The 62623-nt window shown below is 41.5% G+C and overlaps 1 protein-coding gene and 3 long non-coding RNA genes across 5 annotated transcripts in view; 3 read left to right on the top strand and 1 right to left on the bottom strand.

Annotated features, from left to right (window-relative positions):
* LOC140703073 (uncharacterized) overlaps positions 1–12217 on the top strand; it is a 20633-nt gene extending 8416 nt beyond the window's left edge. The window contains exon 2 of the long non-coding RNA XR_012082385.2: positions 10640–12217. This is a non-coding gene — a long non-coding RNA (uncharacterized LOC140703073). The remainder of the gene's footprint in view (positions 1–10639) is intronic.
* A 1864-nt stretch (positions 12218–14081) lies between these two features.
* Positions 14082–18104, bottom strand: LOC110074207 (interferon-induced transmembrane protein 1). The gene is made up of 2 exons (XM_020784196.3): positions 17760–18104; positions 14082–14777 (listed from the first exon to the last, which is right to left on the bottom strand). Exons 1-2 carry the CDS (start codon positions 18012–18014, stop codon positions 14613–14615), a joined length of 420 nt encoding a protein of 139 aa, XP_020639855.3. The 5' UTR covers positions 18015–18104; the 3' UTR covers positions 14082–14612.
* Positions 18105–25779: 7675 nt separating this feature from the next.
* Positions 25780–50817, top strand: LOC140703074 (uncharacterized). Of its 2 annotated transcripts, none has more exons than XR_013540722.1 (4): positions 25780–26046; positions 42126–42237; positions 44732–44790; positions 50704–50817. It is a non-coding gene; the product is annotated as an uncharacterized LOC140703074 (long non-coding RNA). The 2 variants fall into 2 exon arrangements; XR_013540721.1 differs by lacking the exon at positions 50704–50817 and adding an exon at positions 45946–48455 and having other exon boundaries at positions 25781–26046.
* Positions 50818–51448: 631 nt separating this feature from the next.
* Positions 51449–60200, top strand: LOC144586033 (uncharacterized). Its single transcript, XR_013540723.1, has 2 exons — positions 51449–52251; positions 56416–60200. It is a non-coding gene; the product is annotated as an uncharacterized LOC144586033 (long non-coding RNA).
* Positions 60201–62623: the final 2423 nt, after the last annotated feature.

Below are 62623 nucleotides of genomic sequence, written 5' to 3' on the forward strand. Positions count from 1 at the left end.
AGAAAAAGTGGCAAGAATACACAGAGGAATTATACCAGAAAGATCTGGATGTCCCAGACAACCCAAATAGTGTGGTTGCTGACTTTGAGCCAGAATCCTGGAGAGTGAGGTCAAGTGGGCCTTAGAAAGCATGGCTAACAACAAGGCCAGTGGAGGTGATAGCATTCCAGTCAAACTATTTAAAATGACACTGTTAAAGTGCTACACTCAATATGCCAGCAAGTTTGGAAAACTCAACAATGGCCAGAGGATTGGAAAAGATCAATCTATATTCCAATCCCAAAGAAGGGCAATGCCAAAGAATGCTCCAGCTACCGTACAATTGCACTCATTTCACATGCTAGCAAGGTTATGCTCAAAATCCAACAAAGTAGGCTTCAGTACTATGTGGACCGAGACCTCCTAGACGTACAAGCTGGATTTCGAAGGGGCAGAGGAACTAGAGACCAAATTGCTAACATGCGCTGGATTATGGAGAAAGCCAGAGAATTCCAGAAAAACATATACTTCTGCTTCATTGACTATGCAAAAGCCTTTGAATGTGTGGACCACAGCAAACTATGGCAAGTCCTTAAAGAAATGGGAGTGCCTGGCCACCTTATCTATCTCTTGAGAAATCTATATGTGGGACAGGAAGCAACAGTTAGAACTGGATATGGAACAACAGATTGGTTCAAAATTGGGAAAGGAGTACGACAAGGCTGTAAATTGTCTCCCTACTTATTTAACTTATATGCAGTCATGCGAAAGTCAGGACTGGCTGTATCCCAAACCGGATTTAAGATTGCTGAAAGAAATATCAACAACCTCAGATACGCAGATGATACCACTTGCATGGCAGAAAGTCAGAAGGAATTGAGGAATCTCTTAATGAGGGTGAAAGAGGACAGCACAAAAGATGGTCTGAAGCTCAACATCAAAAAAACTGAGATCATGGCCACTGGTTCCAATACCTCCGTGCAAATACAAGGGGAAGATATGGAAGCAGTGACAGATTTTACTTTCTTGGGCTCCAGATGGTGACAGCAGCCACAAAATTAAAAGATGCCTGCTTCTTGGGAGGAAAGTGATGACAAACCTAGACAGCATCTTAAAAAGCAGAGACATCACCTTGCCAACAAAAGTCCGCATAGTCTGACATAGGCTGACTGCCGAAGAATCAATGCTTTTGAATTGTGGTGCTGGAGGAGGCTCTTCAGAGTCCCCTGGACTGCAAAGAGAACAAACCTATCCATTTTGAAGGAAATCAACCCTGAGTGCTCACTGGAGGGACAGATCCTGAAGCTGAGGATCCAATACTTTGGCCATATTATGAGAAGAGAAGACTCACTGGAAAAGACCCTGATGTTGGGAAAGTGTGAAGGCCAGAGGAGAAGGGGACGACATAGGATGAGATGGTTGGACAGAGTCATTGAAGCGACCAACATGACTTTGACCCAACTCCTGGGAGGCAGTGGAAGATAGGAGGGCCTGGCGTGCTCTGGTCCATGGGGTCACAAAGAGTAGGACATGACTAAATGACTAAACAACAACAAAACGATATCTGAAAGAGTTTCTGACTTACAGTGACTGAACAAGAGAAACTGAAAAACCAGAAGTGAAAAAACTGAAAGCCTCCACCACCTCCCCAAAGCCAGATCAGAATGGTAAAATCAAGGTAGTCTGAGGTGGCCTGATTATTTTAGTTGGCGTGCATTCGAAAGGATTTGAGCTCTGATTGTGCTATAGAAAAATAAACTCTGAGCACTAAGCTCTGGATGTGGTACATCTAATTGCAAAAATACTGTAAGCAGATGTGTTTGTTTTTGTAGTTAGGTGTACCACTTCCTGAGCTAGTAGAGTATATCTGGCTCTAGCTGGTAGATCTGAGAATTCTTGTGAAAAACAAACCACAATTTGTACGCCTGGACTGCGGCATTGACATCCACATTGCACATTCACTAGCTGAGGTAGATTACATTATACTGTAGATAAAGATTTGTTCATGTCACGTACTTATGCATTTGAATGTCCTTTGAATATTTAAAATTCTGATATTCAACACATGTGTATCCAGGTACAGTATTTTGAAACTAAAAAAGTGCACTGTATCTTTAAACAGAAAGAACAAAACAAGACCATAAAAATAGCAACAAAAAAGCAACAATACTGGTAAAAGCAGAGCAGAAAACAGTTAGCAACATAAATCAGTAACATCTCAACAAGAGAAGCAGAAAACTTTTTTCACATGGCACTGAAGTTGACACCAAGTTAACTTCTTTTTGGAGCATGTTGGACACACACACACACACACACACACTCCTACTTACCACCCATCCATAGAAAGCCAGGAGACTAGAAGAAAGGCTTCTAAATATAGTCCCAGTAGACTAGTGTGGAAAAAAGTACACTAGTCATAAGCAGTGCAAGTCTTTAAAGTTAAGTACTAGTACTTTGGATTGTGTTTGGAAATGGACTAGAGGTCAAGGGAGTAATTTAAGTATTGATGATCCCAGTGATTAGTCCCAGTTAGTAGTAGCTTTGAAACTAGTTTTTTAAACTGGCCAAACTCCACAGGTAATCTTCAGAGGTAACCCTATATGCAGTGCATCATAGTGGTCAAATCTAGAGGTTACCAGAACACGGATGCATGTGACTAGCCTGTAACTATCTGCAAAGAAGCACCACAGGTATCTCACCAGCTTTGGCCGCTGAAAATTCTCTACGCCACCCATGCTACTTCGGTTTACATAGGTCCAGAGCCAGATGGTCCATTAGGTAAAAAGAAGTGAACACTTCAGGTATGGTAAAAACTGTGTCACTCCCCACCTCTCATTCCTAACAGCTTGAGTTTCTGGAACTCGTCAGTCCCCAAATGTTTTGCCCTTAAAGGCAGACATAATAGGTGGAGTGGGCCCAGCAGATCTCCAAAGCTGCCACCATGGACTGTCTTCCCAAGGAATATCTGGCTGTAAGAAAGGCTTGACTCATCACAGCTAAGATTTTGAACCTGCCCAAGTCCTTGGTGGGAGTTTATCAAACACATTTGGGAGAACCTAAGTTGCAGAAGATGGCTCTGAGTGTTATATCATACCTTCCAGAATAGCTTGAATACTATTTCCTGGATCAAATGAACTAAAGACATCTCTATTTTATCACGATTTTGTTGGCCTTCACCCATTGCCTTGGCATCTCTGTTAACTAATCTGAAACAGTGGTAAAAGAGAGGGGAATGACAGCTCACACCAGATTCGCTGATGTGAACTTCACTCAGCAAATGTAGATGTTGAAAAGCACAAAAGAGAAAATGAAAGGGGGTATGTGGATAACAAAACAGAGTGTTGCATGATGGCACCACCTTCTGGAACTAACTCTTCAACAGGAGTAAAGCAAACAAAATACTCTGTTCTGAAGTCCAACACAGACAGCATATCCAGAAGGAGACCCTCATGGTGGGCAGTCTCAAACGGTGTCCAAGAGAACTGTTTTTCCTTTTCCAGCAGAAATTAGGTAATCTGCTTGGATTTTTCATTTCACTTTCAGGCACTTTCTGAACAGAAAAAGGTGCTCCACTGATAAGCTGGAGCTGCTGCAGTTGCCACTGCCTCTCTCTTCCCCTTTCCTTGGCAAGCTTGGTAGTTGTCTGAGGATCAGGGGAAGCAGAAACAGTCATGAAGAACATGCAGATGATTAAGGCTCTTTGTGCCTTCCTGCCCAAGCTGAAGACTACCATTTCCCTCCAATACAAGTGTAGGCAATACTTTCATAAATGACTGAAAAATTAATAATCATAAAACCTGTTAGCTTCTGTTAATCAGGACTGTCAGTTTCTTCAGTTTGTACCAGTTGAAAGAACTGAAAGTCTCAAAAGTTCATGGCAAGAGGGATTTTACCAGGTGTTTTGTTTAGATGTAAATCAAGAAAGATGCAGGCTGCAGTAGAGTTTTGTTTTTGGGTTTTTTTGTTTTGTTTTGTTTTGTTTTTTAAATTACAGGTGAGGAAGCTGTAAATTGGGTATCTGTGATCTTGTCTGGTGTCCTTTACTTCTCTTGCTATATTTGTTTTTAAAGAAGATGACGGCAAACCAAAATCTTCTAATAAGACAGGTTTATTGTCTAACAAGTCATTGGTCTCAACTGTGTCCATGTTATACAGTATGTTTCTTCTTTCAACAACAAATCAGAAGTCTTAACCTTTGTCAAACAGGGTAACTCTCCACGAAATGAAATGAAAGTGGAGATGAACTGGTAAGTCCATGAGGCTCTTTTTGCCTGGTGCCCGAAGTGTCTGGTAGAACGTCCATCAAAGCGAGGGACGCGGGTGGTAAACCCAACCCCCTTCTGGCTCCCAGACTTTCTTGCCCTCGTTCCGTCTCACTGGGGGTCTGAAAGGACTGGGCCCACGGGATCTCCCAACTGGCTCCATACATCTCCTTTGTTCTTTTGCTTGTTCTTCCCTCTTTAGCCAAGCTTTATATTCTTTCTTTCTTTCCCTTTCCTCTGTTTCCCCCCCCCCCCCCCAGTATGGTGGTTTCCTATATATCTGTCTTCACCATTCTTTCTCTGCATATTTTGTGACACCTGGGACTCTACCCATTCCCCTGTCCAAGGATTTTCTTGTATTATTTCTACTAACTCTTCTTTTTTGCTCAGCTATATCCTCCTCAGCCCAACATACCTCCTTCTCCTCTGTCCCAGAACTAACTTTTTTCTCCCTGTCACCTTCCTTCTTCTCCCCCCCCCCTTTTTCCTGCCCAATTGACACCCTCTAGTGTCTCTGTACTTATTTTCAGCCGTTCCAATCCTCTTTCAGTGGTTTCTGTGTTATCTTCCCTTTTCTTAGTGTGAGAGATGGATGGTACGCCCTCTTTTGGATTACTCCCAGTCTCACAGTATCACACCCCAGTTCTTCAAACACAGAAGCACAGGCCTGTGCACACACCTCCTTGCGTGGCCTTCCTCTGGAACGACATGTTTCTGCTCGGCTGGGGGAAAGGGCGACACAAAAAACCTGCAGTCCTCCATCTAGGAACTGGGGGTGAAACTCATTGGATTGAGCCAATTAGGGCATAATTAAACTCAAAATAATATTACCTAGTGATGTTCCACTGATGTAGAGAGACCGTATGCCTTCTTGCTGGTTCATAAGATGCACATTCTTGTTGGAATGTCCCCAGAGACATTGTGTACCTTTACACCTCCATGGTGTTCATAACCAGCCCATAATTACAGAAAAGTCCACTAATCACTGTATTATTTAAAATCAGCGTATGAAGCAATCAGTTCTTAGTCTAGGTCGTGCTTTGGCCTTCTCCTTTCTCACTTTCTCTATCAATAGTACCACGTGGTATGCATTGGTAGTAGGGCAGCCTGTTAATGCCTCCTAGCTTTCAAATGATTTTATTGCAAAAAATAATTGCAAAAATTAAACAATATGGAAAGCTGAAGAAGACAAGCAGGGAGCATGCATGAGTAATGTCAGATTTACATATACACTAAGTGAACTGCAGAGTAGGGCCTCAGACTGAGGGCTCTAAATATAACTTTTTATAACACAAAAATGTATAAAACAAAAAAGATGTGTATAGATTTGTTGTAAAGTAAAAAAATTGGTAATACTTTAGGACACCTTGAAATGGACAAAGTTTAGTGCCCCCGTGGATCTTAATTGAGCTCCGTGCATGAGGAGTCTCACCTCCAGCTTAGAGCAAGCTCTACAACTCAGTAAAACTGTCTTGTTTTGTGCTGTCAAGTGGGAACCAGCTTATAGTGACTCTAACAGGGCTTTCAAGATGAGTGAGATATTTAAGGAGTAGCTTTATCAGTTCCACATCCCCAGTGAATTTCCATGGCTGTGTGGGGATTCGAACCTTGGCCTCCTGAATCCTAGTCCATTGCTTCATCCAGTACACTTCACTGGGTATCCTAAACATAGCTTAGGGCCTACAAGTCAACTTTTTTTCTCCTTTGGTCAGTCTACATTATGTGTATTTGAAAAATCAAATTAAATTGTTTAGTAATCTGACACAGACAATCCAGACCCAATTTTGTATATTGCAGCTGGAGTATTTCGAAATGTAATGGGACAAAAGAAGGAAATAATAGGTCACAGCGGATCTAAGAACCTCTTTAGTTTCTTTTCCTGCCAGCTAGTTTTGTGTTTCTTTGATTTTGCTCTTTTGTTCAATAGCTGATAGTTATAACATGTTTTCACATGAAGGTCAAGGGAGTTTACATGCATCTTTGGCTTCAGAAATCTGATTAATTTATCAGATGCCAAAGAGACAGCCTTTTTGTCAAAGCAGCTCAGATGGAACATGCACTGGCTTGCTGCTCTCCTTCCTGTGTTTGGAATGGTGCAGGAAGGAAGAGTTGAAACAGAGGAATTTCCCTTTTCATTATGTGGCCAATTCCAGCATTACTCTTCTCTGATCATTTCCAGGATCTACTTTCTTCCTTACTGAAAAATGTCATAAGTCACAGGCTCTGAATTGGATGTAGATCTCTTGATGTGTGGTATCCATGTGCACAAAAGTTGGTTTTATAGTTTGGGCTTTGCCTCTGGGTCCTTGCCAAGAATGCTGCCCACTGCTTGATTCCAAAACTGAACACATCATTCACAAAGAAAGAAACATAAACCAAAATCAATGGAGCAAGTTTTCCATGGCCATTTCCTGTTTATGCATGCACCCACATACATACATACACAAACACAAAAGACTGGTTTTAAAGTTGTATACAGTATTTGAAGCTCCTTTCTTATGGAAAAGAATTTGTTATTTGAAAGCAAGGTGACTTTCAGATTCTGATTTCCTCCCCCCCCCCACCAGTCTTATAAGATTTACAGACCTCCCAGGTAAAGAGAAAAGATTCCATGATTTGTCATAGCTGACATTATCCCAGTAAAGGGTTACCCTGTTTCCCCGAAAATAAGACCTAACCTGAAAATAATATATGCAGCAACCTGAAGAAGATGACATGACTGTATTTGAATAAATGTAGATTGTCGCGTATAGAAAAAAAATCCCCTGAAAATAAGCCCTAATGGAGCAAAAATTAATATGTATAAGAACCTGTCTTATTTTCGGGGAAACACGGTAATACCAGAATGGAACCAAATAATCCAGCAGAAGCTGTTTGTAAACTCATCTGGGTATCTCACTAGAAGTGTCTTCATTGTTGCAATAATTCCAGACCACTCCAGAACTTCTTAATTTTGTACAAGTTTAATTTATTTACATCATTTCTAGGTTCCATATGAAAAACATAAGAATCCAAAAGTATCACAAACATGTAACTTTTGAGAAGTCACAGACATGTTGCTTTATCTTGCAAAATCATCCTTATAGCTATGAACAAAGCTGTAGGCAAATGCTTAAAAGGTGAAGTTATACAATACAGTACTTAGGAGTGTTAAAATACAGGAGCATCTTTATGAAGAGTACAGATTCTTTCAAGAATAAAAATGGACAATAAAGCGCTTCTAGCCTAATAAGGCAAAGAGTATTTCTTGAGAACATTTCATTTAAAAGTAAAAAAGCAATATAGCTTCAAAAGCTTTCTTAAAATTACATTAAAGCGCATCGGAGCTGTTATAATCTGAAAATGCAAAATAAAAAAAGCATTATTTAGCTCTAAGCATGTAACTGACACACCGAAAAATATTTTCTCCAAAAGAGAAAAGTTCACCTGGCCTTTATCGATGTTATTCCCATGGTTATCTCCTGGCTGTTCACAGTTTATCTGCATCTTCCCACTTCCCACCTGCAAAAAGCAGGTGACCTTGGTTCTTGGGAGATGTTCTTCAGGAGATGATTTCTACCAGATGATCTCATAAACATGATAGAGGCCTCTATTTAAATACACTCAGTGTTTCTTAAACAAAACATTACGACACTGAACTTTGACTTTCACATGGGTAAGCGATGTCAGCTTCTCCAGAGAGCTGTGGGTTGATTCAGCTGGGGAACAGCCAGCTCCTAGGCAAGACAGCTCCTAGTTGGGAAAATGCCCCCACTCGGAGTACTTCCTTAACACCATATTTATTTATTTATTTATTTACTTGATTTATATCCCGCCCAGCTGGTATAATAATTATTTGGGCAGTATAATACATTTTGAATGCCATCTTCCTGCATTATGCATGTTCTATATTTCCCAGTCAAACTCCATATATATTTTTCCTGCCACCTATTTCTGTTAAAAATCCCACATTGAGGCTTTCAGACGAATCTTTCGTCCCCAAAGGACTGTAGGAGAGTCAGTCAGCCTGTTCCATTGCTGAGATTTTTCCCTGAGCCGATCGGCAAGACTCTGGTTTCACTTTCCCCTTGAAGGCTGGAGGACTGACCCATCCCACAAAGCTACTGTATTGCAGAGCGAATTTCAGGAGTAGTTTTGTGGGCCAGTGCATTGTACTTGAAAGCAACTTTTTGCTTTTGAGGCTTGGATATCTGTTTCTGAGCATACAGTTTGAGCATATATCTGCTGTTGGTGTTTATACCTATCCCTGTGCAACACAGGATGCATGAGCAAGCACAGGTCAGCAGCCACATGTCATGGCCTGCCACATGCTGAACCCAACTGCTGTGCTTTTCTGCGTTGTTTTCTTTGGCACAGATTAATAAAAAGGTTTTCATTCTTATTAATAGAATATGTGATGTAGGTCAACAGTGGCACCAATTATCTTCCTGCTCCGTGTTTTGCACAGCTTTATCTTTGCTGCATTCATCATGTTGGCCCTCAAGATGAGGACACTGGAGGGACACAGGGTAGGTCTTACTACACTTTATGGAGGCTGATTTAAATACAGGACTGTTGTCTTTATCACAGTGTGTTGCTATGTAGGAACATAAGAACCCAGCTCCATAGGCCAAGGGCTTATCTGCTGCTGCTGCAGCTTCTTCACAGTGCCAAATAAATGCATCTATAAGTCCACAATAATAAAGAGAGTCAGAAGAGGGAAGGTCGCCTTGGTAACAGAAATGAGGAATGCCTCCTTACAGGAAGCAAACTTTCTCCCTCACATTAAGGAATTAGTAGTAATCATGTTAAAAGAAAACCTTCCTTGATCCCACCACAAAATACTCAACATTCCATTCTTGAGCAAGGTCCTTGCATGTCTAGTTGTGTCTCACATCTCGCCTTGCCAAGATTACACAAACTATTCAAATCAGCCTTCCTCAATGTGGTGCAGTCCAGATATTTTAGACTTTAACTCCCAGCATTCCTGACCATTGACCACAGGTAGAGATGGGGGTATTCGTATACAAAGATGGATATCCCTACACAGGTGGTGTTAACGAGGGTCCAGCCCCATGGGGCCAGACAGTCCACTCACTGATCCCACGCAGATGGCACAATTCTATGAATGGCTCCACAGCGCGCAGTCCGCTCGCCACTCTTCAACCTTGCAGCGAGGCTTGTCCTCCCACCTCCTGCCAGGAGTGGCGAGCGGATTGCACGCTGTGGAGCCATTGGTAGAACCACGCCGTCTGCATCAGATCAGTGAGTGGGCTGTCTGGCCCCATGGGGCTGGACCCTCATTAATGCCACCTGTGCTGGGATATGCGTATTTGTATACGAATACAAATGCCCTCGCGTCTAGTCACAGGCTAGGGCTGATGGGAGTTGAAGTCCAAAAAATATGAAGTGTCCCAGGTTGGGTAAAGCTACTCTCAATCCATTTCAATCAGCATCAAGCCAGTTTCAAGCTACGTTTCACACTCAAGAGAAAGAACTGGTCAGGAAGAGTTCAGTCCTATCAAATCAAATGTATCTCTCAGCAGCCTTTATATCATTAACCACATATCCATCTGGATTGGATGGTGTATGTACATCATTGTGGTTGTTATTATCTGCCATCAAGTTGTTTCTGATTCATGGAAAACCCATTAATTGGAGACCTCTGAAAGGTCCTTTCATTAATAGCCCTGCTCAGGTTTTGCAAATCCAAGGCCATGGCTTTCTTTGTCAAGTCAATCCATCTCAGATTTCGTTGTCCTCTTTTCCTGCTGCCTTCATGGATTTGTAACAGGATTCCTCTTTTCCAGTGAGCCTTGTGTTCTTTCGACAAGGCACAATAGTCTAATGGTTTTGCTCTTACCTCCTCTGACACTCAGAACCTCACTCCACGTTAAGGTGTGCATCCAAGAGGAGGAACAGGACAGGAGGCATCAGCCCTTCCTAAAGCGATAAGCCCAGGAAGTGGTGCTGTGGGACATCTACATCTGTGAGTTGTCACTAAGAGTGCCCAGCTTAGGCTGGAACAATTGTACCTACAGTATAGTTCTATGGTGACATATTTCTTAATGACATCTCAAGTGGGAGAATAAAATGCCCCTTTTGTGGGGGTGTCTTTGAAAAAAATACCAGACCAGAACACTGTAGCCGGGTTGCTGACAATCAGGAACAGGGGACTGCTTTGCTCTAACAGCATTTGCATTGCTGTTTAAAAAATAGTTTTTGAAGCCAATTCAAAGCAGCGATTATTGTTAATCAGGTCCTACTCTTAGGTACAAGAGTACTCTGGGAAAAAGGTCTGTGGACACATGGAATGAACTGGCCTACAGATATATAGCCTATGGACTGGATTACTGACCAGTGGAACGGCCTGCCTATGGAATGATGTCAAGGAAATATTTGGTTTGTTTCATACACAGCATTATCGACTGCTTCCTGTTAGTGAAAACGGCCGAGGAGTCCTTCCAGCCTGAACTTTTCCATGATACAATGAGCAAAAAAGAGAGAGACAAGATACATGATTGCCGTGGCAGCAAGGGCTCTGGTTGAGCTGGAAGACAATGCAACAGAATGGACAAGCTCCATGGCTGGATCCAGTCAGTGGCACCAGGCCCAGATACAAATCAAGTGCCACGGGACAAAGGGATGATTTACTTTTTGGGAATAAAATAAAGTGGTGAAATGCACTCCCCCCTCAGCTTGCCATCTTACCAACACAGAACTGAATTTTATGGGTGCAGATAATGAAGCTAGCCAGAAGGCAGGAGGATTAGGGGCATCAGTGGATCAATAAACAACTGTCTCTTGGGACACAGAATCACATTCATTCACACTCACATCCATGCTCACAGTGAGAGGCTTTTCAATTCACTTTTTCTCATGTACAGTAATTTTTATTTTTGCAGATTTTGACTACTCTGGGGCACCCTTAGCTTGCCTTGATTTTGAGCAAAATGTCAGTTTTTATAATGAGTTAGACCAATCCTTCTGGGAGATTCTACAACTCCCACATTGTTTCCTTTCTCACACACCTGATACGCAGGAGAGGCTCTCCTTCATGTCACCTCAGAATCAGAGGATAAGGTCCCGATTACACTGGTATAAGAACTGATATATGAACGGTGTTTAGCTGCAATTGCATCAGTTTCAAAAAGGTTGATAACACAACACACAATGGATCTTGTTCCCTCCCCTGCCTCCCGGACTCACGTTAATTTTATTTGGAAGGATTGTCATTTATTTTACTTGGAAGGATGTATTTTTATTTGGAAGAATGTTATTTTAGCTCGGGGCTAAATCAGGGTCTAATGCCCTGAATTGTTGAATGTGCCTGCCTCTCCCATTGTAAATTGCTCCCTGTCTGATCACCCTCTGACACCCTGCTCCTTGTCTCCTCACTCGCCCTCCCTGCTGGATCATGCCCACCTCTTGCGATCCAGCAGACATGGTAGGGAGGTAGTAGCAGTAACAATAGCCATGGTGAGGGGGGGAAGGAAGGAGGGATGGGCAGGCACAAGGAGACTGAGAGGAGGGGGAGAACACAACCAATCTAGTGCAGGACTGGAGGAGCAAAGAGCTGTCTTTGGGCAAAAAATGGACCAGAGACACAGATCCGCATGAATCCACATTTTTATGTAGTATCATCCCTCAAAACAATCTGAATCATAGGAACTATCTCTGCCCAGACTGGACAGTATTCTGAGGCAGAACCTATGTTAAAATCATGGGGATTCAGGAGGATCCATGCTCAGATCAGTGTTTCTGCACCATTGTAAAGCCAGGAACCCATTTCTGTTGCATTCTGTGAGTAAAAAATGGGAACAGCTGGCACATTCTTAAAGGGACAGAAGCAGCTAGGCTTTCTAAAAGGACATGCAACTTAGCCCTTTCTCTCCCTCCTTCCTCTTACCACAATGGTTGGGGCAAGTGGCCAGCGTAAGGGCAGAATGGGCAAGCTTCAAGTGAAATGATTTTAAAAGCCTGAGTAGACCCCAAAATATAGCTTAAAATGTACAAAAAAAAAATTCCCAAGAGGAGTAGTGTAAAAATGCAAGGTTTTAACCATGATCTCAAGGAGACGCAGAAAGCGACTGATATACTATGTGAATGTCACATGACTTTAGATTGCAGCTAGAAGCTCCTATGCATATTGTGGGGTTAATCATTACTGTAGGTAAGCCCTTAGAGGGGGGCTTTTCAGTGGCAGTGTCCAAACTCTGGAACACCCTGACGCAGAACCTCAGTTCAGCTTCTCCTCTGCTCGCCTGTCTATGGATAGCAAAAGCTTTCTATAACAACAGGCTTTTAACTATCACACTGATTTCCACTCCTGTGTTGCAAGAGCAAGTAATCTGTGGTATTCCAAACATTGCTGGGAGTCAAACTCCCACTGCTCCACTCAGCCTGGCTAACGGTCAGAGATAACAGGAAGTGTATCCAAATATATCTTGAGGCCCACGGCTTCCTCTACCCTTGCTCTGTTGCTTTTAACTTGGCTGCTCTTTTTAACAAAACCAACAATAACGAAGTATCCTTAACAGCGACACGTTTATTTTAGTGTACAATTCCAGGGAATGCCAGGTTCTTCAGACACACTTCTCTTATTCTGGGAAAATAAAAGCAGATAAAAAATGTTTTTATTTGTTAAGACTGGTATTGAAACATGAAGGCTTACACACAGCTTTCATGACTAGTAGTGATTCATAAACCCTCTCTCCGTGGAACACACTGGCTGAACTATACTTTCTGTGAAGTAGTGCTCCCTTCTCCTTGTCCTGAACCAATCTGAGATACTGGAAGAGTTGGCCTCTGGTATTATAAAGAAGGGTGGAACATTTCTTTCCATCCATTTCCCTTCATATTACCCATGAATTCATAAACCTTGTGGCACATCCTTTCCTCTTTAGTCCTCCACTCCCCTTGACCCAAATATTCCTCATAGAGAAAGTGCTCCAGTTCCCTTAAAAATTTAACTGCCCCCATTTCTCTTTGAGTTCACAGGTATCCCCTCTTACAGAACTGAAAGGGTTCTTTGAAGTTACCTACTTCAACCCACACACACACTGGACACAAGAAACCTTGAATTAATGCACCCCGCAAAGATGTCTGCCTTTCCTCTCCAAACCTCTAGCAAGGTCAGTAGAGGCACTGCTGTTATGGGTTTTTTCTAGAATCACAGCCAATGCACCTTTTGTTTGAGCGTGCTGCACAACAGGTGTCTTCTCTGCTCTATCCAGCAACAAAAATATCCTCTTTCAGTAACACAAGCCACAAGTGAGATAGGTCATCATAAAACTGAAGGAGAGAATAGGGCTGGACCTCCAGCTTAAAAATAAGTCAGATTTGCATTCACCTATTTGTTTGATCCTATTTGTTTTATGACCACAAGCATTAAGCGGGTGGGCACAAGAATTCTGAGACAAACTGTTTCCACAGATGTGGCAGGTACCATTTAACTGGTTCCCATGACACCAACGTATCTCCCAAAGCCATGGCAAAACATTGGCCAGAGCTAAACTGTCCATACTATTAAAGCCACATTTAAGTCCTCTCCAAATGGATGTAGTTGCTGGAAAGATACCTGACAGGGTGGGGAGAAGGGGGCATCTGAGGATGGCTATAGCATCGATCGTGGGGGGGGGGAATGTGTAGGGTCTCTTCAAAGGCTCTAAGTGGCCACATCATACTAATTCTACACACAGGAGCTAGCCTTGCAGCATATGCACACATTTCAGGAATATGTTACCCACAGAGCTGGAATGCTTTCTGAGGTAGCTGGGGGCTACAGTTCTCTCCCTGTTCCCCATCCCCATTTTTTGGTGTGGTGTTAAACACATTCAAGAATAAAACAGAGACACTTCGCACTTTTCAATACAAATTTATTAAAGAGTAGTAGTGCAGACCAAGCCAAGCTCTACAATCATCTCTTGTTACAAAAGAATGCAAAAGATATAATACTGGAGAGAACTGATTTGCTGGCATGAAGCAGAGGAAGGCTAGAAAACCCTTCTGTCCTTGCATTCTCATGTGGATCAATCCCAAGAGGGCCTCCTAAATCTTCCCCTGCAAACCACACCAGGGTTTTTGGCATCTGTGGTATTCAACAGGAGGGAAAGGTGGCTGTTGAAGTCAAGGGTGTGGAGGCAGAAAGGCCATATGAAATGTGTAAAAGCAAAATTTGAAATGACATACTTCAAAAGTGGACAGAACACAAAAGGAATGGCTGTTAAGGTGAGGGTTGTTGCTCTTTGGCAATCAATTTTCCACAGAAAATGAATAACATAACAAACACCAAGAGATCATTCAGTGGGAGCTTGTCTGAAGCAAAGGAAGGTGGGCAAAGGAGAGGTACTGTCTTAAAAGAGCCATCACTTTGCAGCAGTTGAGTAGGTTTTATGGATTCAAATTCGTGACAGTAATGACCCCTCCAACTAGCAGGATGATGACGACAACGATGAGCAGGATACAGAACACGAGAGCCACCACATTCAGGGACTTGGCAGTAGACCCATAGCTGGCAGCACCACTGTGGTCACCAATCACTTTGCGATCCCTGGACTGTTTGGAGAGAAGAGAGAAAGATCAACTCTTGAAAGCAAACAAGAAGTTCTATCTCCCTGGATTTAGCATCAGATGGGAGGGGCAAAAAGATCCCTGGGGTGGAACCATTCATGAGGCAGTGCCCACACGGCTTCCTACCATCCACCTTATAGTGTAGACAGGAGAAATTAAGATTAGCCCAAAATTTTAATATTATGTCACTTAATCAGGAAGGATCAACAAGAAAAACTATTTCTGAGCCTGAAGAAACTTCCCCTTTGAAGGCACATCCTAACTATGGGAGAATTTAACTCTGTACAGCAAAAGGATAGGAACCTGCATAAATCTATGTTCCCTTGTTATGTCTAGAAGGCACAGAGGCAGTCCTGCCATGTTTTCAGTCTCTCCATACCTGTGCTGTTGTTTTTTTAAAAGTCATTAAAAAGGAGAAAAGATCTTTTTCAGTTTTTTTTAAAAACACATTTTTATAAGAAAATAATTTAGTGAAGAAATGTGATAGTTGGCCCTCCAAAGTGCAGGGCTGGGTATGTGTGTACTACTGTGATTGTTGCCTGGATTACTGTCAGATCCAGAAAAGGATGCACGTTTTAAATACAGAGCCTTCATGACCTCCTCACTAGTCTTGCTCCCTAAAACCACCACAAACGGAATCACTGCACTTTGAAAAGAGGAAGCGAGGTTAAAACCAGATATAGCGAATTACTTGTATTTAGAGCACCTGAATGTTGCAGAAAGAAATACATGGCAGGATGTGATTTAGAATTTATCTGGTGGTGGTTGTGACTGGACAATGTGCAGTCCAATCTTATAGGGCTTGACACAACTCAAGACTACTGAAATCCTAAACTAATGAGCACAAGAGTCAAGTGTAGGAAGGATACCTCATTTAATGGAGAGAAAGATCCATTCACAGATCTTGTTTCTCTGAATTACACCTGCAGACAAGGTCTCATCTGAGGGCTGCTGAGGATTTATATGTTTGCTGCTTGATAACAGCTCCCTCAAATGTTCACTTGCATGTGTGAACCCTCCATGGATATTATCAAACACTATGAGAATACAGCATTCCTTTTTTTATTTAGTCATTTCAAATGTTTAGCTGCCCTGCCATAAAAACATTCCCTTGTAAAGTGAAGTTTTGTGCATGTATAAACTGGTCTTGAGGGGAAAAAAAGAGTTGGGGGAAACATGACTCCTCTTCAAATAAAAAGCTACCCACAGGATTTCTCTCTGCTACAAACAAAACAAATCAGTATTGTGGAATCACAAGAGCTCCTGTTTACTTCATCAACTTTGGTCAAAGAGCAAGTTCACACACCCAAGAACTATCCCATAGAGAGAGAGAGCTAGGCTGCAGCTTTCTGCTAGGCCCGGTCCTTTGGGTTGCCTGCTCCTCTTACACTAGACTAGATTCAGATGAATAAGAGTTAAAATTGATGGAAGTAACCAATAAACGTGATGGTCCTGTGGGTTAAAACGCAGAAGCCCCTGTGCTGCAAGGTCGGAAGACCATCAGTCAACAAAGTGAGCTCCCGTTGCTTGTCCCAGCTCCTGCCAACCTAGCAGTTCAAAAGCATGTAAAAATGCAAGTAGATAAATAGGTACCACCACAGTGGGAAGGTAATGGCGTTCCGTGTCTAGTCGCGCTGGCCACATGACCACGGAAACTGTCTTCGGACAAATGCTGGCTCTACGGCTTGGAGACGGGGATGGGCACCGCGCCCTAGAGTCAGACACGACTGGACTAAATGTCAAGGGGAACCTTTTAAACCAATAAACAGTAAAGAAAGCTGACACGGGAAAAATTGATTTGTTTGAAATGTGGTGCTGGAGGCTTGGACTGCCAGAAAGAGGAACAAGTGGATCCTAGACCAAAGCAAGCCTGAACGATCTCTGGAGACAAAAATGACGAAAAAGAGGCTGTCCTGCTTTGGGCACATCATGAGAAGGCAGGATTCTCTGGAAAAGACAATAATGCTGCGAAATGTTGAAGGCAGTGAAAAATGAGTCATACCATGGAGTGGATTGACTCCATCAAGGAAGCCATAGCATTGAGTTTACAAGAGCAGAGCTGAGGAGCTGAGGACAGGACACTTTGGAGAGCGCTCATTCATCAGGTTGCCATAAATTGCAACAACATTACAGCAAAAAGCGCCTTGCTGAACAGTGTGGGGTAGCCACAGCCATGCTTGTTTTATTTTAGACAGCAAAAAAGTGGTGAGCAACAGTTCAGGAGAAGGAAGTTTAGCACCCTCCTCCTTTGGCAACTTTCCTCCTTTTTCGAAGCCAGAAGGAGGTCTGCTGATAATGAAGGAACGGGGGGGGGGGGAGGGAAAAGGGAGGAAGACCACACTCCCCTCCTCTTGGGGGGAGCTATCCTTCTTTTCTTGTGAGAAACAAGACATTTCCACCTTGGAAGTGAACAAGTCAGACGGCTGGCATTAAATGGGCAGGGGAGAGGGAGACTGCCTGAGGACAGTGCAGAGTGCCCTTGCCCTTCCTTTGCAGATTGGGCTGAGCGAAAGTCAGAGCAGAGCGACCTCCATCCACAGTGTTTGCAAACACTGCGCCTGCCCCCCCCCGGCCCACTCGCGCGGTTCCTCCCGCTGTCTCTGATTTGAACCCGAAGCCCCAAAACTCCGCTCCGGAACCCCGTGAAGAAACGGTGTCAAATCAGGAGTAGGCAACCCTCTTTCCTTCCCACGCCAGGGGGTGGCCACCGCCAGGCAGGCCCACACCCCCAAAGGCACGGGGGCATCCTAACACGCGCCGGCCACGGTGGTGGAGGGCTTCTGGGGAGGTTCCCTTGCGAAAGTCAGGGGCCCGAGCCACGTCTCTCTCTTCGGCGCCCCAATCCGCCGCGCCCCCCTTCAATGGATCAGGCGGTAACCTGAGGAATGCTTATTCGCACCAAGCCTCTCCCCCCACCCGGCCGGGTCGAGAGGGGCTCCTCCTAGGGAAGCGGATCGGGGCCCTCACCTTGATGGAAAAGACCAAGGCCATGAAGCCGAGGCAGCAGAAGTTCAAGTAGAGGGTGGTGAAGAGCGACCAGGCGAGGTGGTCGCGGGGAGGCACCACGTAGACCTGCGGCGACGAGTGCATCGGGATCACGGTGGAGCGGAGCGCCATGGCCGAGCCCGGGGAGCCCAACTCTTGCTCTTCCTTCAGCTCCTCGTAGCGCGGCAAGCCCCCGCTGCCCTGGACGGGGAAGGGAAACGGGGCGCCGGTGGCCATCTTCTCGGGCGCGGGGGGGGGGAAAGAGAGGTGAGCCCTCGTGTCTTCCCCTCCGCGACTGCCTCTCTCTTTCTTTCTCTCTCTTCCACTCCGCTTCGCGCCCGCCGAGGCTTTCTTTGAGCCGCGCTTGGATCGGGAGCGGGAAGAGCCGCGGGGGCGGAGCGGCCCGCCTTTTCTTGGGCAAGCGGGGGGGGGGGGGGGGGAAGGACGTAATTCCGAGGAATAGAAACCTGGCCGCCCTCCAGCTGTTCGGGAAGGGTCGCAACTTTTCCAACCACTTTCGGACGGATGTGCGACGCTGCAACCGGTTGCGCTTGGGAGTGTTTGAAATGCGTGTTTCAGCGGTGTGTGCCCGGCGAAGCGCCGTTTTATTAACCACGCATCAACATCGCACCCCAAAACCCACTAACATTAAGAAACATAGTAGGAGCATATCATGAGAACTGGACAGCATGTCAGCCAAGATCCTTATTAGGAGTATTAGCACAATACGAGTGCTGTAGGAAACCCAAGAAATATAAGCACATATTTAACAAATGTTAGGTACCACAAACATTATCAATGTAGATTTTTCATTTCGTTGGCCATATACCAGCGTGCAACCTTTAAAACATTTCAATACGATTAATACAAAACGGGTGCTACGCGAAAACCGAATGACTAGATAGCTCAGTGGTTTAGGGACGGAGCTTAGAGTTCGTGAGTTCGGTTCCCCACTGGGCCTCTTTGACGGGGGGGGGGAGGGGGCTGGACTCGAGGTTTCATAGGGTCCCTTCCAGCTTAGCGGTTCTAACATGACGACGACGAGAATGACGGTAGATACAGATTTAACAAACAAATGTTAGATACTGAGTTGATGTTCTTCCACTTCCCAAACTGACCAAACTGTTGAACCTGTTTTCACGCTCTTTCCGTGAAGGGAATAACAATGGTTTATTCACCCCTGTTTAAAATCCCCAAGATACCTTCTGAGTCGCTTACAAAAGTGTGATCAAAACAGACACTATACCGTTTTAACAATACAGTAACAGTATCTTTAAAAACGTGGGATGTGTTGATATTAAAGTTGCCAGATACTATACTGAAAATTACAGTGTTGTTGTCAATAGTGGAATACTTCTTTGAGAAATGTGTTGTGGGGGGGGGCAACCATTCAGATAAACCTTCTCTATGTTGGTCCCCTGCTTTGTCTCGGTGAGCACACCTGTGGGGAAGCCTGCAAAGACGACAGTACGGCACAACTTTGCATGTCGCCAAGTAAATATGCAAATGAACCAGCTCAGCAGTAAGCTTTAGTGCCAGCTTTAGTGTAAGCATTACTTTCATATACAGAGTGGAGGATCAGATTAGGGGTGGCAGCCAGACGCAAAGGAAACCAGAAGCCCTGCTCCTTTACTTTTGCAGAAAAGTTTTGCAGGAAAAAAAAACAACAACTCCACTATTGCAGTGCTGTCTCTGCCGGGGAGAAAGAGAACAGGAAAAAATGGGGGATATGAGAAGACATTGCAAGGATGCAACACTTCACACATTTCCACCAGCATTTTCTAGAGCACACTGGCTAGATAGCAACATATATATGATGTTATTAAAAATCCTTTAGAAAAATTTGGGGAAATAACAAGACTAACAATTGGCAAAAAAACACCCCACAAATAATGATGTTTAATTATAACAGATCTGAAGAAGAAATGTTTGTAAATAAATATGGTGTTAAAATGTGTAATTATATTTAATATTTAGGTATAAATGCAGTTGGAGTGACTCAAAAATTAAAGGAGCAAAACTTTAATAAATTAAAAAGTGATATTAAAGAGAAATTGCAGGAGTATTCTAAATTGAAATTCTCGTGGTTTGGGAGAATCGCCAGGATTAAAATGAAAATATTACCAAAAATTACTTTTTTCTTCAGGATGCTCCCAATTCAATTTGAAGAAGAAGATTTTTAGTATTGGCGTGGATTAATTAATGGATTTTGTAATCAAGGTATGTGAGGGTTTGCTTCCTGGCTCCTGAGTTGCCCTGAATAAATCACCAGACTTGTGTGGTTTCGAAATTGGAATAATATTTATTGCATTATTTAACAAAAATCCAGTATCAGCAAATGTGTTCCAATCCTCCCCCCTCTCAAACAAACGGGTCTGACAGGGGTTTCTATTCATCACCTTTAAAAGGGGTTTCCCTCTTGAACGTTCCAGGGTCCCAGCCAGTCCAGGGATGCACCCGGATTTAATAGCAATCCGTTCTCCCCCTCCAACAAGGGGATTGTGTCCTTGTCTCTATTGTCCACCCAGCAAGCTCTCGGACGGGATCAATCATCTGCCAGGGTCTTCCCATTATTCTGTCTGCTGCGTCTCCCAGAGTCTCCATTCCAATCTCTCCCTTCTTTCTCTTTCAACCTTCTCTTTCTCCTCCCTCAATTTTCTCCACCACTCCTTTGTCTCCCTTTCTCCCCAGTATGATGGCTCAGGGGTGTTTTCTCTCTTCCTGGCATCGGCCTCCTCTTTTGGCACTCTTAGCTTCTCCACCTTTCCAGTCCAGGGACCTTCTACCCACATCCACTTCCAGCCTGGCGGAAGCCCTCCTTCACCCCCTTTTATGTCTGCTCGTCCAGCCTCTTCTACTACCCGCACTTTTCTTCCTGTTCCCGCCAAAACAGTCCAGACCGTTAATCCTTTCAACTCCTCCTCTATCCTCCCTGGGTCAGGTCCAGGTGGTTTTGTCTTCCTGGGTGGGGGAATTGGTGGGGTTTGACTCTCTTTATCGGCAGTAGGCAGGAGGGATGGCACTCCCGTGAGAGGAACCTTATTCTCACCTCTGGTCTTACAAGGTAAAAAATCAAGAATAAATAAAAGTTATTGGTATAAGGCTCAAAAATTTGGAGGTTTAGGTATTCCTAATATAAAAAATTATTATATAGCAAATCAGTTAAGATTTATTGGATATATTATATACAACAAAGGCAGGTTAATTTGGTGGGGTATGGAATCCTCAGAAATTAATGGGAATATTGAAATATATTTGTTTAACGTAGTAAAAAAGAAATACAATAAATCAGGCGAATAACCCTTTTTTAAGAAACATGCTAAATATGTGGAACAGAAATAAAAAGAAGTTATGTCCCTTTACTTCACCACTAAAATTAGTGACCAAAATAGAAAATTTCCCAGCAAACGTGAAGGGTTTAGCTGATTTGTTTAAGGATAAAAAAAGTTGCCAGATTGAAGGACTGGATTATTAAAATGAGATCAAAGGATCAGATTATAGTTAAACTTTGAACGAATAAATTATCATGGTATAATTATATCCATTTAGATAATAGGACAAATGAATGGTTGAAGACTAATGGCAAATGTAGAGAATGTACTAAATATGAAAAATTTCTATTATCACATGAAGACATGCAGAAAGATGCTTTGAGGAAGGGAGTATTAAGTAAAATTTATAACCTAATTTTTGAACAAGAGGAAAAAGAAACTGAAATAGAAGGTTTGAAATCAATTTGAGAACATGATTTAAAGACAGAAATTAAAACAGATGAATGGACAAAAATTTGGAAGATGAGAGTTTTAAGATCAATATCAGTAAGAATAAAGGAAATTTAAAAAAAGTAGTTTAAGGTGGTACATGACTCTAGTGAAACTGAACATAATAAATTCAGACTATTCTAAGGCCTGTTGGAAATGTGATGAAGAAATTGGCAAGTGTTATCATATGTGGTGGGAGTGTAAACGGATTCAGAAATTTTGGAAATTGATTTTAAGGAAATACGTAGTATATTTGGAAAAGATATCGAATACTATTCTAAAATAGCTTTGTTGTCAATTTTTGATAAGATAGAACTTGATTATTGCTCAAAGGAATTGATTTCCAATTTTATGACAAGTGCTAGAATATTAATAGCTAGATTCTGGAAAGATAAAAATGATATTAAATTAGAAGATTGGTATACAATGACATTGGTATATAATGATTGGTATATAACATTGCGTTAAATGATAAATTGACTACTGAACTTAAGAAGAAAAGAGGGGAAATAAGTTTAAATATTTTTAATGCTATTTGGGGTTGATTTGTTGGATTTGTATTAGTGAAAGGAATGGGGAAAGCCTCTAAGCAACAATTAATACAATTTTGGAAAGGAGGTTCATATTAAAATTATTGTTCCAAAGGGTCCCATGCGTATGGGGGAGCACTGTGGTTTAGAGTGTATTAGTAAGTATTTTGTATTTTTGTATTTGTTTTTGTTTTGGAAATTTAACAATAATATAATATTGTTCTCAATCATTGTGTTTCTTTGATGACTCCATTAGAATTGTATAAATGTATCCCATAGATTCTATTCAGGGACTTCTCTGCTTTAAGGGAATTCCCCAGCTTATTTGACCAAATACAGTTGGGTTGCATCTCAGCTGGCTTGTCCATGTCTGGTCTTCTGCTGGAGTTCAAATTTCGGACTTTGAAAATTAGTCTCCAAGTACAGGTAGCAGAATGGTTTCTAAAAGCACCTTTTCCAGCGCATTAATGCCCCATCATAGACTCTCTTGTACTTTTGGGGGGGGGGGGGATGAGGTGGAGAAGGTGTTCACAAAGGCCCCAATCCTGTTGCCTTGCTCAGTCACATAAAGGCAACCACATAAGCCATGTTGCCTATTTCTTGGGCTGTCCTTTTAGCGCCTGATCTTCCTCTGGTGGCGTAAATGGTCCTGTGATGGAGACAACAGGCAACCTGGGTGAACTGCTTGCATGACTGCCTTTACATGCACAGTTCTTTCCCAACAGGGCTTTGCCTCCAGGTGTGATTTGCTCCTTGCTTATGGCCTGTGCCAGGAAGTTATTTCCACAAGTTATAATGTAAAATCCATTTATTAATTTGTCTTTTTCCAGTGACAGTCATGTATTTACTTCTGCTGTGCCAAGATCTCAAAGGCTTTTCCTGAACCCTAGGTTCACAGTGATCCTGGAATGTGCTGGAAATCATTGGGTGTGCTGGCTGTGGCTGATGGGAGTTGAAGTCAGATGACATCTGCAGGCCCATGTGTTATATACCACTCTCTTCCTGGCTTTAAACTTTCTGAAAAGAGTTTCTGCACATGCGTGCTGTTTCAAGGCTTAGTTCCGGCATCTTATTTGCAATGCTTAACATGTGTCAAGCCTTCCTCCTGTTTCCAAGGATACATGTGTGAATTTTCAAAATTTTCCCTCAGTTGTATTTTATAAATCCAGCTGCATGCTAAAAAGACCCCACCATCCCATGGAGTCTAGTCTGCATAACAAGCAACTTCCACCATGACAAGCAGCACCTACTGAGATTTCCTTCTTCTGTCTACCTCACAAATTCCCAAACTTACATTTCCCCCCCCCCAAGATGTTCTTGGACTATAAGCCCCCAAAAGTCTGGCTATTGGTTGTGTTAATTCTGGGAGCTCTAGTTCAAGAACATCTGTGATGTCGAAGTTGAGAACAAAGACATAATGACTGGGGACAGAGGAAGTCTATGTCCACATTTGCACCTGGTCACTGGGAAATACTGGGTTAACGATTCATGTCGGAATCCTTAGCTCAAGAGTGGGAGATCAGACTATAGCAGCCGTCTCCTGCCTTCTGTATATGTTGGCTTTCAGCTCCCTTTATCTCTCAGACGGGAGGTGAGTGTGCTGCTTGCTGAGGGGAACTTCTCTGCCATATACAGGGCAGGAGCCTGCCTGACTGAAATGTTTTTCTTTCCTGTCAGGCCCTTGGGCAACTTCAACCGCATTGCCACAAGCAGGAAAACCAAGAGGTGAAGCTTTAATCAGTATCTGGGGTAGACTTTTCACTGATTCCCCCCCCCCCCATTTGTCTTCTGCTACTTATATACCGCCCCATAGCGCTTAAAGCTCTCTCTGGGTGGTTTACAATTGAATGATGCAGGCTACACATTGCCTCCCCCTCCACAAGGGAGCTGGGTTCTCAATTTTGCAACCTTGGAAGGATGGAAGACTGAATCAACCTCGGCCCGGCTACATGAGATTGAAGCCAGGTCATGAGTGATGTTTTAACCGCTGCGCCACAAGACAAAGCAATACCAGAAAACAAAACTAGCAGTTTTGCTGGGTGTCATACAATCCCTGTAAGGAGAAACTGCATCTCCAAATAAATAGAGACTATTATTTGGTGTGGGGTTTTTTAAAGGAGCTGTCAGCACAGAGGAAGCCTGGATGAAATTAAATTGTTCTTTGTCTGACCCCCCAAAATGGGCCTCTCTGGTTTCTACAGCAAATTCATTTGGGGAAAACAAAAGTATAACTTCCAGGCTTATCTCTTTTCTGCTTTTGCAGTCTTGCATGGAAAGGGGAGGAGTCCAGGCTTCCCACACACACGCAAACACACATCCTTTTTTTTCCTTCCAGCAAGCAGCTGTGGCTCTTTCTAGGCTGCTCACAAAGCCATCTGTCTATTTTATTCCCCCTTTGGCCTTCCCTCTCTTTTCTCTCCCTGTCTATAGTCTTCTAGTAGAATATTTACAGTACTGTATTACTGTTTTTCCTGGCTGTTGTCTCTTGCAGCTTGAAGCTGATGATCAGACAGCAAAAGTAGCATGGTGGCAAGACGTATTAACTGGCTGTAGGTCTTGCTTCAACTACATTTTTATTATCTTGATACTGTCTTACAGTGCTATTGTAAAGCTACAATTCTGTATTCATTTACTTGGGAATAGGTCCTGCTGAATTCACATGGGACATAGTTCTGATTAGCTTTAGATTATTCCCAGAATGGCCTCTGGTTAGATGGGAGGTATACAAATAAGGGACGTGGTGGTGCTGTGGGTGAAACTGCAGAAGCCTCTGTGCTGCAAGGTCAGAAGACCAGCCGTCATAAAATCGAATCCACGCGACGGAGTGAGCTCCCGTCACTTGTCCCAGCTCCTGCCAACCTAGCAGTTCGAAAGCATGCAAATGCAAGAGATAAATAGGTACCACCATGGTGGGAAGGTAATGGCGTTCTATGTCTAGTCGCGCTGGCCATGTGACCATGGAAACTGTCTACAAACGATGGCTCTACAGCTTGAAGACAAGGATGAGCACTGCACCCTAGAGTCAGACACGACTGGACTAAATGTCAAGGGGAACCTTTAACCTTTATACAAATATTTTAAAATAGATACAGGTATTTAACTTTGTATTTGTAGTTATGTGCTATCAAGTCACATCTGAGTAACAGGATTTTCAAGGTATATGAGACATTTAAAGAATGGTTTTAGCATTGCTATTTCCCTGTGAGTTTCCATGGCCAAGTGGGGATTCAAACCCAGGTCTCCTGAGCCCATCACTCTATCCACTACCCTGGCTCTCCTGCTTGAATTAGCTCCAAAGCGTTCCCACGAAGTGCCATAGGACTTTCCCAAGTGTGCAGTTCTCAAATCTCAATCCTGCTTTCAAATGGTCTCAGCCCTCCACATATATGGATGTTAACTCTCACGCGCCCCAGCCAGCACAGCAATGGAAAAAAAATGATGGGCTTTGAGGTCCAAAACATCTGAAGGACAAAAGGTTTTCCATCCTGGTCTAGAGTCTAGTTACCTGTAACAAAAATAAGCTAATGTACAATTGGAATCCGCATACGTCTTCTTATGTTCTTATTCTGTGTGATACTGATAACAACAATAACAATAATACTTTCTTTCAGGGAAAGAGATGGGACAGGCTGATGATCTCAGTTGTGTTACAAAAGTCCAAAGTCATATTTTGGATTCAGTCAACAAAAACTTCTAGTTGAAGAGTTCAGGGCCTCCCATGTTTACACAGGTAGGGAATATGGAGTTCTACCATTACTTTAAATCTCTATCCATGACAGAGGGGTGGAGACAAGTCCCAGATTTATCTCCTCAGTAGAATAGACAAATGGAATCTTTTGACAACAGAAGCAATCCTACAACAGAAGCAGAGCTTGGAAAAGCTACTTTTGGAGCGGTCAGAATGCCTGGGGAATTCTGGGAGTCGTAGTCCAAATAAGTATCTGTTCCAAGTCTACTTTTGCAAGAAAGCTGAAACAAGTAAGTAAAAATTAAGAAATCCATGGCTTCCTGCCAGTTAAACTCTTGCCTGAAGTCATGCTGGCATATCCTTGAGACATTATCTGTGTAAGCCTGCTCGCACTGTTTAGAAACAAACGTGCCATACAAAGGTCGGTGAATCAGTTGCTGCTTGTCTGCACCATCTGAAATTGTACAGTACAATGTTGCCATAAGCATAGGAAGACTTACACGAGCCTGGGTCTAGTAGAGAAACTAGGAGAGTCTTGTCAACTAAATGTTCCACCTCACAAGCAGCAGTGACTCATTCAGGGTACATTGGAGTTCTGTTGTGTGTGCTTTACGACCATCTTATCTGTGCATCCGTGCAAACACAGTTGTAGGCAGTTTTTCCTAACTGTGGGTTCATTAATTTGTTTTTCTCTTTCATCAAGTCCTTTCCGATTTATGGCAATACAGTACTATTAATTAATGACCTCCAAAAAAGGCCTTTCCTTAACTACTAAACTACTTAACAACTAAAGCCTGTAGGTTCCTTTATTGAGTCAATCTATTTCATATTATATTCCCTTCTTTTCCTACAGCCTTCTGTTTTTTGTTGCATTATTGTCTTTTCCAGTAAGTCTTGCCTTCTCATAATGTGTCCAAATTGTAGAGCAGTCATTTTGGCTTGTAGTGGCAATTCAAGGTTGTTTTGATATAGCTCTTTTGAGTAGTCCATGGTACCTGCAAAGCTCTCTCCTAACAGCATGTTTCAAATTATTTTTTCTTGTCAGTTCTTTTCCCTGTTCAGCATTCACACCCATTCATAGTAGTTGTGTCACATCCATTTATCTCAGGACAATCTATAGTTTTTCCTGACTCACACAGACAAAGTATTTTTACATTAAGCACAAACTGATTTTCTTTTTAAGTGTTTTGGTACACTCCACTACCTAATGGCTTGAATCCAACAAGCATAATTGATGTAAATTTAAGGTGTCATCATTCAGCAGTCAAGAATTTTAAGTTAAATTAATGGAAAGCTTCTTATCCCTTGTTTTCAGGTTCTGAAGTTCCCTGGGCTCTCTTTTTTCCCCAGAGAAGCCTCTGAGAGCCTCAAAACAGGCTTTAAAGATCCCCCCCCCAAAAAAAACCCACCATGGGCAGTTCTGGTTCCAGTAGTGGCTTATATGGGGTAATTAAAATTTCCCCTTCAGTTACTGGGGAAGGGTGTTCTCAAGGGCAAAAGGGAGTCCTAAGGAGCTTCAGGACTTGAAAGCAGGAGATAGGGAGCTTTCAATCAATTTAAATTACATATCCCCTGTTGCCAAATGATGATGCCATCCTACTTGCATGACAAAAAGTTGTGCAAGAGGGTTTCAGCCAATATATAGTATAATTGGCCAGAATCCTATTGTGGATTTACATTAGCATAAGTGTAATGGCAAACACCAGTGGGTGAATTCCTGATAATTAAAAAGTTGCCCTCTAATCCAAGTCATATGGCTGACATGTGACTAGGAATGCAGGAAGACACTACTGCAGTTTATACCTCTGCAAATTTACAATAGGATTGATAAATCTCCCCAAACCCCAGTTCCTGGAGCATTTTGATATCTGTTCTCATCTGCCCAGATGAGCTAAGTAGTGTGTGTGAAAATGTCCAGATAACATACTAAGTGTCAAGAAAAGGGATGCTCGAACACTTGGGCGGAAAAGAAACATGAGTTCATTTATTTTTCTAGTTCTATTTTGAGTGTGGCTTCAGGGATGAGTTTGTCAAATCACCAGAGTGGGGGTGGAGGGAACAAAGACAAGGAGAAACCAGGTCGATTCTTGTAGCTTTAATGGAATCTCTCTGTAAAGGAACAGACGGTCAAGCTTCTTGTGAAGCCATGATGACCAACTAATGCATCTAGCTGAAGACACAGGAGCAGAAACTGTTAAAAATTTAGCAAACATGGCAAGTACAGGGATGAGGGAGGACAGACGAGACTGTACATTTAAAAAAAACAAAAACAATTCAATATTCCATTTTCTTTTGCAAAAAGCAATAGATCTTAACAGTTGTGCTTAGTTGCCAAACACCACATTCCCATAACATTCCAAGTAACTTTTCACCCACCTTCTCACTCCCCCTAATGAAAAGCAGCTGCTCAGAGATGCAGTCTTGGTGGGGAAGAAATGCTTAACTAGCCTTCCCAATGAGTCAGGATAATACATACATTCCTAGGCAATGAGATGAGTCTGCTTCCACGTCTTTATTCAACAGCAGCTTGCTATGCATGAATTAGCTCCCCAAATCAACATTATTTACTTGATCACTGTTCCAGAGCAAAAGGATGTTAAAGGCTTAGCTTGTGGCCCACAAGTCTTGTTTTGTATCACATCATGTCCTGTGTTTAAAAACTAGACTTTTATGACACAGGATGGGTGAAACTCTGTTTAATAGGCAAATCACATCTCCCAGAATTGCCATTTGCATTGAGAGAGGGGGCCAGAAAATATTCCCAGGTGGTTTGGGGCAGCAACAGGACAAAAATAACTGTGTGGAATTTGCCCAAACCTTTACAAAAGACTTGTTCCAAGCAGATATGAAAAACACTGGATTTATAACTGCTGTTTTTTGAGGGGAAAGGAAACTATTTCTCCGGGGTGTTAGGAAAACAAGTTCTTGACAAACCTTGGGCTGGTGGTTTAATGCTGTTTGGGACACAAACTCCTCTCCTTCCTTACCTCATGCAGTCTCTGGTCTCTCCAGCCCATTCCCAATGTATTAGCATTAAAATGGGACCCCCTTTTCCACAGGATCAGTGTCCACTAATTCATTTATCCAGGGTCTGAAAATATTAAAAATATTTTTAAAAAATAATCCAGAAAAATATTATTTTCACATGTATTACCAGAAAGGGCCACTAGAGGGGGTGAGAGATCCGCTATGATTACTTGTTAGTGAAGAATACATAGCATCATATATCCTGCCCTCTGGTGGCCAGTTCTGGTAATGCATGCAAAAATATTTTTTTTCTGGTTTATTTCCTTTTACCATGCTCTCTCTCTCTCTCTCTCTCTCTCTCTCTCTCGCTCTCTCTCCTCTATGGTGGTTCTACTGCATATTGTCAGCTTGCCATTATTCTTTGACTGTTGATAAGTATCTCTGTTCTGGAATGTGAATTTGTGCTTATGTGCAGTACACAAATATATACAGATATGTATCAATAGATATACCTGTAATTTTTAGACTTTCTCTGTGCACACAGCTATAAGGACTGTCACAGCATCTGCCTGAATTTAAAAATTTGCCCTTGGACCACTGGTTTCATTAGTATAGTCAGGGTGTGTTGTGTGCTTATACATATCTTAGCTGCAGGAATCAAATGAGTGTGTTGTATGAAAAGATGCATCCATGATCTGCATGGCTTATGTTTCCTTCCTTCCAGTTGATGGTCAACCTCCAGTTTTCAATACAGTGCTGTCCTGTGGTTCCTTTCCATGTACAACATGTTCAGCCAAATTTTCTTGACAAAAGTAAGAGTATTAACTCCAGCAGGTTCAGGACTTCATAAACCTAGCATGATATTAAAAGACAGCACAGGAAATTGTAGCAGGGAGTCATGTCCAATATTAGCAGCATTCAGAAGACATTTCCTGAAAATATGAGATGTGTGTAAAATAAAAGACAGGCCTATCACATTACTATTACCACAAATCAGTGACAAAATAAACAATACCTCAAAACACTTATCAGAGTTAATTAAACAGTTGACAGCACAATCTTTTGCCGAGCAAATAAATTGTGTCCAACAACTATATGTAGAAGAGCAATCTAATCCACACCAATTTGCCTGGGAAGGAGATATATTTGCAACCAGCCCACATTGCACCACGACATAATAGACTGAGTGTAGAGAACATGTAACTTTCATAGGCAATTTTATGTATGTATTTTAACTTTTCCCTTTAAAATCAAGGGGAGCCACTTTGCCTATTTACTCAGATTTAAACTTCTGCAGTGGATAAGATGGCCACTGCAGACGTTTTTAGCCTTGACCAACAACCTGGTAGGCAGGTAGATGAGACCAAGCCTGACTGAATGAAGCGCAGCTGCCTAAGTAAACACACAGAAGTTTGGATCATTAGAAGGAGCTGGATCCCCCAATGGATCATATTAATAGTTACAATTTAGTATGGAAGGTCACTTGTCTGTAGCACCAATTCTCACATTTCAGATGTATTCTGCAATCATTAAAGTAAATGCCAGAACTCCGAGAGACTTTGTGAAATAGGATGACACTCTGGCTGATGTCTTTTTCTTGACAATATTAGACATATGCTACAACAGATGATACAGGAAAAACTGGTAAAGAAGTGGAGTGGAAAATGAATCAGGAAATTTTCTGATTTGCAAATGCATGCAAATGTTGTCCAGAAGGCCACATGTCACTATGAGCTACAACAGGAAGTAGTCACTCTTTACCCTTTTAAACTGCTTGTGATGGATAGTCCAAATGTCACGCCTGTCCATCACGTTAGAACCCTGATGTGGGAGCCAATGACAGGACAGGAGGGTGGAACCAAGAAAAAAGAAGAAGAAAATGGAGGACAGTTGGAATCAGTTAGGGTGGACAATTCTGAAAAGTTAGGACATGGGAAGAGTTACAGAGAAGAAGGATAGGGATATATAGAAGGACAGATACAAGGGGAAGATAGGATTTAAAAGAGAACACTTGGAAAGTTAATGTATGAGAGAACTGAAAGTGAAAGTTATAAGAAATAAACAGTTACACCTTGATTAAAAACGAATATAAATGAACCAACATATGTGTAAATCAAAAGGTTTAATGAATTGCAACTACAATACCATCCATGATTTTCTTTGTGTGTTTCACCTGTTAATCTTTAAATAAACATCATTATATTTGACATCAGTTATTCTGTGTTCATAATGAGGAATTGAGGAAGTAATCCTCTGGTGGCAGCATAATTAGGGAGAAAAGAAACAGTCATGCCTGAAGGCAAATCTGTCTGTTAGGGAAAACAAACAGAGGAGCTGGGTGTGTGTGTGTGTGTGACACTGCTTTCCAAGGAGAGAAAGAGCTACCCCTTTTCCTGTTCTCCTTCTGCCAAAGACAGAAAGATTTTATTTTATTTTATTTTATTGTTCAAGCAAGCTTTTGGCAACTGTCCATTTGCTGAGGAACAGCTTGTTTCCAGCCTGGTGCTATATTTCCCTAAGTGACATTTTAGAAGTTGTTTTTAAATTGTAACTTTAATTCTGTTGTACTGTTTGATCTTGTTTTCTGTTTTAATTGTATTCTTTACTCAGGTCTATTGAGAATGCCCTTGAATCCTCCCCCACCCATTCTTTGAGAGAGAAAAAGCAGAGTAGAAATCAAATGAGTGAGTGGATTAGGCCTACACTATGGCAATGAAGTACTAATTGGGCTGGAAGTTGAATCAGGGCAACTGAATTTATTTCTTCTTAGGGCTGAAATGTTTCGCTATTCATCCAACTAGCTTCTTCAGCCTGGCCCAGAGGAGAGTTGGTAAGAGACCCCTGATATGTCTGTTCCACTTCCCCCTGATCTGAACAGGCTCTTTAGACAGAAAAAGGATGGGGGGAATGAGTGAAAATCCAATTTCTGCAGTCCTTCTCCACCCATTGCCATGGGTCGTTAATAATCGTTAATAGTGGTCTTTCTGGTGTGTGTGTGTGGTCCTGGTCTTTCTGGGGAGGGATGAAAGGGCAGCATGAAAAATAGGAGACAAATTGTATCTATGGCCTCTACCCCTGCAGAGTGAGGGATTTTCTATATGCACATGTATGGCTTCCCTGACCGCTCTCTCAAACCACCTATCTTCTAGGTCCAAAATGAGTACATCTTGGTCATCAAATGATTGTCCTGTGTCCTTCAAATGAAGCACTGCTGACTGTGGTTCTGAGCTATTACCCATCCACTTGCCATGACTCAACTTCCAGATAACCTCACCTGTATGACTGAGAATCTTCACAGATAGCAACTGTGCTATTCTAGTTTATAAGTATTTGTATTTCGAGAAAAGGCCATCTACAACACTTTCTAATGCAGATCAGCGGCCACGTACACTGTTTATCTGTGGCACTGTAAGATGCTTTTCAATTTGTGTTTTGATATGCACACACCTATCATTTTACACACCCCATAGCTTGCCCAGTTATTTTGACTTGTTGTTACATGCTGTAAAGTCACTTCCAATGAATGAGAGATCTCAAAAATGTCTTGTCCTCAACAGCCCTTCTCCTATAAACTCAAGAATGTGGTTTCCTAGTTGGAGTCAATCCATCTCATATTTGGTCTTCCTCTTGCTGCTTCCAACTATCCCTACCATTCTTGTCTTTTCCAAAGAGTCTTGCCATCTCACGATGTGCAGATATTAGGATTAGAGCCTCCTGATGATCAGCAGCTGATGGACAGTGGTTTCTGATTCTTCTTTATCTGACCATAGAAATAACTAAACCCCTTTTCTCCTTTCCATTGGAAAAAGAATCTAGGTGGTGGAGAATGAAAAGTGGATTTGTACATTAAAGGATTTGGGAGCTTGATTCTGGGGGTGCTCAAATTTCTGGATCGAGCCTGTGCTCAAAAGGGACCCTGTTTACCAAATTAGCTTAGGTCTGCTTGCCTGAACCACAATTTTGCCTCAGGTTCCAGTTGGTGGATCTCAGGGTTCGATCCCGCAAGCACACTTCTGGATCAGAATATATGAAGGAGAAACACACACCCCTCCCTACAAAAAAAAGGGGGAAATTAAGTCTCCCTCCAATTAAAAACTTGATGAGCAAATTAGCTGCATTAATGAGGATAACCCATTTGGATTACAAACACTTTCTAAAGAAGAAAAATGCCGTTCGGAATTCTTTTGCTGTATGATAGTGCCACCTGGTGTTTAGATTCTATATCCCATCTATAAAACTCCAAGAGGATGTCTATTCTCTTTGACAGGGTGTGCTTTCCAATAGCAAAAACAACTTAAGCATAAAAAACCAAAGATATGATAAGATCTTGTCCAGACAGGTATATAGTGTAGATAATTGTTTGAACTGCTGCTGGCATGGTTTGGTTTGAACCAAATTATGGCATCTGCACATATATCTCCATAGATTGATCCTATATTTTAAAGAGTTTTTTGGCACAATTATTCTGGGTTGGGTTTTTTTTTTTTTTTTGGTAAGATTCAGTGGATTTATAATTATCCCATTGTGTAGCTTGTGTGGATGGCTAGTTCATGCTCAAATGGAGAAGAGTGCACTTACTTAAATACCTTTATTGGCATAATACACACATTCAAACATACAAAAGTGCAAAAAGCAGCTTGTGGAAATGACTCCTAAAAGACTAAGACTTCAGGTTGGATTCACGAGCTGAGTTAGTTTTGATTATGTCCAACAGAAATTTACCAAAAGCATTCAGAGAATTCTCATCTGTCCGCTGTAGAATAGAACTAAGATAGGCTTTATCGGTGAGCCAGGGCTTTCGTTGTGGTAGAGAGGCAAAAAATTTATCCCTCGTGGCCGAGTGGAATGGGCAATGGAAAAGGATGTGGGGTAACGTCTCTACAACATTCAGCACGCAAGGACAAAATCTGTTGTTGAAAGGAATATTGTTAAATCGGCCCGTTAGCACCGCCGAAGGGATTGAATTACAGCGGGCCAAAGAAATCGCCCTTCTAATTTCGGGGTTGTGCAGTATGGAGATGTAAATCGGTGGCCTACCTACTACCAAGGGGAGATTCCAGAACAGAGGTGAACAAGATCTGTTAGTGGCTCTTAATAAGTCTTGTGAGTTAATGTCAGCCAACCTTTGTTTGACAGTTCGTAGGGCAGACTGGAACGGAAGAAACCCAAGGGTGTCCGGGTCTAGCCCGATCTGTTTAATCTTCCTAAGCCAGCCATCTACTGGGGGGCAGCTATCTTTTTTTAGATGGTAAAGTAGGCTTGTTTGAGAGGTGTCAAAATACATTCTTAGCCAGTATTTGCATGTTCTATACCAGGCAACATCCTTGAGTGGGAGTTGTCCTGTTTCGAGGCATAAAGCCTCGTAGGGGACGCAGTTTGGCATAGCCAAGATTCTTCTCAGAAAAGCTGATTGGAAGCTTTCTAGTGATTTATGGTAAGCATTGATCCAAATGGGAATACCATATAGGGCTTGAGAAATAGATTTAGAATTGAATATTTTGAGGGCTGCCAGGATTAGGCGGCCCCCTTTATTGTAGAAGAATCTGGAAATTGCCATTGAGGATATTTTGGCTGTCGTTTGTGCCATATAGCGATGGCCAGCCCAGGAGCTGTCGGCTGAAAATAACAGACCCAAATATTTAAAGGTCCTCACCTGTTCTATTGGATGTCGTTTGAAAGTCCATTTATATATTTTACGGGATTTAGAAAAGACTAAAATTTTCGATTTCTGGTAGTTTAGTTGAAGTTTATTGGTGGATAAGTAGTCCAGACATTTGTTCATTAGTCTTTTTAGGCCCAGCCGAGACCGCGAAATAAGTACCGCGTCATCGGCATATAAAAGGACTGGAATCTTACAGTCGCCAAGAATTGGAAAATGGCCATCAACAGTCGATAGTTCTGGGGCCAGGTCGTTTAGGAACAGGTTAAATAAAGTCGGGGCCAGTGGGCAACCTTGCTTGACTCCCTTGTTTGTAGGGATTTCTTCAGTAAGAAGGCCATCCCATGAACATCTTATTCTGCAAGACGTGTTAGAGTACAATTGCCTGATGGGATTAATCAGATTAGAAGGAATTCCGGTTCTCTCCCGGTTGGACCAGAGTAACTGCCTATCAACACTGTCAAAGGCTGCTTTTAAGTCGAGGAAAGCTACAAATAATTTTGAGTTGGCTTTAATGGAGTACTTATAGGCTAGATGGGATAGGACAGCGCAGTGGTCCAAGGTGGAGTGGCCTGATCTAAACCCAATTTGTTCAATGCCTAGGATATTATTCTGGGTGATCCAAGTATTAAGATGGATCAAAAGATAGTTGGCATACAACTTGCCTACTATTGAAAGAAGGCTGATTGGCCTGTAATTCTTGGGGAGACAAGGATCTCCTTTTTTGTATATTGGAGCAATGATGGCTTGCTTCCAAGATTCCGGAAGAATTCCACTGGCAATTGCTGTTGAGAAGAGTCCTGCCAGAATAGGGGCCCAGAAATCGGGGTTGGATTTTAACCATTCCCCCATAATCATATCAGGACCCTTGCCAGACTTGAGTGAGACAATTAGAACTTTAATTTCTGACATTGACACTTGCGGCCAGTTCGGAGTGGCAAATGTTTCGGAAGCCTCTTCGATCGGAGAGGCTATATTGTCAAAAAAGAGGTTTGAGAAGTGCAGTTTCCAGTTATAAGCAGGAACTGCTTTAGGGTCGTGACCTTTAACTTTGAAGGATCCGTTCACCAACGCCCAAAAGGAGCAAGGGTTAAAGTGAATTGTGGCCTGATAAAGTTTTTCCCATAACATTTTCTCATACTTGGTCTTCTTACATTTGGCTAACGAGTTCAGATGAGAATTTAGAGAAAAATATTCTTTAAGAGCCTGCTGAGAGTTTAGTTGCCTAAACTTTTTAAAACAACTTCTGGCCGCCCTTTTATATTGTTGGCATTCATAGTCAAACCAGCTCGGGTTACTCTGGCGTGGGTCAGAACGTGAAGCATTTGCGGGCAGCGCTAGGTTAGAGGTAACAAGCTCTAATAGTTGATTGTACAACCTTACCACTTCCGATGGATGATTCACTAAGAGTATGGAGGAACTAAGTGCAGAAAAATTTGGGTCCTCCAACAGGAGAGCCAGTTTAGTCTGGGTTAGTTTGTCCCACCGGAATTTAGGGGGGCAAGCCTGAGTCTTGACAGCCTCAGCCGTTTGGACCTTACTCGCAGGAGGGACGCTCAGACTAAGTTGGAGAGGGAGGTGGTCACTCAGTTTAAACGCATGGACTGCAAAGTCAGATACTCTATCCAGTAGCGATGGAGATACTAAGACGTAATCGATTACACTACAACCTGCCTCAGAGATAAAGGTGAATTCCTTAGCCTGTTCGAATGAGACAAGACCATTCAGCCAAAGGAGATTTTGTTGAATGCTAAAGTTAACAAGAGAAATACCTGCGGAATTATGTTTTTTGTCTTTAGAGACTCTGGGCCAGCTATAGTAGAATGGGAGCTCCGGCAATGATCTTCCATTCGGTGTCTTTTTAAAGATTTCAAGGCCATCGCCTACCCTGGCATTAAAATCTGCACCTATGATAAAGTTGGCCTGAGGGTATTTAGTAGAAAGGTCAACTACGGACTGTTCAAGGCACTCCCACATCTGCGAGGCGGTATGTTTATAGGGATTCGGAGGAAAATAAATGTTCATAATCAATATTGAGAAATTCTTAACTAATACACGGACGGCCAGGTAACTACTGTTTTTTTGAGAGGACAATACCAGCTCAGATTTCATAAATATTTTCGTCAGGATCGCGAGGCCAGCAATCATACGCCCACGTTTTTCACGGCGAAAGGCTGGCAAAGTAAAGCTTTGGTAGTCAGAAAGTGTTATTACTTTATCAGTCCAAGTCTCTTGGAGACAGAGAATGTCATATTGCCTTAAGTAGTCAAGAAATGCCGGATTATGCTGTTTCTTGGGCCAGCCCACCACATTCCAGGACAAAATTTTCAGATTACCTTTGACAGGGGGTGCATCAACTGGAAGCAGCGGCCTGCTGCCTAGTCAAGGTTGGACCGCGGAAGAGATGGAAACCGTTGAGTCAGGATTTGGCAATTCCATAGTTGGAAAGTTTATTGGAGGTTTATTTCCGGTGTCTTGTGATTGCTTCGTAGGCGTCGACTTCTCAAGACACGGGACCGTGTGAATGGGGTTGTCTTGGGCCCCAAGAGTGGAAAGATCTTTGGCCTGGGCCACGGATTCATCACAGGCGGAGCCTTCCTTTTCTGGGGCGATGAAAGATGGAGGAGGTCGAGGAGATGGGTTATCTCTATTGTTCGCCTCCGGCTTGTCAGTCAAACTAGCAACTTGAAAAGAATGGGTAGTCTGTCCGGTGAGAAGAGACTGATAAGTAGGTGTTGTTCTTAGATAGTGCACTGGAGTAGATTTAATGCCTCGACAGTCCAGGACCAGCGACCGTTCAATAGGAGGTTCTATCGGAAGTGAGGAAGTATTGGCTCCTTCCTTCTTGGGCTTCAGCTTGAAGCGCAGGTGTCCACTCACCTGCTTGAAGACTCTCTGGACCCCAATATTATAGGCAGACAAGTTATTTTTCTTTCTGAAGATTCTGTTGCATAGCTCCTGGGTTTTCATAGTGAGAAAAAGCCGTTTATACCCTTTGACTGATGGTAAATAGTAGAAATGCTCTAAATCCAGTACATCAGTTCTAGGGCCTGTAAGTAGAGATAGCGATTTGGCAATTCTGGGCTTATTGGACCATTGTCGGGCATCGCTGCCTGGGAACGTCAAAAGCACATCTCTGGAAGACCAAATCAGCTGGGTTTTTTTGCTGTTGGCTTTGTTATCGTCCGCCTTCAGAGCAGCTGTCGGTCTGACATTGGAGGATTCAGAGAGGCCAGCAGAATTAACTCGGTTACATGGGTTAACAGCCAGTAGTGTGCACTTCAACAGGTCACCACCAGGAGGACATAGTTTCTGACACCCAATCATTTTCACTCCATGTGATTGAATTGAGGCAATTTGCTTTTCGATTGAGCACAGTCTGTCCAGTATCACCAAAAAAGCACGGGCTGCAATCAAGCATGAATCGCCCATCTTTTGCTCTAGAGACTGGGAAATATCTGCAAGAGGGCTTTGCGGCGATGATGGAATGTCAAACACTGCCAGGTATTCACGCAAAGAGGATAAAGAGTGTCCATTTAGCCCTTTCTTCAATTTTGGAGATTGTCCAGAGCCAGCCTCCTCAGAGCCGAGGGAAATATTTGAAGGAGTGTCTTTAGCAGCCGGCAGGCCCGTTAAAGCCGGGGGGGCATTACTTCCCCCCTGTAGAAACGACGAGCTCAGCGGCGTTGGATCATGAGCAGGGAAAGGCTGCTCATAGGGCGGCTGCAGAAATGAGTCGATGTGAGTTTGTGCAGCCAGCTCCTGATGCTGTTTTTTGGGCTTTTTGGTTGCTTTCCCTTTTTTATGGTCTTTAGAAGGGCTGGACCTCCTTCTTTTGGCTCTCAAAACCGAAAGCATATTGTGCGCGGAAGGTAGTTGAAGAGGCTGAAAATAGTAGGCGTCGAAAGATAAAAGCAACAGAACTTACAACCGGGTCGCCATCTACGTGAGAATTCCCTCTATCTTGTCCTCCTTCTTGTGTAAGGGAACATCTTCCAATAGCCCATCTGAATAAGCTTCAAAGTTCCAAGTTAAATAGATGATAAATGTAAAAAACTCCAAGGTTTAGTTCCGATTTAGATGAGAGCAAATAGTAAGTCTTCCAGCTCTGTGTTAAGGCTGAATGCAGCAGTTGTTGTCGTTGAGGGTGAGATAGAGCTGAAGCTAATCTCTGCGTCCTTCTCCTTCGGCTGGTAGGGAGCTAAACTCCCTAAGTTCTTATCGCAGTAATATAAAAGCAAGTTAAAAAGATTTGCCAAAACCAAGATTAAAAGCTGGAGGTTGGAGCAATTAAAACTTAAAAACATAAAACTGTTTGAACTGTTTTAAACTGATTAAAACTACTAAAAAACAGGAGCAGGAGAACACAAACGCTGCTCCACCCTACAACCGGAACCGGAACCCCTGGAGAGGAGTGTAAAAGATATGTGCAAAGTACTTCACCTAGGAAAAAGAAACCAAACACACAGTTACATGAAGGGGGATACCTGGCTCAGTAATACTGCAAGCAAGAAGAATCTTAGGATCATTGTAGATTTCAAGCTGAATATAAGACAACTGTATGATGTGACTACAAAAAAGGCAAATGCTATTTTAGGTTGCATTAACAGCAGTACAGTCTCCAAATCCTGTGAGGTACTGATTCCCCTCTATTTGGCACTGGTTAGGCTTCATCTTGAGTACTGTGTCCAGTTCTGGACACCACTCTTCAAGAAGGATGTTGACAAATTGGAACAAGTTCAGAGGAGGGCAACAAGTACGATCAAGGGGCTGGAAACCAAGCCCTGTGAAGAAAGTCTGAAAGAAAAAGAATTTTAACCCACTTGATACATCAAGATCAGTCTGGGTTTCTCCCTAAAAGACAGATGAAGAATAATATAAGGATAGTTTTAAATGCCCTGGAATACTATGAAGTACACCCGGAGAAACAGATGGCTATGATATTCTTGGATGCGGAAAAAGCATTTGATAATCTTGACTGGAATTTTATGATGCACACATTGAAAACACTGCAGGTTGGAGAAAGATTTATGAAACTAATTAAAGCAATATATACGGAGCAAAAGGCAAAAGTAAAAATCAATGGTGAACTATCAAAAGAAATCCAAATACAGAAAGGTACTAGACAGGGGTGCCCACTCTCCCCACTCCTGTTTATTTTGACTCTGGAAATACTAAACGAACAAATTAGAAACAAAAAAGAATTGAAAGGATTAAAAGTGAAAGGTCAAGTCTACAAACTCCAGGCCTTTGCGGATGATTTAGTTATCATATTGGAAGAACCATTGGATTCAATAGAGGACCTGATGACAACGTTAAGAAATTTTGGTGACATGGCAGGAATGAGAATAAACCAAAAGAAGACTAAATTACTTACCAAAAACATGAGAGAACATGAAAGACAAGAGCTAATAGAGAAGACGAACTTTCATGAGGAGAAGAAAATTCGATATTTAGGAATACAAATTACAAAAAAGACAAGTACATTATTCAAAGATAACTACATGAAACAAATGAAGGAGATACAGAACAATTTGGAGAAATGGGACAAATTACAACTATCGTTGTTGGGAAGAATTGCAGCAATTAAAATGACTATTTTACCAAAAATCCTATTCTTATTTCAGTCAATCCCTATAATATTAAAACAGTCATTTTTCAAAGAATTTAATAAGATAATCATGAGATTTATATGGCAAGGTAAAAAACCAAGAATTAAAATTAAGGCAATGCAAGATGCTAAGCAGAGGGGTGGCTTTGGTCTTCCTGACTGGGTTCTGTATTATAGAGCTTGTATTCTAGATTGGATAAAAGAATGGATAACTCTAGAAAATGATAGATTACTTAGCTTGGAGGGACATGATTTGCAATTAGGCTGGCATGCCTATTTATGGTATAAAAAGGACAAAGAACAAAAATTTTTTAATTCACATATGATAAGAAGAGCTTTACTGGGAATGTGGAGAAAAATTGTACAACAAATTTATTACAAAATACCTGTATGGGTGTCACCGTTAGAGGCCTTTATCCAACCCAGTCTTATGACAAAAACAAACTTTTTAAAATATCAAGATCTATTAAAAAAGGATGGTGAACTAAAGTCTAAAGAAGAGCTAGAGTCACAGAATATATATATAGAGTGGTGGCCTAGAGCACAGCTAGAATCTAGATATACAAAAGATAAAATAGAAGGCTTCTACTTAGAGCAAACGATTTTTGACAAACTTTTATTAGGTTCAAAAGAACAAACTGTTAAGAAAATGTATAATTATATGTTGGAAATTAAGATGCAAGATGAAATGGTTAAGGAATGTATGATTAAGTGGGCACAAAATATAGGGCATAACATTGATATTGATCAATGGCTGAAAATATGGCAAAATAATATAAAGCTTACAAGATCGGTGAACTTTAAAGAGAATATATATAAGATGTTTTATAGATGGCACATGACCCCAGAAAAATTGTCAAAGATGTATACAGATGTATCAAATAAGTGTTGGAAATGTGAATCACAAGTGGGAAGCTATTATCATATGTGGTGGTCATGTGGAGTAGCGAAACAATATTGGAAAAGAGTACATGTAATGTTGGAACAAATATTGCTCTGTAAAGTGCCATTAACCCCAGAACTGTTTTTATTGAGTATGATACCTGAAAATATAGATAAGTCAAAGAATTATATAGTTATATACATAGTTACGGCAGCTAGAATTTTATATGCTAAAAATTGGAAAAGATCAACGGTACCGAAACAAGAAGATCTTATTGAAAAGATACGGGAAATAGCCGAAATGGACATTTTATCAGAAGTTATGAAGGACTATCCCCTGCAAAAGGCAGCAGAAAGATGGGATCTATTTAACAAGTGGACTGAATCAACAGGCAGCTTGTGAACAGTACATATTGAAAGGAGAACTGAATCTAGAAGGCAGAAAAGAGTAAATAGAATAATTTAAAATCTTGATATGGCAATAGGTACAGAATGAATGAAAGTATGTTATTGTCTCCCCTCTTCCTCATCAATCCCAATTCCCTTTTCCTTTTTGTTATCCCTTATAAAAAATAAAAATACAAAAAAAAAAAAAAGAAAGTCTGAAAGAACTGGGCATGTTTAACCTTGAGAAAAGAAGACTGAGAGGAGATATGATAGCACTTCTCAAGTACTTGAAAGGCTGTCATACGGAGGAGGGGCAGGATCTGTTCTCGATCATCCCAGAGTGCAGGACATGCAACAATGGGCTCAAGTTACCAGAAACAAGATTTTAGCTGAATATCAGGAAAAACTTCCTAACTGTTAGAACAATAACGTAATGGAACCAATTACTTCTAGAGGTGGTAAGTGCTCCAGCACCAAAGATATTCAAGAGAAATTTAGACAACCACCTGGCAGATATTCTTCGATTTGTATTCCTGCGTTGAACAGGAGGTTGAACTTGATGGCCTTATAGGGCCATCAAAATTTATTATTCTATAATTCTGCGATCCTATAACGGAAGAGATGTAATAGGCAGGTTGTGACATTAAAAGAGGATGAAGAAACTCCTTTTGGTCTTCCTTTAAAAAAAAAAAGTATTTCCCTAAAAACACAGCACAATTTTAATACTGTCTTTCAAGGATGTAAGCTGCTTTGGGTCCTTTTCAAGGAGAAGATGGGGTAAAATATTTTAAATAAATAAAGAAGTTGATGCATTGCCATTTTAATATGCCACTTACTTTTCTTTAAACTTTTTTTTAAAAAAGGGAAAGTCACTGAAATTCCCTGAATGATGGCCATAAGAAAAGGTAGAGGAGGCAGCTGTGTCAACTGCCACAAGGCAGCACAACCCCAGCAGAGTCCTGGCTGAGGAGAAAGGTGAGGAAAAGGGGGGGTTATCTGGCTTTAGTCTCCCCAGTCTTCACCCCAATGTTTTCCCCTTGCACTGTGGCTTTCTTTGGCTGCTGTTGCTGCTGCCTCCTGACTCATGAGTCAACTGAGTAAATTTACCCATGAGTAAATTGTTTACCCTTATTCATTATTAAACCAGGTAAACTTTGCTTGCAAGTAAACTGGTGATCCAAAGACCTGTGTGGGCCCTTTTCATGGGAGAGTAAATATCTCTAGTGTGGATGAAAAGATTGCTTGTGTGAGAGAGAAAACAGAAGGCATTGAAGATAAAAACATTTTAAGCACGAACCAAACTGCTCCACGTTCTCCTGTCTGGACAGACCCTCAAAAAAAAAAAAAAAACAGTTTATTGTCCCTTTGGAATATTCTACATTCATATTGCAGTGAAGAACTTTTAAATATTAATTATTCTAAGACCAAAGTGTTGGTTTTCACTAGAATGAGAAATAAGGACAAATGGATCACAAATGGCAACTCCATAGAACAGAGATTAAGTTTTAGATTAATCTTTTATATATCTGGATCCTGGCTTTTTCAAATAAAGAACATTGCAGCAAATGCTCGAAGGAGTGTTGCAGCATTGATAAGACTGTTCTATACAAAAATGGGCAGGTTAGCCCTCCTGTTATCCAAGAGTTTGTGGCTAAGATCTTCGCACAAATGATGTATGAATCCTAAATGTGTGTTCATGATAACTTTAGACCTTTAGAAATTATTCAGACTAAATTTCTGAGAGCTATGTTTTCAGTTCCATACTGTGTCCCTAATGTGGTTTTGTGCCAAGAGGCAGGTCAGATTCCTACTGAAGTCCGTGCCAGGGTATACATGACAAATTACTGGCTAAAACTTATCTTTCTACCAGTAGGACTCACACATAACTGACACTGATACTGTAGATCTCTTTCCATCTAAATAGAAAAGGCACTTGTCTAAGGAATCTGTGAGATTTTCTCCCAGCATCTTAATGGCGCCGGATCACTCTAAAGCCAAATCAGTTGTTAAGCAGAGAATCTGGAACATGGAATTAGAAGAACATTTAAATTTGCTGAGCAAATACAGTATTGTGCCTCAGGAAATAAGACCCTCTACCTATTTGGCTAATTTAACTTTTGCCAAATTCAGCAAAGCCTTTATACTAGCCCAGTTTCATGCCTTCCCTTCTCTGCTCTTGGAGGGGAAATGTCAGAGAGTACCTTATCAGGATCATTGCAATAGTAGGGAAGTGGAAACTGTGGGACATGTTCTTTTACACTATTCCTCTACTGGGACTTTAATAAAGAACTTCTATCTATCCTTCAAAAATTCTATTCTTCAAAAAATTCCCGGGCACAGCAGAAGAATTTTATATCTCACTGTTTCTGATCAGTCCTCCATATTACTAATAAAGGAGACAAATTTTGTGCAGCTGCCATAGCTTGCCACAGTTCTCTGATAACACAATGATTCCCCTCCCCCGCAAGTTTTGTATAATTGTGACATAAATTGTAAACACTTTGTGGATTTATTGTTTGGTGTAATGTACATTGCATGTTCTGTTTTGTTGTGTACGGTATAATTTCTTTTGGTGCTGGTCTTTGACTGTAATAAAATCAATGAATTCGTTCATTCATTCAAAGTGCATTGTCCCCTGAGAAGAATATAAAAAGAGAAGAAAAGCGAAGCTTAGAAAGCTTTCACAAAACAGGACACTGCCTGAGTAGCTGCCAGGAGTTGACTGTAAATATTAGGCTGTATTGTTCCAGCTACAATTTTGCTCAGACTTACTTGGAAGAACAATGCTTTGAAAGTGGAGTTTCTTTCAAATAATATGGACAAGAATGTGCTCTGTCTGTAGCACATTGGGTTTATATGCACTTCAGTTCTCTGAGAGATGAGATTTGAGGCATTTAATAGAATTTGAGACCAGTATCTTGCTTCCTCTAAAATTAGTCCTTAACCATTTAAAACGAGAGTAATTGCGGAAGCAAGGTCAGTGTTGGAAAAACATGAGCTTTTTTGAAGTATAAGTCTCCAAGTTACCTCAGCATGGCCACTGCGTCAATCAATGACCCATCCTGTTTGACTACTAATGGATACCATTTTGCTCTCTTCTGAAAATGGGGAGCTTGTCTGTTGTGGAACAGCAATTCCTACCACCCTGAGCCATTATAGCCCAGGATTATGAATGCTGGGAGTTGTAGTTCAACAATGGCTGCACCTTTGTAATCCCTCTCTTCCTCAAAAGGCAGCATAGGATGTTTTGGGGTTAATAAACGAACCTTCTCTCACTTACCACTTTCTCCTAGCCTCTTTTACCCATTCCCCTGAGTTATTTCTCCCCCAATGTGCTCTAAGCATTGTGTTTGTATGTGGGGGGGGGTGTCAACTGGAGGTAGGTTGCTAGAGGTCAATTGTGTATAGAAGATTAAGCACCCTTTTAAATGTCTTTATAATTTATGCTATGATCTTGCTTGCTTTGTAGTGCTACATCCGTCAACTGCGTTCCCAGACTTATGTTGTGCCTCTAGGTTTCTAGTAAAGGTAAGGATATTTGAATTTCTGGACTGTGACATCAACTTTTTCTTTTTTAATTGTAAGATATATTAAATATTATACTATATTTTATTTGTATTTTAAAATAAATAAAAACAACCAACAGATATTATTAAACTGGGTTTGGTTCCAGGTTTTCTTTGTGTCCCCTATATGTTTTGGGGTGTAGGCATCCTTCAGTCTCAAGAAACTATGGTAATGTGCTTTGTATGGAGGACTTGGAACAACGTCTAATGTGGCTGAGGAGGCCATTTCAATGGTGACAATCCCTTCCACACTGAAGACAAACTCAATTTGCCCCCTGTCCAGCTCCCTGATTTTTGCTGGTTTCGGGGCTGCCTCTTTGCCTCAGCCTGCTGAACAAGTGTCTCTTCAAATTGGGAGAGGCCATGCTGCACCACCTGCCTCCAGGCTGAATGCTTAGATGTCAAGGTTTCCCATCTGTTGAGGTCCATTCGTAAGGCCTTTAGATCCCGCTTGCAGATATCCTTGTATCACAGCTGTGGTCTCCCTCTGGGGCGATTTCCCTGCACTAATTCTCCATACAGGAGATCTTTTGGAATCTGACCATCAGCCATTCTCACGACATGCTTTCCCAATGCATTTATCCAGCTCGCCATCTAGGGAGAGAGTGTCAGAGATTGTTGAGCCAAGGTACACAAAGTCATGAACAACCTCCAATTCTTGTGTGGAGATGTTAATAGAGGGAAGTGAGTCCACACCCTGGCCCATGACTTGTGTTTTCTTCAAGTTTGGGGGCATATTGGTTTATAAAATATATTTCCAAAATGTTTGATACTGTTTTTGTAAACTATGCAATCCTCTGTTCTGAGGAAGTTGAGACATTTACCAAAGGATACCTCATCTCAAAGAAGCCATCTCTATACAAAAATCCTGCTGTCATTTTTATTTTCTGGATTAATTTCTCCAGTGTCACAATTTTTAATAGCCATTTTATGCATGCATGTGATGAAATCTTCTATAGTTCTCCCAGTCTTGCACTGTGCTAGTTCTATCTACTGCTAGCATGCAGAAGTGAAATTAAATATGTATGCAACAGATTTTTATTTGTACCAGTGGATAAAGAGAATAATACCAAATCAGCATTGTATTCATTTTTCCCCTCTGTCATGTTCTGTTCAGTCGTTTAGTCGTGTCCGACTCTTTGTGACCCCATGGACCAGAGCACGCCAGGCCCTCCTATCTTCCACCGCCTCCCGGAGTTGTGTCAAATTCATGTTGGTTGCTTCGATGACACTGTCCAACCATCTCATCCTGGGTCGTCCCCTTCTCCTCTTGCCTTCACACTTTCCCAACATCAAAGTCTTTTCCAAGGAGTCTTCTCTTCTCATGAGATGGCCAAAGTACTGGAGCCTCAGCTTCAGGATCTGTCCTTCCAATGAGCACTCGGGGTTGATTTCCTTTAGAATTGATATACATGGTATCAAATTAAATATTGTTTTCCTGATATATTTTTTTCACTTTGGTGCATTCTAGACCAATGTGATGAAAAGACCTCCTATACTTGAAGTCTCTCGGGCACAGGAGAGACAGGGAAATATGGCATTTCAATATTTGACTGGGCTGAGATGCCACCTATTTATTATTTCACGTGAATTGAACAGGAATTGATATAAATGGAGGGGATAACCATGTTTTATTCCACAGAGCCTCAAAGTGTTTCAAATATCTGTTTCCTAAGCACTTTTTGCTCCAAATTTTACATCTACCATCCAAGAGCATACTTTGGTTATTTGTCCCCATGTCACATCTCTGTGATTGTTCCGTATTTCTTCAAATTATGCTGTTGTCTAAATGGTACGTGGGTGTTTTTTATTTTCCAGTAACTTGTCTATTCAGACCCAAAAGGTCCCTGAACAATGGGCAACAAACCTTGAAGCTGCCCTAATAAGACCATGTAGAAACCCTCTTGAGCATCCCAACAATAAGCCGGCAGAGGTTTCCTTCTCATGTAAGGGAAGTTAGATTGCTTGTAAGAGGACAGTGCAGTTAGTTCACTGAAATGAAATATGAAACACACTAATTTTCACTGCCTTCTCTGTCTCCCACCATTGTGTCTCTCTACCTGCATATGCATTTGAACATACAGATGTATATCAGCCTTGTACTGCCAATTAGCAACAGATTGCCAAGAGGACATGCTCTTATTAAAGGTGGAGTCCGTGATGCAATTCTGCTTGAGAAAAGGATGGCTGTCAGGGAACAGTTGTGCCTGTCTTCCCCCACATAGCGCCCTCCAGATGTTTTGGGCTACAGCTTTTCTCATCCCTGATTATTGTGCATGGGCGGCTGGTGCGGGTGGGGTTGCAAACTGAGAAACTGACAGAGGTGATGGTCAGGAAGTCACTGCAAACAGAACCAAGAACTTGTGGTGACACAGGTAACGGAATTTCTTTTATTTTACTATTTCATATTTATTCTGTAGTGACTGCAACAGTTATACAAAACAAAATGTATTGGGGCAGTCATTTATTAATAACAATAATAATACAATGTTGTCAGTTATGACTTATGGCAGTTCTTTCAAAGATTTTTTTAGGTATAGAGTCCTCAGAAGGGTCTGTGCCATTCTCTTCTTCTGGGGGCACTCTGGGACCTATAGCTTGCCCAAGACCTCACAAGCTGTCTGTTATCTTCTACATGGGGCATCAAACTCACAATTAGGTGCTCCACCTCACTGAACTTTCAGTAGGCTTAACTTCCCAAAGCAGTTACTCTTAGCACCCAGCAGGGAGCACTAATGTTCTGCTAGTGTGTGATTAGAAGACCCTGATCTATATATAGTGTAAAATGACCAGGAGCTAAAAAGTCTCTTTGCTCCACCGCCTTTAAGGAAGAGAAGACATATTGTGGATCACATCTTTACAGACACTGGAAAGATCTAGTAAATGGCTAATTCAGGTATTAAAACAATGGCCTTCCTGGTTGCTTTATAGGCAGCTTTACTGGGGCGGGGCAGGGCTGGCAAGAAATATTTTGCTTAGTCTCCAACCCACTCAAGTCAAGTCTGGCCAGTAACGGTGGCCTCTGAGGCAGAAGATTCTCACCCCACCCCATTCCTTCACAGACAATAAAACTAATTAAATCACTGAGAAGTTGTGATCCTCCCTTAGCTACTGAGGCAGTCACTTCACTCTGCCCGATGTAAGGCCAGTTTTAGGCACAATTGGCAACTCAGTTTCAGGAAACCTAAAGCTAGTAAGACCTAGCAAAACTTTCAGATTTTGGGCTCCACTACCTCACTCCCGTGTCCTCCTTAACCAATTAATGCCTTCTAAAAGCTGGAGTGGCTTGAACCTTCAAAAAAAAACCCACTCATTATTATGACCCATTCATATCTTTCCTCTCATTTTTTCTTTATTCTGCAGGCCAAATGGGCAATTGGCTTCTAAGTATTTTCTGTTTAATCAGGCGTATGTGATTTTTTTCCCCTGTTTAATTTGGAAGCTTACCCTGGGAAAACTGCACCCAGCATCAACAGGTATGACCTACGTGTGCCCGCATTGCTAGGGAAGATGAGCTTGGTGGCTGTGTTTGGTGAGGAACCATGTATCTTTAGCCTTGAATGGGAATAAACCTCATGGGTGGTGGGGATTATGCCACGCCATGCCTTTCTATTGTCAACCCCCCCCCCTCCAAAATATGGGACTTTAACCTATACCATATCTGTGTTTTTTTTTAACTGCCCAGTAGTGTTTTAAAATCTGAAAATTCCTTTTTAAAAATGTACAGTATGACAAAAACAAACACAAATAAAAACAAGAATATTGCAGCATCTTAAAGATTAACAGGTTTATTCCCATGTGGGCTTTCATGGATTATTGTTGATTTATAGAGGAGTGAGTGCTGGAGTAGCACTGGAGAAAGAAGGTGCTTCCCCATTTGCCCAATTATAATTGGAGATACTGGATGCCTGAGGATATTGGGTTTTGGTGTTGGCCCCATTGAAGAGCCTTTGCCCTTAGCAAATGTGGACTTAGGCTGATGAATACCCTAGTTACTATGGCACAGTAAAACCAGAAGAAAATATGTTTCACAATCACGACTGTTTCACTGCCTTTAACTTTAAGTTCAAGTTAGCTGCCTTTACATCTACTGACCTCAGTCCAATTGGTAGTCCTACTTAAAACAAACCCATTGAATTAGAGGGATTTACATACGGGACGTGGTGGCGCTGTGGGCTAAACCGCAGAAGCCTGTGCTGCAGGGTCAGAAGACCAAGCAGTCGTAAGATCGAATCCATGCGACGGAGTGAGCGCCTGTCGCTTGTCCCAGCTCCCGCCAACCTAGTGGTTCGAAAGCATGCAAATGCAAGTAGATAATTAGGTACCACCTCGGTGGGAAGGTAAACAGCGTTCCGTGTCTAAGTCACACTGGCCATGTGACCACGGAAAGATTGTCTTCGGGCAAAAACGCTGGCTCTATGGCTTGAAGAGCGGGATGAGCGCCGCCCCCTAGAGTCGGACACGACTGGACAAAAATTGTCAAGGGGAACCTTTACCTTTACCTTTACATAAGTTTTAACTCACCATTCAGCAGTTGGCTCAATGGATCTACTGTAATTAGAACTAGTTATTTATTTTCTTCTCTCTCCCTCCCTTCTTTTTCATGCAATTTGGAGTGGAATCCTTCTAGCTATGTACAAATGCGTGAAATCACATAACTCATGTGGGTGAATTGCTGCTAATTGCCAAGAAGTGTTGATCACATTTCAGGAACAGGAATGCAACTGGCATATAGTTAATTTGTGACCATTTGCTGCTGTGATGTACATTTTCATGAACTCATGAGTAAGCTGTCAATAAGATTCCAACTGGGGTTCGTGAATTCCTTAATGCAGTGTCTTCTTTTTGAAGTTGCTTCTTCTAAATCCAGTTCTTTTGCTAAATGTACTTGGCCAGTTTTTAATACGATCAGGGAAATCAGAACATTCAATTAAGATTTCAGAAAGATTTGGGCAGAGATGGAACAGTGCATTTAATTGTAAGGACAGAATTCTCTGAATCCTGGAGGAGGCAGTACAATATAAATATGTTTTAGTGAATCATCCAAAAATGGGTATCAGTATAGACATGCATTTATCTGATGTCTCAGATGAAATGGGCTACAATCCACATAAAGATGCCAAGAGGACTCTGTGCTTTGCTGCGACAGACATTGCTATCTCCCTGAAATTATTTATTTGATTTTATTAAAATGATGTTTAGGCCAGCTCCAACATTGGAACCCTTTTGAGCATGTAAACAGTAGATAAATCTTGTGAATGCTCAAAAGGAAATAAAGCACTGACAAATCAATTACTGCCTGTAGTCAAACCCCAGCTCATGAATATGCTTTTGCAATATATTTGCAGAGAGTCAAAGAAAGGGAAGCATCACAAAATATCTTGTACTCTTGAAAGTGGGACCCCTGAGCTGAAGAGGATTTTCTGTTCCTTGGAATGGTTATGGAGAGCTGATGCAAAACTTGCTGGAAGAGTAATCGAAAGCAGAGTCAACAGGAATGTACAATCAGTCAGCCCAATGCTGGCCCCTGGATGTAACCAAGCTGCTTCCGCGGGCCTTACTTGCTGGTGACTGTGGCTGCCATTCCAAACTAGAATATGGTGTGTTGTTGAAACTTACTTACTTACTTATTTATTTATTTATTTATTTATTTATTTATTTATTTATTTATTTATTTATTTATTTATTTATTTATTTATTTATTTTATATGCCGCCCACTCTACCCAGAGGTCTCTGGGCGGCTTACAATAATTAAAATTCAATACAATACAACTTGATTATTTTGGGCAAAACTAGATGTGTTGGGTGAGTCAAGCACTTGCATGCTTTTTGGGCAGATACAGCTTTTCTTCCTCAAGTTGCCTGTGTGTTTAGTCGTTTAGTCGTGTCCGACTCTTCGTGACCCCATGGACCAGAGCACGCCAGGCCCTCCTATCTTCCACTGCCTCCCGGAGTTGTGTCAAATTCATGTTGGTTGCTTCGCAGACACTGTCCTTGGTCGTCCCCTTCTCCTCTTGCCGTCACACTTTCCTAACATCAAGGTTTTTTCCAAGGACTCTTTTCTTCTCATGAGATGGCCAAAGTACTGGAGCCTCAGCTTCAGGATCTGTCCTTCCAGTGAGCACTCAGGGTTGATTTCATTTAGAATGGATCGGTTTGTTCTCCTTGCAATCCAGGGGATTCTCAAGAGCCTCCTCCAGCACCACAATTCAAAGGCATCAATTCTTCGGCGGTCTGCTTTCTTTATGGTCCAGCTCTCACTTCCATACATCACAACAGGAAAAACGTTAGCTTTGACAATTCGGACTTTTGTTGGCAATGTGATGTCTCTGCTTTTCAAGATGCTGTCAAGATTTGTCATCGCTTTCCTCCCAAGAAGAAGGCGTCTTTTAATTTCGTGGCTGCTGTCTCCATCTGCAGTGATCATGGAGCACAGGAAAATAAAATCTGTCACTGCCTCCATGTCTTCCCCTTCTATTTCCCAGGAGGTGATGGGACCAGTGGCCATGATCTTAGTTTTTTTGATGTTGAGTTTCAGACTGTTTTTTGCACTCTCCTCTTTCACCCTCATTACAAGGTTCTTTAATTCCTCCTCACTTTCTGCCATCAAGTTGCCTACCCCAAGGAAAAGGTTTGGAAATTGGAACATACAGTAGTTTTCTAGTCTGCATTCTAATCTACATCCATAAACTGTTTTTTTTCCAAAAAGAATTGACTAGGATATATTTCTTCTGCACTCCTCAGCTTCTCACACCTGAGAGGTAAATGCCTTACTATTCTTGCCTTTCTTGTGGTTTTAGTTCCAAAAGGCACAGCTGGACTATATCACAGCTGAAACTAGACAAGTTGCAGCCGGATTTTACTTTATTAAAAAAATCAGACAATGGTTGATGGGAAACTTGGAGGCGAAGATGTCCTTAATGGGATAGAACGCCGGTCATTCGCTGTTTCTCGTCATGACCCAAGGGACATTCCTGTGTGACTACAGATTCAGAGTGGCACTAACTAAAATCCTGTTGCTTAGTGTAGTAAGTCACAACTAGTGTAAGCCCACTGAATCAATGGAATGTATGGAGTTGACTTACCAAATCCCTACTGATTAATGGACCTACTCTACTTGTAAATTACTACACTAGCAGTAAGATTTCAGCCACTGTTACATAGCCTGGGTTTCACAGCTGTGAAAATGGAAACAAATATCACAAACCTGACTGGAAAACTAGATACAGCTTTATTCAGGCTACCTTTTAGGCGCATGAATTCTTATTAACAGCAACTCCCCTTGTGTTTGCTCCAGATCCACATTTCTTTGATTTCATGGATTCCATTTATCACCACAGTTGGTGCTTCAGATGGAGAACCAGGGCAGAAAAACCCTTCATGGATGACAGTTTGAAGCTGAGAAATGATTCTCCGCTGACAGTAAGCATTTCCTCATGAACTGGGAACATTTGTGAGAAGCTCTATTGTCTCTATAATGTGATACCATTGATATATTTGAGCTATCCAGACTGCAAGACTGCAGTAGAATTTTCACACACATCTTCCAGGAAGGCTCTTATGGCTTTAGCAGTTGCATGGCAGGCAGCTGTTAAATTTTCCTGTCATGCAAGAAAATGACATATGCTTATGTGTGTGGAGAGGTGGGTGATTCACCTGCTAGATTTCTGCTTGACACAGTAGGATTCGGCTGGAAAAGTGTTGCTGGCAGCCTTGGGGCTGTTCTGCCATGTTTCATTTTCCAGACTTCTGTTGGTATTTGAAATGAAGAGACCTGGGGCACCTGAAAGGCTGACTAATTTATTGCACATTTGTCCTGGTGAAAGATGATGGCTCCTGTGCAATTTGCCACTGCTAGATTTGCATGAGACTGGAAGGCAGGCCAGGAGAACAAAGAAGCATGACATAAGGAGAGACACAATAAATCGGAAATGAACCTGTTCACTTTTAAGATGCCATAATATTTTTTTTTTTGTTAGACTTACCCCACTCCAGGTAAAATTTTACATTATTCTTTCCCCCCATAGGGAAGTTGCTCCAGGACCTAAAGCATTTTCATTGCTCCTTTCTGCATCTCTTCCATTGCGACCCTCTTTCCCTGAAAATAAGACCTAACCTGAAAAGAAATCCTAGTATCATTTTTCAGGATGCTCGTAATATAAGCCCTGCCCCCCAAATAAGGCCCAGTGAAGTTAAACCCCACCCTCCACCATTGTGCAGCAACTAGAAGAAGATGACATCACTATATTTGAATAAATGTAGATTTTTGTACATAAAAAAATTAAATATTCCCTGAAAATAAGTCCTAATGCGTTTTTGGAGCAAAAATTAATACAATATATTTTCGGGGAAACACGGTATAACATCCTTGCTGAGATATGGTGGTCAGAACTGTGCATACTATTCTAAGTGTTTTAGAAGAGGTAGCCACATTAGTCTACGTATGCTAGCATATCAGGCAAAAACACAACAAAACTATAAGTAAGTAAGTAAGTAAGTAAGTAAGTAAGTAAGTAAGTAAGTAAGTAAGTAAGTAAGTAAGTAAGTAAGTAAGTAAAAATAAATAAATAAATAAATAAATAAATAAATAAATAAATAAATAAATAAATAAATAAATAAATAAATAAATAATAAGAAAGAAAGAAAGAAAGAAAGAAAGAAAGAAAGAAAGAAAGAAAGAAAGAAAGAAAGAAAGAGAACAATGCTTCCTGGGAGGGGAACAGAATCAACAGAGATTTTAAAGGTCATTGTCTGGCCAACAACTTGTGCCCAAATATAATCTCTGATTTGAGGCCATGTATAAATATTTGCCTTGTATGACTACCCTCAGGTTTGAGAAATTGGACTTGTCACATTAAAATATAGCAGTTAGTCTTTAAGATGCCAGGACATTTTTGTCCTCTTTAATTTTTTAGTTTTCTCACAAATGTGTATTAAAGAGTTAGGATACTCCGTGTTTAATTTTCAACTAATTTGCTTATGTATCCCCCTAATCTTGCAATAACCATTTGTCACAGTTAGTGCACACTGAGTCAATATGTTAATTGGACTCTTCAACCTCCAGATTTCGGAGCTTCCAATTTCTCAGGTAAGCAGAGTCAGGCACAAAAGAGAAGTTGAATTATTAGCATGTGGATTGTCAAAACATGTGCACTTCATAGTTATGGGATGTCTTGGGATCCCGTGGTAGGACAAAAGCTTTCATACAAATGTCAGTCATCATCATCATCATCCTTATTTTTAAGGAGCTTAGAGTCACAATGGTGGAATGACGTCTTTACCCCTTGGCACTTTCCTAAAATGAGAACAAAGAAGCTATTGTAGGAGAGATCCAGAAGAGGCAAAAAGAGTTACTGCTTCACACATTGCATCAGCTAAAAGTACTGTGCAGGATATGCCACAAGAAATAGGGAGGGCTGCCAGTACATTGGCTTTAAAGCAGTGGTTCCCAATTTTGTGCCCTCAAATGTTCTTGGATTACAACTCCCAGTTGCTTTTCCTAATTCAATAATATTAAAGATTTTTGTTTCCTCTGCACTGAGCAACTACTAGAAGTACAAGGGCTCGTAATACTCACATTTGCATCTTTGATGGCTGCAACAGCTCCTCAACCCTGTCACTACCACAATTTTTTTCCTTTTTATCTCTTTAATTGAAGAAGCCACCTTGGCATCCTCTGGTGTCATCTTTTTTAAATTAAATTTTGGGAGGGCGAAGGTCTCAGGAATGTCTGACGAGCTGTAGAACATGGCAGAATTTCACCTCCCTGTGCAACCTGAAAGAGGAGAGCACAAAAATTGGTCTGAAGACCCTGATGTTGGGAAAGTGTGAGGGCAAGAGGAGAAGGGGACGACAGAGGACGAGATGGTTGGACAGTGTCATTGAAGCTACCAACATGAATTTGACACAACTCCAGGAGCAGTGGAAGACAGGAGGGCCTGATGTGCTCTGGTCCATGAAGAGTCAGTCATGACTTAATGACTAAATAACAAACAAAATGCAACCTTAGGGCTACAAAGGAACTATCTGAGTGAAATATTAAGGAAAATGATTTAATGGGGGTGCTGGGAGGAGATACTTGGGTCAGAGGAGGGGATATTTTGCCCACTGCTGCTTTATACTAAAAGCAGATCTACTGAATGCACTATGATTTCTCCCTTCCCATTGAATATGCCAAGGATTTAACTACAACACAGGAATCAAGACAGAAGGAAAAATACCACATAGTTTTATGGAAGGGAGAATACTCTACTCAAGGCTGCTTGCCTCCTGCCGGCTTCCAATTTTCTACCAGATAAATCAATAGAAAAAACACTATTAAAAAAGTAGAGAAATCCCTCATTGCTTCCAGCAATTTTTTTTAAAAAAATACAATAGAATATTATGGTGGGAGGATACGTTGAAGGCTGCTTGCCTCCTGCCAGCTTCTGATTTTCCACTAGCTAAATCAATAGAAAAGCCTTTTTTTAAAAAAAAAGAAAAGTCCCTGTTGTTTTCAGCAAAAGCTCGAGAATTAATAACTAATAGCAAGAGATGAATTAATCCTTCTCTAGACTGACTGATAAGCAGCCTCAGCATTCCATCCTGCTGAGCTGTTTTTGCCAATGGCATTCTAGATGTCCCCGAACCACAGATGCAGCTTAGTTACCAATATGCAATTGGCTGAAGAAGGTATTTTGCAGAAAAGGTTGGAACGAACAGGTCTGCAAGATGAACCAATGTACGGAGGAAAGAAGTGGCTGCTCATCTCAACTGTTCAGCACATTCCAATTACAACAACAACTGCTCCTCGCCAGAGGTTTCAAAGGCAAATGCATACATATTTGAATATAAGCTCTACTGAACAAAACTTGGCTTAGGGGATGACTATATTGGACATCCATCCCACCATTTATGTCAAATTAGACACAAAGGAATTCTAATTAAAACCAGAGATGTGGATGGACCACCAAAATGGTGGTTCAACATGATTTGTCGGTCATCAACTTTTAAATTCATTCCCCAGGGATTTCCAAGGAACCATGAATCGGTTCATTGGTTCATTTTTTTTTTAAGATAGCCTGTGGCTGTAAAAAAAAAAAACACAACAAAATTGAGCCACCTGCCCCTGCCCCCTTCCCACTGCCACCCTTTGCCTCCCTACCTTGGCCTGCTGAGCACTCTTTGTTTCCAAACCTTTTTTTAAAAGGTCTCAACTCGGCGCTGAAACAGAGTTTCACTAGGGCACTTAGAACAGTTAAAAACAGAGAGAGGTGTAAACTGCTAGTTAGGCCTTGTTAGCACCTTGAGGCAGCTCCTGCTGTCGGAGATCTGTGCAAACTGAACTCTCTTTCCCTGCTGACTCCTGCAGATTGGTCTGGATGGCCACAGTGATTTCATTCAGTGAAAACTGATTTCCACAGATGCAAATCACAGCAATCACAAATGATTATTTTTCCTGCCATATGGCCACATTCTTACATTTGAGTATACAGTATATGCATACGCTTGCACTCATGGAGTGCTTCCAATTAGTGGTCCTCTCGTGGTATCAAGCAATATTACATTCTGTTTTTGTTTTTCCTTTTTAACTGTTCCCTCCTACAGTAAATGGTGTATACAGAAGTGACTGGAGTGGGGAATACAGAAGGGGCTACAAATGGAAGACAAATTCACCTGAATACCGTGTTCACCCCAAACTATCTAAACATGGCAGGATTAGAGTACTGTACAATAAAAGTTTTCCTGGAAGTACTTTTTTGTTCAGTTGAACCAATAGAACAAGACAGTAATGATTAACACCCGTCTCTACCTTAAGTGTGTTGAAGGCTGCAGTCCTATATGCACTTATTCAAACTGACTTACTTCTCTATAGACACGCATATGATTGCAAAGCATGGCTGGAATTCTGTGCATAGTAAATGCAAAAAGCTTTTTGCTTTAATAGATTGTAGTATGTTCACAGCTAAATTCTAGTTAGATAAGGCCCGGAATCTTTTACACCTCTTTACTCAGACGTAAGGCCCTCTGTTCGTAAGTTAAGCCACATTCAATACATCTTTAGACGGAAGTAAGTCTCCCTGCTTTCACTGATTAAATATGCACAGGATTATAGTCTTTTTCTATGGGTGAATCCATGCCCAGCTGCAATTTAGGCTCTCAACAATGAAGTGCCTATTGAAAAGCAACAGTTTGATCTGGATGAAGATGAAGAAGGAAGATAGCCTTGCTGCATGTGAGAGACTGGCAAGGCTGGTGGAGGTGGTGGAGTTCACTAGCCCTTAAGAACAAAATAAAAGCAAAAGGTCCACAGGAAAGAAAGTTATGGTACTGATGTTGTATTTCATATATTGCCTCCAGTGTTTAATAGAGGAACCAGATTAGGCACCCTTCTTCAGTCTCAAGAGATTAAGGTAACATGCTCTGAATAGAGGTGTTGGAACAGCATCCAGTGTGACTGAGAAGGTCAATTCCAGAGTGACAATCTCTTCCACACTGAAGACAAATACAATCTGTCCCCTGTCCAGCTCCCTGATTTTGCTGGTTTCGGGACTGCCTCTTTGCCTCGGCCTGCTGGGCAAGTGTCTCTTCAAAATGGGAGAGGCCATGATGCACCGCCTGCCTCCAGGCTGAACGCTCAGATGTCAAGGTTTCCCAACTGTTGAGGTCCATACCTAAGGCCTTCAGATCCCGCTTGCAGAGATCCTTGTTTTGCAGCTGTGGTCTCCTTCTGGGGAGATTTCCCTGCACTATTTCCCCATACAGGAGATCTTTTGGAATCCAACCATCAGCCATTCTCACGATAGAGGAACTTATAAATATCAAGTATCAATACGGAATTTTATCTATGTGTTTTTTTAAACTTGTTTTCAGGGTTTTGAAATTGTTTTGAGAAATTGTTTTGATACTGCTACACATTTAATTAGTTTTTAATATTATAATTTATCATGATTTTAGTTAGATTGTTTTTTAAATAACTTGTGAGCTGTCTTGGATCCCTTAACTGGGAGAAAGACAACATACAAATGAAATACATCAATATAATAAACAGCATAATGTGGCTCAATGAGAGTAGGAGTAATTTGCTGCTAGAAAAATGGCTTATATATATATTTATTTAATATACCTATATACCTGTCATCAGTGTTGTAAGGTAGTTTATGGAAACTAAAAGCAGTAAAAGGCAACACAAACTATGGACCCAGAGAGGAAGTTTTGTTAATGATATGACTGTAGAATAGAGGACAGCCCTGCATGATACAGCAACGGTATTAACTCTCTAAAAGATTTTTACAGTGCACTCCTAAGTAAACCTATTCAGATTTAATCCCACTGATTTCATTGGGATTTATTCTCACATAACAGCGTACAGGATTGAAGCCTTAAAATCACACAGTAGTAGTGTAATGAGTTCACCTGTGGTGTGGCCACCCTTCTGCCTTTTAACACCCTCCAGATGTTTTGGATTACAACTCCTATCTGCCTCAGCCAATATGGTAAAAGGCTGGGCCTTCTAGGATCTGCAGTTCGGATAATCCAGAGGGCACTAGGCTGGGAAAGGTTGCCATGGGCAATACTCACATTTGTTTCACATTTGTAGTTGCTGTTGCATTCCACACAGCAATAGTGATAAATATGGTACTTGAGTGAAAAACTACATTTTCCAAGGGACAAAAATAGCTGTACAACTAAAAGTACAACATGGTACATAGCTAGACATCAGGACTGCTAACAACAAAAGGGTGACAACTGTGTATATATACTGGCCTAAACCACACTTTTCACCTGCAGGCCTGCTGCTTCAGAATTCAGCTGAGGGAGTCAACAACATTTTACTAATACTTTATTGCTTTGTAGCCAATCAGAGCATAGGTTAAACCAGTTTTAAAAATAGTATTTGGCATCACATGTATGTACTGTACATATAAACAAGCATAAAATAATTGTAATAAATAATGAAATAAGCATTCTCAAAAAAGAATAAAGATGTAAGATGAACTTGAAGAACTTGTGAATCAAGCAATGAGTTCCATCTTTCCATGGCTCCATTGTAATAGTGGAGGCTAGTTTTTCTGCATCAAAAAAAAAAAATGTATGAGCCTCTTTTGTGGTGTGAGGACAAACACTGAGAAAAATCTATGCACCCACACCAGCTTCAGGATTCACCTTAGTCCCCTTCCTCTTTCAACATGGTGTAGCCAAGTAGTTCTATTTTACACAGAAGCTGCTTGAGCAGGAACATCTGGCAGGTAGGGAGGAGAGTAGGAGAACAGGGGTGGCTCTCCCATGCATTGAGTGCCTGGTGGTGGTTTTTAGAGGGTCCTGAGCAGCCTGTTTTCAGTGGACTTTCCATGCAGAGCAAGCCTCCTGTCCTCCCCCAATTCTCTCTGGGGAGGAAATACAGAATATGCACCCTTTCTCTTGTGCTTGCTTACAGCTAGGCATGCCCAGCAGAGGCCTCACAATGGGCATGGAGGGGTGGAGAAGATGGTGATTACTGTTCTGTACGGGGAGAGGACAGGTAAAAAATAGCAAGTCCTAGAGACGGGGGGGGGGGGGGACAAAGTGTAAATCTTTGCAGGCCTCATTGGGCTGCCTAGACCCCAGCAAATGTCTCCTATGCTAGATGTTGATGCCAAGCCTGCTTACCTACATCCATATATTAAGAAAGTGATAGGAAGTTGAATGCAATTGGTAACAGTAGGTAGTATACAGTACTTATACCCGTATAGTACCAGTATCTGCCTACAATGGGGTAGGTAGTAACCATTTGGGAGCTGTTTATGCCTAACTAGATTTCTCAGACACTTTCCCTGAGTCTCACCTACCTCACAGGGTTGTTGTGAGGATAAAATAGAAAGAGGGGGGGACCATGTGTGCCACCATTACATTTTTGAAGGTAATGTAAAATATAACTGTAACAAATTTGGATTAATCTTTAATTCATTTCAATTATAACAAGCAACACCAGAGAGGTTTGTTTTGCTTAGCTAGTTCAGCAGAAGGGTGTTGTTATGTTCTAAAGTCATATTCTGGTATGTAGCAGTATGATACTTATACATATAAAGATACCTGCTGTAAAGTGGCAGGAAATAAATTTACCTCACAATGAAAAAGCAAAAATCAGATTTTGCTATCCATCCAAAGTAAAGGCAATCTATAGTGTTCTTCTATATGGTATACAATCCATGGTTTCCATTGTCTCCAAGAAGTTACAGAAACCTTCACCATTCAGCTGCTAGGCTAAAGCAGAGAGAGAGAGAGAGAGAGAGAGAGAGAGAGAGAGAGAGAGAGAATTGGCAACAAGGCCATGCAGTTTATACACAGAACAGGCTCTGGAGGAACGTCTGTTCGATCAATTAAGCAGCTTAAAATGTCAACAGAAAAGAAAAGCAAGGAAAAAGGAAGCAGAAATAGTTTTCAGCATCTGTCCAACACATTGATTTCTAGAGTCAGATGAGTGCCAAATGAGAGTCATTTCAACATGATTAGGGGACTAGTTTTCACTTGGCTAAATGAAATCTCAGCAAGCATTGACTGGGAGCTGATAGAACTCTGAGAACAAGACAAGCAGAGATAAAGGCATTGGCAGGCAGGCACTGAGGAAATGCCTGATGTGAAGCACAGTTGTGGTGTCTTGTCCTAGCACTCATCAGTTCTTTACCTCACCTACAACAATATGTTCATTTTATCTACTACAACCTGTTTATTTCACATATCCAGTGATCAAACATTCATGTCATAGCAAAGTGCCAAGAACTTACTCAGGGAACATATCCTGAGCTAAGCACTTTTTTCTGCAGAAAATGTAGCTGGGATTTCTTTAAACACAGTAAATAATGGCCTACAAGAAAACCAAAATATCCTAGTTGAAATCCTTTTGTCTTGTTATGCTGGTGTAACACAAAGTGTGTAACATTTGGAGGTGAATTGCCTTAAGAAATTGTCACTGATATTATTTGTTGCATACTGAGTTACGTGACTCAGCATGCAAAAAGATAATGCCATAAGAGATTTCCTATCCTATGGCAATTCATGTCTAAAAGTTATACCATTTGTGTAGCTACACAAGAGGATTTCAGCCACTATGGTCAAGGATGGGAAACGTTATTTTACTGAACTACAGCTCTCAGAATCCAATCACCAGCATGGCCACTGACTATGCAAGGCATGAGATTCTTAGGGTGGTAGTAAAAAAAAGTTATTTTTACCATCCCTTGATTAACATAATATAGATTTTGTTTTAAAAAGTATACTTCACAGTGTCTTAAGTGATTGTATGTACTATTCAACTAGGTGAGCCAGTGAGGTGTAGCAGATTTGTCAGACTAGGTACTCAGAAAACTTGGGCTCAAATCCCCAATTAGCCAAAGACTTTCACAGGGGGGAGAGACTTGTATAATCAGTGCTTCAAAACCCTGTTAGAGTTGCCATCATCTAGATCAGGCTTGTCCAACCTGCGGCCCGAGAGCCGCATGCGGCCCAGGTCAGCTCGTAATGTGGCCCAGTGGCCCAGTGCAATTTTTTATTTTTAAAGAAATTCCAAAGATTCAAGTTACACTGCTGGCGCTTGTGGCCGGAATGTGGCCAGGGCATGTCACAACAGTAGAGAGGGAGAGAGGGAAGGAAGGAAGGAGTGGGAGGGGAGGGGACAGGGGGGCTGCGTGACTGCATTGCGCCGTCCCTGTCAATAGGTGGACCCCCTCCCGGCCCCATAAAGCCACCGGAGTCGAAGCTGGCAGCCTCTGCTGTCTAAGATTGCAGCTGCCGGTAAGCGCGCTTGGAGGACGGCTAGGGCTGCCCCCCCCCATGCGGCCCAAACAAATTTTTCATCTTCTAATGTGGCCCAGGGAAGGTGAAAGGTTGGACACCCCTGATCTAGATGTAAGTTTACAGTATACAACAAATTATACACGGCCCTTCAGTCTCTGCACATAAACATAAATAAAGAAATCAATTTTAATTAATATTTTTCTACACAGCTCTGTACTTATTTACTGTATTTTTATAGGGATGTAAAACTGTTATAGGGTAGATTTTTTATGCTTTAAATTTTACAAAGTTCATGGCCACATCTTCACCAGTACCGCAATTCTACACTGGCTCCAGTCCTAGCATAAGAAAATTCCCTCTTTGTTTCAACAAGAAGGGGTAAAATCAAAGGTAGGAAAAATCTTTGCAGAACACTGAAGGTTAGCATCAGGTGATGCTGTATGTGGCATTTGATTGCATGTAACTGTTATAATTCTACCTTTAACACAACTAATAATATAAATGTTAGGGAATAGTAGGTTACAATTTTACTATTCCATAAGCAACTCTGTTCAAAATGTTTTATATGAGCCCTTGGAAGCTTAAATCCAAACTCCCTGACATAACTTTGTCTTGGTCTGAATCAGGAGCACCCTCCTGCTGCCATAAATAACAACATACACAAACACAGCATACCTTGGTTTTAATATAAAATATAATGAAGGAAAGGCAACTAAGAAAGTCATGTCAATATTACATTTGAAGCTGTATATTTTGTCTGATTGTAGATTGCTCATATTAGCCTCTGGAAAGAGTCATAGGCTGGTGCTTACTCATATCAGGGTAATTTTAACACAAACATGAAGATGAAAGAAAACAGAAAAATTAGGAGAGAGAGCAGGAAATTTATGTCACTGGTGATGTAACTTTATGTCAACCTGTAACGCAATGACAACTAGCACGACAAACCACAATAAAAACCAAGTTCTTTCACTGGAAGGGATTTAATTTCCACCCACAAAATGTAGACTAAACATCCCTTTAAAAAGTGTGCTGTATTTAT

This window comes from Pogona vitticeps, chromosome 1 (genome assembly GCF_051106095.1).
Source record: "Pogona vitticeps strain Pit_001003342236 chromosome 1, PviZW2.1, whole genome shotgun sequence".
NCBI lineage: Eukaryota > Metazoa > Chordata > Lepidosauria > Squamata > Agamidae > Pogona > Pogona vitticeps.

Coding starts and splice junctions, on each gene's coding strand:
- LOC110074207 (XM_020784196.3), bottom strand. CDS start 18,014: ATGGCCACCGGCGCCCCGTTTCCCTTCCCCGTCCAGGGCAGCGGGGGC. Junction 14,778..17,759: donor CCTTGGTCTTTTCCATCAAG/GTGAGGGCCCCG, acceptor CTCTCCAAACAG/TCCAGGGATCGCAAAGTGAT.